Source organism: Dendropsophus ebraccatus, chromosome 9 (assembly GCF_027789765.1).
Source record: "Dendropsophus ebraccatus isolate aDenEbr1 chromosome 9, aDenEbr1.pat, whole genome shotgun sequence".
NCBI lineage: Eukaryota > Metazoa > Chordata > Amphibia > Anura > Hylidae > Dendropsophus > Dendropsophus ebraccatus.
In genome coordinates, this window is record NC_091462.1 from 64,019,628 (window position 1) to 64,091,716 (window position 72,089).

Consider the following 72,089-nt stretch of genomic DNA (forward strand, 5'->3'; position numbering starts at 1 on the left):
ATAAACCTTTTAAGACAGCAGAGAGGAGGAAAAGAGAGAGAGGTCACAGCAACAGTTAACCCATTCCTGGCAGGGCTTGGGGATAAGCTAATGGCTGTATACACCTGTCTAGAATGCCATCATGCAGTCCCTATGCACCCTACTTATGCAGGCGGGATGCCTTCAATAACAGAAAATTATTTTTCCCCCCCCCGCATTTTCACTCAAAACCGAAATCTCTAATTCCAGCCCTAAAATCATTCAGCTTTGTTGTGTCTGGTAGTCTGAACACTACATCAGATGTAGCAGTGCTAAGTTATGAGAGCTGTGTGTGTGACCTCCAATATAATCACTTTAGGGTTAATACAGGGACATGTCCAGCTTACATGGAGGGGTGGGCCACATGCTTTCCCACTGTTTACTTTGTGTTGGGATGAGGCCTCAGTCACCCTCAATAAATCAGCTGTCACTGATCCCTAGTGGATACCAAAGAGACAGAAGAGAAGTAACCCGACCCCAGTGCATAATGTAGCTACAGCCAATAGGAACGCTAGCCCTGTAGTCACTTGACCAGTTACACTCTGCACACAATACAGTCTGCAATGCAGGGCAGTGTAATGTGGGCGGTCCTATGCAGATAGCTTCAAGTCCATTGGCTGCAAGTCTTGCCGTGTGCAAGCTCCCTTTGTAAGGTTGGCAAACCCTATAAAAGACGGGACAAGCAAAGCTGTAAACATAACAGCGGAGATCGACAGCCAGGCTCTGTAAGGGGACGCTGGACAGGGGATAGGGGGTTCCAGTTCCTCACCGGATCCCCTGCCTCTCAGACCCTCCATAAGGCCATTGCTTTCCAACTTCAGCTACAGTGATAGCTAAGTTTGGAAAGAAAGAATTAGGGAGATCGATTCTTGCATTCGTTTTATTGAACATTTTGTAACAGCAAACGCTATATTAGAAAACAACATGGCAGAAGTAAGGGCTACAAAGTCTGCAGGATGTTGCGGTGAGTGCAGTCCCCTGATTTCTGGGGTTCGCTCTGTCAGCCTGGGGTCCACTCTGTCAGCCTGGGGTCTTCTCTGTCACTGGGGTCTGCTCTGTCAGCCTGGGGTCCTCACTGTCACTGGGGTCCTCTCTGTCACTGGGGTCCTCTCTGTCACTGGGGTCCGCTCTGTCAGCCTGGGGTCCGCTCTGTCACTGGGGTCCGCTCTGTCAGCCTGGGGTCCGCTCTGTCACTGGGGTCCGCTCTGTCAGCCTGGGGTCCGCTCTGTCACTGGGGTCCGCTCTGTCAGCCTGGGGTCCTCTCTGTCACTGGGGTCTGCTCTGTCAGCCTGGGGTCCGCTCTGTCACTGGGGTCTTCTCTGTCACTGGGGTCCGCTCTGTCAGCCTGGGGTCCTCTCTGTCAGCCTGGGGTCCTCTCTGTCAGCCTGGGGTCTTCTCTGTCAGTCTGGGGTCCTCTCTGTCACTGGGGTCTGCTCTGTCAGCCTGGGGTCCGCTCTGTCACTGGGGTCTTCTCTGTCAGCCTGGGGTCCTCTCTGTCACTGTGGTCCTCTCTGTCAGCCTGGGGTCCGCTCTGTCACTGGGGTCCTCTCTGTCAGCCTGGGGTCCTCTCTGTCAGTCTGGGGTCCTCTCTGTCAGTCTGGGGTCCTCTCTGTCAGCCTGGGGTCCTCTCTGTCACTGGGGTCCGCTCTGTCAGCCTGGGGTCCGCTCTGTCAGCCTGGGGTCCTCTCTGTCAGCCTGGGGTCCTCTCTGTCAGCCTGGGGTCTTCTCTGTCAGTCTGGGGTCCTCTCTGTCACTGGGGTCTGCTCTGTCAGCCTGGGGTCCGCTCTGTCACTGGGGTCTTCTCTGTCAGCCTGGGGTCCTCTCTGTCACTGTGGTCCTCTCTGTCAGCCTGGGGTCCGCTCTGTCACTGGGGTCTTCTCTGTCAGCCTGGGGTCCTCTCTGTCAGCCTGGGGTCCTCTCTGTCAGTCTGGGGTCCTCTCTGTCAGCCTGGGGTCCTCTCTGTCACTGGGGTCCGCTCTGTCAGCCTGGGGTCCTCTCTGTCATTGGGGTCCGCTCTGTCAGCCTGGGGTCCGCTCTGTCAGCCTGGGGTCCGCTCTGTCAGCCTGGGGTCTTCTCTGTCAGTCTGGGGTCTGTGTAGAAGTGCTGGTTGTGACCTGCTGATCTCTCATGACAACTTTTTCTCTTGCAGGTTCATGTGTCAGCTATTTTACCTCTGCAAAATTTCTCATGTACCTTGGTCACTCTTTGTCCACTTGGGTGAGTAGAAATCCCAGTTTATTTCTGTGCAAGGAGTCAGTAAATGATACTTTAGCTACATTTCCTTTATGCCCTTGCTGTTCTCTCTGCTCCTCTCTTTTCGCTTAGTCAGCAAGTAGGGCTAGGCAGTCCATGGATTAATTTTAGAGAAAATCTTTCCTGTTCTGGAATCAGAAAAACTGAGAGACACTTTTTTGGTTAAACAGCTTGTGTTTAACATTCCTGCCCAGAAAAATGCTTAACTTAGAAAATCCAGCTGTTTATTTTTAGTTCTATGACTTTTAGGAACTTATCTTTGAACAATTAGTTTATATGTAGCCTTTAAAGGGAATCTGTCAGCGTTAATTCACTTTCCAAACTGCTGAAACTGTTAAATAGCTGTTAGGTAAATGAGACACACAGTAGCTTTCATATATCCAGCTGTGCCTCCAGTATGTAGAAAATGCTTTTATTCTCAAAGAGGCTTTTCCGAGCCCCTGATCTGCTGCAAGCTGGAATGCCTCCTGGTTGATTGACACCGGGAAGCTGAACCCGAAGCAGGGTCAGGTTTGGGAGAGTAAGGAGGTGTTACAGCCTGGTGGACTAAAGGAGCTTGGGGACACCTCTTTTAATCTGACATTCTGGGAGCACAGACAGATATGTGAAAGGTACCATGTTTTATTTATATATTTATTGCACTGTGTCTTGTTGAATCAGTCTCATCTGCAAGTTTACCAGCTTTAACTTATTGAAATATCCCCTGTAAGACCTGTCTTATGGGCATATTCAAACACTTTTCATGGTCCATGGGTATATATGTTCAAATTTGGCTTTTACTATTATTGCACTTAGATACACATGTCAAAAACACAACCAATTAAATAATAATCACTTATCTCTCTCAGCATCTCTCATTTTACTGGCTTCTTTCCACTTAAGCATATAGTCCATCTTTCCACAACAAGCATATAGTCCACCAGTCCAATATAGAAAGGAACGAGTTGCAACTCCCCATTAGATGCTTCTGTGAAAGTCAGTGCAGATAAAAACGCAGGGATACAATGCAAAGTTACATGGACAGACGCCAAGGAGAGGCAGTGATAAGCCTGTTTCGCACGTTTGGCGCTTCCACAGATGCCAAGCATGCAAAACAGCCTTATCACTGCCTCTCCTTGGCATCTGCCCATGTGAGTCCGCATTGTGTCCCTGCATTTTATCTGCATTGATGACGCATCTAATGGGGAGTTGCAACTCGTTCCTTTCTAAATTAGACTGATGTACTTTTTAGTGGCAAAATTTGGGATTAATATAACTTACTTTTGTATACATTTTTTAGGGGGGGGGGATAACAAATGTTGACTTTTTTTCATTATTTTTTTGAGTGTTAAATATATACTATTCACTGTACAGTAAAAATAGTGTTTTAATTTTTATTCTCTAGGTCATTATGATTGCAGCAATACCAAATGTAGAGTAGCAGTTGTTGGTATCATTTTGTGGTACATGTGAATTTTTAACCACTCCCTTTCGATTCTTCTTATTATTTTAATAATAATTGTTACCACATCTGCTGGAAGTTTGTTCCAAGAATCTACTACTCTTTCAGTACAGTAATATTTTCTCACAAGTATACCTCCTGTGGTCAGGTATGCACTCTGCCCTGTAGTCAGGTATGCTTCTTATATATAGGTAGGCCCCCTATAGCCAGATATGAGCCATGTGGTCAGTTATGCCCCAGGCAGCCACATTTTTTCCCTGCAGCCAGGTATCCTCCATACAACCAAATATGCCCCTTGGAGCCTGGAATACCCCTTGTAGTCAGGTATGCTCCTTGCAGCCAGATATGACCCTTATAGTCAGGTATGTCCCTTATAGTCAGGTATGCTCCCTCTGTAGCCAGATATTCCCATTGTAATCAGATATGCCCATTGTAGCCAGATATGCCCCTTGTAACCAGGTATTCCTCCCTGCAACCAGATATGCCCCCTGTAGCAAGATACGTCCCTTGTAACCAGGTATGCCCACCCCCAAGCACAGACAAATTTGCCCCTTGTATGCAGGTATACCCCTGCTGTAAAATCTACCCCTTGTAGCCCTGTGTGTGTATATTGATGTAATAAGCAGCATCAAATCCACAATAAATGAAGCTTACAGATTTCCATTATCCAAGATTAATAAAAAAAAAAAAACATGGCTATATCTTTCAAAAACGACTCGACGCCTGTCCTTAGGATAACTGTGGTATTATTGGTTATGGCTCACTTTCCGCTCATGGTATTAGCCCCCACACACACACACACCTACACACCATCTCTCCATATAGTGTAGTGGTCCCCATATCATTTAGGCCCCCTTTGTGTAGCAGTCACCGTATAGTATAAGCCCCTCTGTGCATAGTATAGGCTCCCCATGCCTGCTTGGCTCCTGCATGGCATGTGACATCAGCTCAGGGGCGGGCTGGGCCGGGGGGCAGGGTGGCATATGCCCCCCGGGCCGGTCCCCCCAACTCACCAAGGGCTGCGGCAGCCGGATGTCAGTAAGGCTGCTGTGCAGGGCCGTTTCTACATATCACAGGCAACAGGAACAGCTAAAGCACATTCAGGCCGTATTTGCCTAGGACGGCACCTTCAGGGGAAGGGGCAAAGGTTTTTTTTCTCTCCCATGGTCGCCGGTGAGTGGGCGGGGCCATGATCGAGGGGGCGGGGCCACGGTCAATGCCGGAGAGGGTGCTTACTTGTGTGGTTCTTCCTTCACTCATGGAGCAGGCAGCACAGCTCACAGCTTCCTGCCCACTGCCCTGGAAGAGAGGACAGACCACCCCCTCCTGCCTGGGACTGATGGAGAGGACCCCCATCTACTATGGACTAGGTAAGGGTCGCGGGTGAAAGGGGGCGGAGCCAAAGTTGCGGGGGCGGAGTTTCGCGGGCGGGGGCCCATCCACTAGGCCTGAACAGTATATGGGTAAGATGTTTATTATGAATTATACAGCATTCCCTCTCCCCTGCACCATGGCCTAGTAAGCAGTATTGTGAGGGCAGAGGGGATCTGTACCCCCTCCCATGTACTGTTCAGGGCCTGGTGCCCAAATATGCAGGGGGGTCTGTATGGGTGCCAGGCCCTGAACAGTACATGGGTGAGGGGATCCCCTGCCCCCTCTCTGTATACTCTGGTCACCCAGCTTTCCAAGCATCATGTATGTAAGTGTAATTGAGGTCACCCAGCTTTCCAGCATCCTGTAGTCAGTATAATGGAGGTCACCCAGGTTTCCCAGCATCTTGTAGTCAGTATGAGAGGTCACCCAGCTTTCCCAGCATCCTGTATGTCAGTAAAGTGGAGGTCGCCCATCTTTCCCAGCATCCTGTATGTCAGTAAAGTGGAGGTCGCCCAGTTTTCCCAGCATCCTGTAGTCAGTATGATGGAGGTCACACAGCTTTCCCAGCATCCCGTAGTCAGTATAATGGAGGTCACCCAGCTTTCCCAGCATCCTGTATGTCAGTGTAATGGAGGTCACCTAGCTTTTCAGCATCCTGTAGTCAGTATAATGGAGGTCACCCAGCTTTTCCAGCATCCTGTAGTCAGTATGATGGACGTCACACAGCTTTCCCAGCATCCTGTAGTTAGTATAATAGAGGTCACCCAGCTTTCCCAGCATTCTGTATGTCAGTGTAATGGAGGTCCCCCAGCTTTCCCAGCATCCTGTAGTCAGTATGATGGAGGTCACCCAGCTTTCCAGCATCTTGTATAGTTGTCAGTATAATGGAAGTCACCCAGCTTTCCAGCATCTTGTACAGTAGTCAGTATAATGGAGGTCACCCAGCTTTCCTAGCATCTTGTATAGTAATCAGTATAATGGTGTCACCCAAGGAAATAGTTGCACTTCCTTCTACACTACGTGATATTTTCCATATGACTGTGTTACTGTAGTTAGCACCACAAGGGTCTTGCCTCTTGTTTACTCCGGGAGCCAGCCCTGTATCATGAACTGTCATTAATAGTGCCGCCCACCTTTGTTCAGTGTTACTATAATAGGGTCACCCAGCTTTCCCAGCATCTTGTGTAGTAGTCAGTATAATGGAGGTCACCCAGCTTTCCCAGCATCTTGTGTAGCAGTCAGTATAATGGAGGTCACCCAGCTTTCCCAGCATCTTGTGTAGCAGTCAGTATAATGGAGGTCACCCATTTTTCCCAGCAGCCTGTAGTCAGTATGATGGAGGTCACCCAGCTTTCGCAGCATCCTGTATGTCAGTATAATGGAGGTTACCCAGCTTTCCCACCATCTTATGGTGTGTTTACACAGATAGATTTATCTGACAGCTTTTTGAAGCCAAAGCCAGGAACAGACTATGAACAGGGAACAGGTCATAAAGGAAAGATTGAGATAACTCCTCTTTCCAAATCCATTCCTGTCTTTGGCTTAAAAAATCTGTCAGATAAATCTCTCTGTGTAAACGCAGCATAAGGGTACAAACCCACACACCGTATATGCAGCAAATACGCAAAAGTTTGATGGTGAAGATTTGATGCTGTGTTCAGTTATTTAGATCTAATCTGCTGCGTATTTGCTGCGTATCGCAGCAGTAAATACGCTGTGTATACGGTGTGTGGGTTTATACCCTTATACTCAGTGACTGGTAGCCTCGGGGAGCTGCACAGTAGATCTATACTGTGCAGCTAAAAACCACATCAGCACAATTGTGCTAATTGGTTCCCTATAAAGGAGCACTCCAGCCCTTACCTATTATTACCCTCCCCACATCAGTGCAGGGATGGTAGATAGCACCCCGGACCTGTACTTCTGTCAGCAGCGATGTTCTGACAGTTCTCCAGCCCTTCTGGTCATTTGTGACCAGGGAATTTCTACTGCTCTGTGTGAAGGGGCCAGAAGTCACTTTGTCAATATAAGTCTATGGGACGGTTCTGTTTCTGTGATGAGCCGTCCCATATACTTAGGGTATGTTTACACCAGGGCTGTGGAGTCAGAGTCAGCCCTTGTTCACACTGGGTAAATCAGTCGGAATAGTCACACTGAGACAGGCGGGATTCCACCGCAGAATCCCGCCTGTCTCAGTGTGAAACTGCTTCTCTATGGGAGAGCGCGCGCTCTTCCGCTGCCGCCGCTCTCCACTCAAAGAAGTGACATGTCACTTCTTTGAGTGGAGACAGCGGTGGAGCGTGCGCTCTCCCGTATAGAAGCCGGGATCCCTAGTGGTGCCGCAAGAAATTGGCATGTCATTCATTGAATAGCAGCCACAGAAAACCCTGTCAGTTCACACAATGGAGCGTCCGGCTCCGTCCGCATGCTCCATTGTGAGCAGCGGAGAATTCTGATGCGGGCGCGCACGGATGCACCCGCATCTGAATTCAACGGCGCTGAAGATCATCCTGCAGTATCGGCCAGGATGATACTATCTGACACCAGCCGGGTCACGAAATGGCCAGTGTCATACAGTGTTTGAACATAGCCTCATACAGGAAAGTGACACAGGGAGCAATTGGAATTCCCTGTTTACAAATGACTGGAAGGCCCGAAGACGTTATCCGAGCTGTGGGAACATGGCTGCTGGAGGACGTACAGGTCCAAGTTACCATCTACCTTCCCTGCACTGATGTGGGGAGGGTAATAATAGGTAAGGGACAGGGTGGTCCTTGAAGGATGGGCCGCTAGCCGCTACTCATGGGCCTGTGCTGTGGGCTTGCCCCCCAGGCTAAAATTTGCCAGCCAGCCCCTGCATCAGCTCAATATTTTAGCAGATGTGCGGTTGAAATCACATGTCTTGGCCAAACAGGAGAGAAGAGGGGTGCAGGTGCTGTGGGGTTTAACATCATCACCTGCGTTGTCAGTCAATCATAATGAGAGTGTTCTGTGAGTGTGAGCTGTGCTGGCCTTGATGCACCACCAGACAGCGGCCCTCAGCAACTGAATAAACGACATGGGGGGTGGTGGCTGCGTAGCTGTTAGTTTAGACTGATGCCAAAAATTTTATAATGCAGCCCTAGGATTTCCAATCTTAGTGGCCCACTGGCATTTGCCCAATCCAGCAAATGTAGCGAATTCTGCTTTAATTGGCCATGCCCCTCACCATCTCTTAAATATGTGAAGCCCACCATAAATCTACAAAGGAAAATAAAGATACAACATAATCTGCTCTGGATTTGAAGTAGTCAGCATCAAATCTGCAATGAATGAACATGCCGTTAAAGAAAATCTGTCAGGTCCATACCAGGTACAGATCTGCAGGTCCAAAAAGACAGTTACTGGGGAGATATAAGTGACAGGACCTTTAGTACCACTGATCACTGCTTGTAAACTTTTAAAATCGTCCATTTCATTCCCAGCTCATGTGTCATAGAGGTGTAGCCGAGCTACAGAATCACACCCCTTCCTGCTCTAACTGATTGACAGGTTGAAGCTGCTACTGTTGCTGAGGCACTTTAGATAGTAAAGGACAAAAGGATAAATTTTAAAGGTTTAGAAATGGGGACCAACAGCACTAAAGGTCCTGTCTCTTATAGGTCCCCAGCAGCTGCCAGTTTCCCTTTTAGGGATTTATCTAAAACACAAGTCCGCTTTCTTCTAGAAACAACAACACTTTTGTCATTTTGGTTGGTATCTCAATTACACTAAAGTGAATGGAGCTGAATTGTAATACCACATGCAGACTGAAGACTAGGGTGGTACTGTTTTTGCACAAAATAAGCTATGTTCTTTCTATTACTGGACAACCCCTTTGAAGGGGTTCTCCAGGACACAGACATGGCTACTATCTTTCAATAATTTGTGTTTAGTATTACGCCTTCCGTTGATGTGAATAGAGCCAAGATGTATTACCACATGCAATCTACGGGCTGTTTTTAGAAGAAATCAACTATGTTTTTTTTGAATCGTGTATAACTCCTGTTAATGTGATTATCTCTGTCTACCTTGTACAGGCCGCATAGGTAATAAGCTTTTAATCATTAAACTTTGTCAGCTGGTTGTGATCTCATGTTGGGACTGTACACGTATGTGCAATCCAAGATATGTGATAAGGTGCTAGATATCTGTTTCTAACTGGATTTATCGATCTACCTCTTATCTCATCTTTATCATCTATCTATCCCTCTATCTATCACATATCTATGTATCTATCTAATATCTATCAGGCAGTATGAGAATTGTGTTTTAGTTGTGTGCCTAACACGCGGCTACAGGCTACAGCAGTGTTTACAGGTGTAAGTAGGGCCCCAGGGCTAATTTTAGTATATATAAAAAATAACAATACACATATAGACATAAAGATATAATATTTAGATAGACAATTTCCTAGCCGTGATAATATTTTATATCTCTAAATAGCAGCTATAGTTACCAAATAATACCAGTATACAAGAAACAAATATCACCAAACATGTTACCACTATACTGTTACCAAACCCAGTATACCGAGACCGGTAATACCAATAATACCTGTATACAAGTAACACATACCACCACACCATGACTACTGACATTATTACCACTTATTGACTAATATCACTATACTGTTATGCTCTAACTTACTAAAATCCACTATATAAACACAAATATTACCAGTAATACCAGTATGTACAGGACAAATAATATCGCCACACAATGACCATTACCATTCAGTTATGTCACTTGTGTGTCGGGGAGCTGTGAGAGAGAGCGGCTTTCTGTGACCAGAGGCATAATGCTGCCTGCAGCCAGAAAAATGACTTTAACTGAGAGAGCTCATTTGCCAAAGTGCAAAATTGATGATTTTTTGTCACATCAAATTCGGAAAAATCGTAATAAAAAGTGATCAAAAATATATATATATACACCAGCAATGTACTGATAGAAAGTACAGGTCAGGGCACAAAAATTTACCCCTTTATTACCCCCATGACCAAAAAATAAAAACGTTATCAGGTAATAGAGAAATTTTAAGAACATTTAGGGTTTTTTTTTTTTAAATGAATTTTTTTTTTCAATTTCGTAGCATATTTTATGAAAATAGGTGTCACTTATTTTTATAAGGGCTCATGAAAGTCTACAAAGGGTTAAAGGGCTAGGGCAGTCCTTATGGTGCCAAGCATCGGGCCTCTGATTGGCTAAATGAATAGTAGGGCGGCCGGCTACGCTGTTCACTCAGACACTGCATAGGGACAGTGGGACAGGTAGCCTGTGGAACCTTATTTAAGAGTCTTAAAACACAGGACTAGCCTGATATTCCTCCGGAAAGGACCCAGCCAAGGGGTGGCTCCTTGGGGGAAACCACCAAAACCACCATATTAAGTGGCCCTATAAGTCAATTGAAAGACCAAGGGAAAAACCAAGGCCAGGTATCTATCCACAGACAGCTGTTTCGGGGTGTTGCCCCTCATCAGTGTGGAGCAGGATTCTGGCTAGGTGGGAGCAATGCCTAATAGAACCATAAGAGAAACAGATCGTTGATCTCAGGGAGACTAGCCAAATGATAACACTGGTTAAAGTGCTCAATGCAGTGAAATCCCAGGTGCATTGCTCCCTGGAAAACATGAATATGCAAAAGAAGAGCCAGTGGAGCCTCATGGGTCCCGGCGTCCTGCTCTCCCTCCCAGCCAATAAGTGTGTTGCCCAGCCGCAGCCACTGATTGGCTGGGCGGGAGAGCAAGATGCCGGGACTCCGTGCAGCGAGGAGAGGTTATGTATTCAGACACAGCGGGCGGAGGCAGAAGGGGTTAAGGGGCTGGCAGAATTACATACTTGCAGCGAGTATGTAGTGACAGGGAACTGCCAGGACCTGACATACTCGCAGCCAGATTTACGCTGCGAGTCTGTATGTGTGGACAGACCCTTAGAGATGAGCGAACCACTCATCTAAACAAAGCGAAGTGCTTTGTTTGATCTGCACGCCGCTCATCAAGTTTGCAGCCTTTCAGTGCTGCTCCACTCCCTGCCGCTCCACTCCTGGTGCCAGGGAAAAGCTGGATCCAATCCTGGGAAATAGGGAGGAGTGGCAGAGAGTAGAGCAGCGCTTGTGCAAACGCTTCTCTTGCTTTAGATCTCTAGTTCCTATAGCTCACACAATGTACTATGTAGGATATTCTCCCACCCCAGTCCACTAAACCGCCTATTTTATAAATATTGGTTCAAGTGAAAATATAACAGCGCTTAAGATGAAAATAAGAAAATCACCATCATTATCATTGTTCCCTGCCCTATGGCAACATAACAACAGGTTAGACTCTTCTAACATGCTGATAGTTTCCCTTTAGGGTGCCTTCACATGTACCATATCGCTGCGTATTAATGGCACCGAACTCGCATGAAAGTAGCTGCATTTTTTGTGGTGTTGAACTTGCATGTGAAAATCAAAACCTGCATGTAAAAATCGCACCAAACACGCAGCGAGAATACACATACATTGACTTGATAGCAATCGGTATCGCTGCGGATTTATGTGCAAGAAACTTGCAGCAATAAATACCCAGCGATGCGGTACGTGTGAAGGCACCCTTAAGTGTATTTCGCATTTTGCTGACAGGCAATGTATATAGTTGTTAAGTACAGCTGTATGCTGGTACATCCATAGGAGATTTTCCCGGCTGCCATGGAAACCCACGGTCACCTGACAAGCCTTGCAGATATGTCACATGCTGTGGGGATCATTTGACTGTGGCATGTAACAGATTACACTGCCAAGCTTGGTTTCTCTGGTCCTGGCTGTTTGTGTGGGGGCCCATCTAGCATTGTGTCATACTGCTAGGCTACTGCTGTATAAAGCTGGGGTCCAGCACAAAGCCCATTAGTCACTGCTGTAAAACAGTGTGAGCATAGCCTAGTTGCGACCAGTGGGCACTGCCCCCTAGTCTGTGGGCACTGTTTGCCTTCCAGTACTTATCAGCTGCAGTATGCCTCAGAGGAGGTTGTGTATATTCTTTCTATTCTAACAGAGAACTGTACAGAACAGGACTAAGGCCTCATTTGCATGTTCTGTGGTGATGCGCTACCAGGTCTCACTACAACCCCATTAGTGCCCCAACCCCCCCCCCCCCCCCCCCCATTTCGATATAAGTGACATGGGTTCCTTGTTTTTCACAGATTTTACGGATGTTACATGTGGAAACCCCGGATCACATAGATTTCTATGGGGGAATCTGTGCCGTGATCAGTTATACATGTCTCATTGTTTCATTTAACAGATTGCGGGTCTGCGGGGAAAAAAAACATGTGAATAGCCCAATAGAAGGCAATAGGCTATTAAATTGTCCGTGGTCACGAAGAAGTTCAAGGGAGGTGTGGGTAAGGCACACAGAGGTTTACTTCTGCTTTGTACAGATACTCTCACAGACAGAGGTGGCACAAGGGACCACCAAGTGAGATTGGAAAGCACTCCACTAATTCCTCTGGGGAATACAGCAGCTAAGGTTTGAGGGTTTTTTTAAGTTAACATTGTAAGATAAATAAAATTTGCTTACTACAGAACTTTCTATTCTTACAAAGTACTCCCCCCTCCCCATGTTTATAACCCTATATTACTTTTGCTCTACATTATCTAATTTTCTCCAGCATGACACATGACTTTTGTCACACAGAGCTAGGGCCATTTTGACCTTTTGCACACATCTTGTTAGTATAGTTATAGTATAGTTTGCATCTCATTTGTGGAGCTTAAGATAATAAAGAAGAAGTACTATTTTAAAGGAGGATTAGCATGTTTGACATTTAAAGGGGTAGTGCGGCGCTCATAAATTATTCACAGAATAACACACATTACAAAGTTATACAATTTTGTAATGTATGTTATGTCTGTGAATCGCCCCGTTCCCTTGTCCCACCACCCCCGCCCGTGTACCCGGAAGTGTGGTGCATTATACATTACCTGATCCGTGTCGAGGGCCGTCCGCCATATTGTGCCAAACGTCATCTTCGGACGGACGGCCGAGTCGCTGCCGTCCGTCCCCCCTCCGCCGCAACAGTTATGCTCAGCCAATCGCGGCTGAACATCGGATGACGCTGCAGAGGGCGGCCGGCATTCGGGACAGTCGGAGCTGTTCGCCGTCCGCCCGAAGAAGACGTCACTCGCTGAAGATCGGAGACGGGTGTCGGCACGTGACAGGTGAGTATAGCGCACCACACTTCCGGGTACACGGGTAGGGGTGGTGGGATACGGGGTAGGGGGCCATTCACAGACATAACATACGTTACAAAGTTGTATAACTTTGTAATGTGTGTTAGTCTGTGAATAATTCTTTACCGCTGCACTACCCCTTTAAAGCATAGCTGAATATATACTACAGTTCAAAATGAATTGTGTGTAGATGTAGAAAATTGTATTTGTTTGTGAACCTATTCTTTTTCTAATCTACAGATTTTTCATCCTAACCTTATAGTAAAATTATGTTACATACTCTGTCTCCGTATAGTAGTTAGGCCCCTTTGTGCCTCCATATAGTAGTTAGGCCTCTTTGTGCCTGCATATAGTAGTTAGGCCCTTCTGTCTCCATATAGAAGTTACACCCCTCTATGTCTCCCATATAGTAGTTGGGCCCCTCTGTGCCTCCATATATTATAGGCATTGTGTCTGCCCTGCTTTCTTTTAATAGGTCCGCCATGTGCTCCAATAAAGTAGTTAGGCCTTCTTTGTTTCCTCCATATAGTAGTTAGGTCCCTCTGTCTCCATATTATAGTTAGTCCCCTCTGTGCACCTATATGGTAGTCATGCTCCCCTATGTGTTGTGCATCCATATAATAGTTATCCCTCTCTGTGCATGTAGGTGTACCCAGTAGGTAGTATCTACATCCCACTTTAGGTAATCTCCCTGGTAGTTATCTACCCAGTATGTAATATCCCCCCAATTTAGTAGGCATTCCTCTATAGGGAATATTCCTGTTAGTTAGACCTCTTCCCAGTAGATAGAATCCCCCATGTTAGGTATCTTCCCGGTAGTAAGGCTGCATTCACACGTTCCGTGTTCTGCACGGAACACGGACGTGGAATGCCTGTAACAGACTCTCCCCCACCCGGGCAGGCATTCCACGTCCGTGTTCCGTGTGAATGCAGCCTAAGGCTGGGTTCACACTATGTATATTTCAGGCAGTATTTGGTCCTCATGTCAGGTCCTCATAGCAACCAAAACCAGGAGTGGATTGAAAACACAGAAAGGATCTGTTCACACAATGTTGAAATTGAGTGGATGGCCGCCATATAACAGTAAATAACGGCCATTATTTCAATACCACAGCCGTTGTTTTAAAATAACAGCAAATATTTGCCATTAAATGACGGCCATCCACTCAATTACAACATTATGTGAACAGAGCCTTTCTGTGTTTTCAATCCACTCCTGGTTTTGGTTGCTATACAGCCTCACAAATACAGCCTGGGTTCAAATTGCTTTTTTTTCAACGTAATCCTTTTTATTTGGTTACTTTTAACAGACAGAAAAATGTAGTACCACTACTTTTGGGTCCATTAAAAAAAAAACATCAGATTCGATCTTTTTTTTTAATAATGGAGGTAAATGGAAAAACAGATCCAAACGGATGACACACAATTGTATCGGTTTTTGCATCCGTTGTTTCCATAAAGCGTTAAACCGAAGACTGCAGTCCTTTGGTGTCCCCTTTCTCTGCTCTGTGAGCACACAAGTGATGTCACTTGTCACTCTGGGGTTAAAAGACCTCTTGTGGTCAAAGACATAATGCAGAGAATTCACCAGGGGATTCCCCAATTCCCCAGTGGGCCGGTCCTAGTCTGCACAGAAACCATTTACTACTCCCTGGTAAAGAAATATAAAGCTGCATTTACACGTTTCGTGAATACTATATAAATGACAGTAATGTTTTAATCCTGTAATACCCCTTCCATAGAACTTTTATTATGCAGAACTCAGAAGTGCAGGGGGGCACGCCTATAGTTTTAAGCCCCACAAAGTAACAGTATACAGTGGTCCCTCAAATTACAATGGCCTCAGGTTACATTATTTTCAACATATATGGTCCTTTCTGGACCATTGTAACCTGAGACCAGACTCAACATACAGTGCGACAAATTGACCAATGAAAGTAGCCATTTTACTAGTAAAACCCCAGCATTAGTGAAATGCATGCAGTGATTGGCTGTCTAGTATCTCCACTCTTCTGCACAGTGTCATACTACATGTTCTCTGCTGCTCTTTACCTGGGCCAGGATGAGCTGCTCCTTTGGGCACTGGATGAGGGTGGCTTCATTTTATATTTCCAGGACCCTGTGTGATCTCTACAGGACCCTGAAAATGCTCCAGTCCTCTACATAGAAAGTTATTTACAGGGAACCAATTAGCATGATTGTGCTGACATGGTTCCCTGCCGCACAATATAGCTCTGCTGTGCAGCTTTACTGTGGGAAAAAAGTATTTTTATTCTCCTGCATGATGACAGGAGAGGGGAGGCAACTAGTCATCTCGGCATGGAGCCACCCGTGACTAGTCATTGCTCTCTGCAGTGGCGGACATAGGGGCCCTGAGGGGGAGAGGGACCAGCTGGGGCCTGCTGCCCCCTGCCACCTGCCAGGCAAGATTTGAAAGCAGGGGGCTCGGGGCTGCACATACAGGTGACACATCCCTGCAGCCGAACTTGCGTCCCCTTATCAGTTTAATCAGCTAGGGAGGCAAGCACGGCTGGGGCTGGCTGCACATACATACCAACAGTCCGTACATCAAACTGCTGCCACTCCCATCTCCTAGAACACTGCTTCTCAGTTCCAGTCCTCAGGCCTCACCAAAAGGTCATGTTTTGAGGATTTCCCGCGGGCAGCGGGGTATACAGACACTGACTGTGCCGGAAGTAATTCATATAGAGGCTGCAGGTCACTTCCGGCACAGTCAGTGTCTGTATACCCCGCTGCCCGCCCTGGAGGATGCCGGTGCGCGCTCTGTCGGGAGAGGAGCTGCTGGGACCAGCGGACAGGTGAGTTACTGGTTTATTGTTTTTCTAGTCGGGCCACACTAATGGGGGATTGGCTACTATGTGGGGCGCTATATGGGGGCATTGGCTACTATGTGGGGCGCTATATTAGGGTTTGGATACTATGTGGGGCACTATATGGGGGGATTGGCTACTATGTGGGGCATATATGGGGGCATTGGCAACTATGTGGGGCATATATGGGGGGATTGGCTACTATGTGGGGCATATATGGGGGCATTGGATACTATGTGGGGCATATATGGGGGGATTGGCTACTATGTGGGGCACTATATGGGGGATTGGATAATATGTGGGGCACTATATGGGGATGGCTACTATGTGGGGCACTATATGGGGGATTGGCTACTATGTGGGCACTTTATGGGGGATTGGCTACTATGTGGGGCACTATATGGGGGCATTGGCTACTATGTGGGGCACTATGTGGGGGCATTGGCTACTATGTGGGGCACTATATGGGGGATTGGATAAAATGTGGGGCACTATATGGGGGCATTGGCTACTATGTGGGGCACTATATGGGGGATTGGCTACTATGTGGGGCACTATATGGGGATTGGCTACTATGTGGGCACTATATGGGGGGATAGGCTACTATGTGGGGCACTATATGGGGGGATTGGCTACTATGTGGGGCACTATATGGGGATTGGCTACTATGTGGGGCACTATATGGGGGCATAGGCTACTATGTGGGGCACTATATGGGTGCATTGGCTACTATTTAGGGCACTATATGGGGCATTGGATACTATGTGGGGCACTATATGGGGGCACTGGATACTATGTGGGGCATATATGGGGGGATTGGATACTATGTGGAGCGCTATATGGGGGGATCAGATACTATGTGGGGCACTATATGGGGGATTAGATACTATGTGTGGCACTATGTGGGAGATTGGATACTATGTGTGGCACTATAAGGCCCCGTTCCCACTGAGCAAAAGTAGCGGAATTCATTCATGTTCATTCTTCAGCGCGGATAGAGCATGAGGGCGCGCCTCCCGTAGACTCCCATTATGAGCGGGAGGCTAACGGCATTCCGCGGCGGAATTCCGCTAGTTTTGCTCAGTGGGAACGGGGCATAATGGGGAATTGGATACTATGTGGGGCACTATAATGGGGTATTGGATACTATATAGGGCATTTTGGGGGGGATTGGATACTGTTTAGGGCACTATTTATTCAGTCAGCAGCATGTGGTGACTGTAGGGGAGTGGCTATGGAGGGTCGCTATGGGGGAGTGGCTATGGAGGGTCGCTATGGGGACCGCGGCGCACATGTCCCTCTTTGCTCTTTGCAAAAGTTGGGAGGTATGGGCTAGAGGATAGCGTCTCAGAGCGGGCACCCCTCCCCCTTTTCTCACCCACGAACTGTGCTGTGCAGAGAAGAGCACCGGCATGTGCACAGCTGCCACACTCTGCTCTGTTCCCCACCCGGGCAGTAGAGTGGTCTGCACACTCTGCTGATCAGATCAGACCCCCTCCATCGGACAACACAGTAGAGCAGCCCCTCCCCCCAAACCCTCACCTGGGATAGAGCATCAGAGTGGGGGTGTTGTGCTGTGCTATGTGTGATGGGGTAAGTGTGTTATGCTATGTGGAATGAGGTAATTGTGCTGTGCTGTGTGGGAGGTAAGTGTGCTGATCTATGTGTTATGTAAGTAGTGTGCTGTGCTATGTGTAATGAGGTAAGTGTGCTGTGCTATATGTGATGTAAGTAGTGGGCTGTGCTATGTGTAATATAAGTAATGTGCTGTGTGCTATGTGTGGCATTACGATCGAGCGCAGATGCCGTCGGACCAAAAGTCCAACGGTTCGCGCATCTCTAGTAAGGAGTGTATGATATGTGTGATGAGGTAAGGAGTGTATATGTGTGATGAGGTAAGGAGTGTATGATATGTGTGATGAGGTAAGTGTGCTGTGATATGTGTTACGGCGGATCAAAGCGGCCCGCTACCTCCTTCCCCCTGGAAGATGCATTACAGCGGACCACACAACACCCCTCAGCCATAATTATTAATAATAATTATGATTAAAATTACTTTTACCTACGGGGCTGGTTGGGGTGACATTTTTTTGTACCATTGTTATATATTGTAACAAAAAATCTGCAAACCTGGCGCATTTTTTGCTTTTTTGTTTATGCCATTCACAGTGCAGGAACAATATTGTTATATTTTAATATATTATTGTGTAGGTCGGACATTTTGATCCCTCTATATTTTTTCCACTATATATTGTAACAAAAATCTGCAATCCTGGGGCATTTTTGCTTTTTTTGTTTATGCTGTTTAACGTGCAGGAACAATTTTGTTATATTTTAATATATTTAATAGATTTATTTAATTATTTTTACGTGTTTTGGCCAAGTTCACACTGTATTTTTTGTCAAACAATGAGGAGGTTGCAACAACGGCTGTTGCTTACTAGGAGTGTTCAGTTGCACTGAAGTGAATGGGACTATGGCTGTAGTGTATACACACTGTATACACTACAGCCGTTGTTCACTGCGGCCGCAGAAAATAATTGACCTATTTTCCACGGCCGCAGTTCAGGAAACAATAGCCGTAGAAAATAGTCTGTGCTTACAGTGTAAAGTACAGCTCCCAGCCTTACTTTACACTGTGGTCAATGGTCAGTTGGATTGCGGACACACCCAAATGTGCCCGCATTCTAATTAAAATAAATTGATGTTCTACCGGCCGATACTGCAGTATTGGCCGGGTGAGCATGTAAGACAGACGGCTGTCATACAGCTGATGTTCTTACACAGTGTGAACATGGACTTTATTTGTATAATGGGAAAGAGCGTGATTTCAAAGTGAAGCAATCACCCAGATTTTTTCTGCTACTAGCAGCGCCCAGAAGTCTTTTATTCCAGTGCATGAGACATGCAGAGAGCCGGGAACTAGTCATCTGGGCCATGACTAGTCACAGCTCTCTGCCTGTCAGCACATTTTGAAGGATGTTTGATTGGAAAAGAGGCCAGTTAGAAACCTCTTCCTGTCAATTATCCTGCAAAGCGCACTGACAGGCAGAGAGCTGTGAGTACACATGGACGGGGAGCCGCCCAGATGACTACCTGCCCGTCTCTGCCTGCCATGTGCCGGTGGATTAAAACTTAATTTTCTCCGCTTTAAGAAAGCTGCTGCAGACGCATAGCAGCTTTATACAGTGATGCAGCGAACCAAATCCATCAAATTGGGCTGATTGGTTCCCTTCAAGCATCAGGCATGCCATCCCTTGCTCAAGTCTTGTGATTCTTTAAACATGTGATTCAATGATTTCTGTTGAAATATTTGAAAAGGAAAGCTAAAAAAACACACCAAAAACTCAACAAACATTTACACAAGTTTTTTAAGTGGCGAAAATAAAAATCTATGGGGCCCTAGTGGGGGAAAGAGTGACAAAAACTAGGTGAAAAGACAGCCTGAAGAGCTTTTTGAGGAATGAAATCCCTAAGCAGAATACATTTATTTTCTGTACCTCCTCAGCCAGCAAGTGTGTAGGCCAAGTGTTGTGCAATAGCTAGAATTGTTTACTGAGCCTCTGAATACTTACATATTTGTATTATGTAATTGTATTTATTTATTTATTTAACTATGCTGTTATCTAACAAGATGCTTGTTGGGTGGTGCTTGATGTTACAGTGTGGGCAGGTGCATCTAGCCAATACAAAACTGCCCTACACTTTGCGAATAATACATTGACAAGCCTAGGCATCATCTAGGCATTGGGTCTCTACATAAACAATACAGGCCTAATTTCATCTTCACGGATGACAATGCTCCAGCTCATGGAGGTCATATCATCAGGAAACGGCTGCTGGAGACTCAAATGGAGTGGCCTACACTTTCTCTAGATCTGAATCCCATAGAAAACCTATGGGATCAGCTGGGTCGCTGTGTAGAGGCTTGTACCTCTGTACCCCAGAACCTCAATAATCTCTGTAACAGACAATTCCTACCATGTCTATGAGACTACATGGGCAGAATCAGTGGCTAGCCAAGAAGTGGATTTTGCTGCTGCGCTCTTTCCCCAGCTATATCTCCTGATCACTGTGATTAATAAACTTTTGACATGTCTGATGACATCAAGAGGACAAAACTCAGCAGCATCCAGAAAAATCTTCAAAGGAGCTTTATTGCATATCCAAGTATAAGAGACGTTTCGAGCACACTCGGGTCTTTTGCCCCGATTCACCTGATTTACTGAGAGGCATGCACCTTTTAGTAAATCTGCTGTGATGCATGGGGCCAGGGTTTTATGTTACACTGTACAACAGTCCTGATAAATTTCCTCTATATCTTCATGCATGATACATTCTAGCTATATATAACTGCTTTAGCTACCAGACCACTGCTTTTAGAGCAAAGTGGAGGTCAGAGACCTAGACAATGAGCTGTCAACAATGTGAGGGAAAGAGCAGCATGTCAGGAGAAGGAGGTGAGATTGCTAAATGAATCTATGTACAAAAGTATTTCTTACAAGTGGATCTCTATTAGTTGAGGTGGGAATATCTCTTTAACCCCTAGACGACCGTGGACGTACAGTTACGTCATGGAAGTCTGTCATCAGACGACCCTGGACGTAACTGTACGTCCTGGGTGTTTTTTTTTACGTTTTCACCTATTTATATCTTCATAAATAATATATTTGGGATTCCGTCATACATGTTATGGTAGAATGAAAGGCGCCATTACAAAGTACAACTATTCCTATAAAAAACAAGCCCTTACACAGCCTGTGGGTACAAACCCACTTGACGTATTTCCTGCGTGAATCAGTCTTAAAAATAAGCAGGCAAAACGCAGGTTGGCTTTATACAATTGTTCTGCGTTAAAATACGCAATTGCGTATTTTTGAAGCGTGAAGCTACATGCGTTTTTCACACAGGTTGTTAACAATTGATGCTTTGCTAACAACAAGCTTCACGCTTCAAAAATATGCGATTGTGTATTTTAACGCAGAACAATCGTATAAAGCCAACCTGCGTTTTGCCTGCTTATTTTTAAGACTGATTCACGCAGCAAATACGTCAAGTGGGTTTGTACCCTGTAGATAGAAAACTGAAAGTGCTAGAGCTCTTAGAAGGGGGGGAGGGAAAAACAAGAACTCTAAGATCAAAATTTGCGCGGTCCATTGGGTCATTTTGGGCCTGGTCCTCAAAGGGTTAATGTAAAAAATAACTATTTCTTTAGAAATTCTTCTTTATTTTTTTCTGTTTTACAGGGAGATCGTATGTGGCACTTTGCTGTCTCTCTCTTCTTGGTAGAACTATATGGAAACAGTTTACTTCTCACTGCTGTATATGGACTTGTGGTTGCAGGCTCTGTGCTTCTCCTTGGAGCCATAATTGGAGACTGGGTAGATAAAAACCCACGACTAAAAGGTAATGTCTTTTTATGAAAGTTTACACTTGGCTTGTTAATCTGTGATAAGGGTACATTTACAAATGTAGATTTCTGACTAATTTCTATAAAATCAGATTAAGGCTATGCTCACACAACGTCAAAAAAAGAGAAAAGGCGCCTGCTTTTTCTATTTAAAAAGATGTCTGTTATTGCCGCGATTTAACTGACTGCAGTGCAATGCATTGAAGTCAATGGAAAGACGGGCATCCAATGCACACAATGTGTTGAATAACGGACGTTTTCACCGTGGACATCAAAATAATTATCATGACAATTATTTTCGGACTTCTTTTGCAAACAGCAGATGTTTTTTATTAGTTGTTCACACACAGTTTTTCTTTTGTCACCGTTCTTTCTTTGTTTTTACTATTAAATTCAATGGACTTTTCAATTACGCCACACCCAAAGGCCAATTAGTAACCCAAACTAGAATAATGTACCAACATCCGTCATTGCACTAAGGGAAAGCTAGACAGCTAAATGACGTCCATTATTTTAGACTCAAATTGATGGATGTCATTTTAAACGGAGCTGAAAAAACGTTGTGTGAATATACCCTAAACCAGCAGTCTAAAGTGGTGTGTAAATGGCCCGTTGGAAAATGGTATATAAATGGCCTATTGGTACAAATAAATTCTCTCTTGTAATAGGTATACGACACTGATCTGAATTGTGCAGATATGTGTTGTATTTCAAGAATTTTAGTACTGTTATAGTGCAACTGAATAAAAAACACACAACTTTTATTTGCCTCTTAATGCAAAAAACCCTAATGTGGGTCTGCAACCACAACCGGACACCAGATTTTTCTGATCATGTAAGTCAGTAAAGAGTTTTATATCTTGGCCCAGATTTATCAATGTCTGAAAAAATAAGACCGTATTTCGATAATTGTGGCCGTAAATAAAGAGCATGATCATGATTAAATCCAGCTGTATTTTAGCCTCAAAATTTGTTTCAATATAGCTTTAAAATGAATGTGTCGCATGCCATTCAGGTTCCAAGTGGCTACCAATATTGAGAGCTATTAGGTAATTGAGACAAAAGGATAAAACTGGCCATTTTGCTAATAACCGCTGATCGCTGCTTAGCCACAGAAAATGTACGAGAAATCGCCCACTGCCAATTTTAGAGGGACTCCGAATTATCAATAAAGTATTTTATGAGCTTAGGAGACATGACACAGACACAAGATTCTGTAAAAAACAAGTTCATAGTTTATTGGACAAAACACATATATGTACAAAAAGACATCAAATTAAGAAAAGCCATTGGTGGTTCCGAAGCTCCTATTGGTTTACCTGTCATAAACATATACATTCGTATTCTGATTGGAGTGACATGTCCATTACATATTCTGTTACACAGCATGTGAGTAGCTAAGGTTAGTTAAGCAACTTGTTATTTAGACTAGCAACTTATTACCCAGGCAAACAACTTAATATTTAAACTAGCAACTTGTTATTCAGACTCTAAGACGTCATACCTGAAGTATCCTTGAAGCTCATGGCCTCAATTGTTCCCTCTAAGATATCTAAACAACTTCTACAAAAACTAAGATATCTAAACAACTACTACAAAAAACTATTCTGCACACTTTCTATGGTTAACCATTTCCATCCCTTACAGACATTAGCAACAATTTTTTTCTTGTATCTATCTTTATTGTCTTTTTATTTATTTATTTTAATATAATTCCCTATAGTTCTCCCATGTAAATTAGCCTGGTCTTTTAAGGTTCACTTTCCCTCTGTGTGCACTGATAGCGAAATCACTTAGACACTAGGCTGGCTTCACACTGCCTTAAAATCTTGGAATTTAGTTTTTTTGCAAAAATGTCAGCAGCCAGATGATAGCTGGAGGTCAATGAAAGTTTATGATATACCTTACACATATTCCTTTTTTTTTTTTGGGGGGGGGGGGGGGAGTTTTTCCTCCCATCTCTGCCATTTTTGAGTCTCTTTGGAAGTTTTTCCAAAATGCAGCCTGTCAAAGATGTGGCTTTTTTTTTGCAAACTGTGGCATTGTTTCTACAATAGGATTGTTCTGGTTGTCTCAAAAATGCAGTTTCTGTGCCTATGGCTTTTTCTTCTGGCGTTTTTGTCACCTTTTGTGGTCAAGCAACTAGGTCATGTGATGGCAGAGGGAAAAAAAATCAGCACACAAAAACACCTAAACCACAAAAAAGAATATTCACACGCAAAAGGAAAAAAATGCAAATACATGGGGTAAAAATCCATTGGCAGTTTTTCTGGTGTTTTGTTGGAGGCCTGAAAAATGCCACACAAATAGGATGTTTGGGGGCACCCTTATGTTACCAGCAGTGGATTCAACAGTAAAGAGACGTACAAGTCCTGCCTTTATGTGTTCCATCCACTTCTGGCTTTGACACAAAAACTGCAAAACAAAAGTCATGTTTAAAACTAGCAATACGCTCTGCTACTTACAGCAGCAATAAAGTAAGAAAAAAATGGCGCTTGTTTGCAGTGCGCAATGAAGGCCGATGTATCATTCTTGCAGCCAACTTAAATGTATCACTATTATTGGATATCAGCTCCCTGTTTAGAGAGATGTGCGGCCGATGACAATAATCTACCAGAACATAGAGGGAGATTTATTGTTATTCATTGTTAGCCATGTCCGTGCAGCCCTTGCTTTAAAGTGATAAAATAAAGATGTTTTATACTTAGCTCTGATTTATTTATTGTTAACGTGGCAATTATCAGCCGACGATCAGCTCCTCGTCTTTATCACACAGCGCAATATCTGTCCAATTATGCCTTATTCAGAAGATAATTGCCCCATATAGTAGGGCCATTAGGGTCCCCGCTACTTACTAGGATTCAATAAATTTTTCCTTCCAGATAACTGTGTAATAATCATTAATTATATGTTTAAACCTTGTTGTACTTTTAATTTTTCCCTTTTTTTTCCTGTACAGTGGCACAGATGTCCTTAGTTGTGCAAAATGTTTCTGTTATTATTTGTGGAATAATCCTGATGGTGGTTTTCTTGTACAAGGCGGAACTTTTATCAATGTATCAAGGATGGCTCTTGGTTAGTACCAACATTAAAATTATATAACTATAAGATAAACTCTTTTAAATAGTAAAATTACTATGAGGGGCACAGCAGGGGGTACATTATTGCTATGTTGAATCAAAACACCACCTTGCCAAAGAGGGAGTGTGAAGGTTGGATCAATACCAGCACCACTTTTATTAGATCTTCAATAAAATGAATGAGTAACTGAAGTTGCTAATAACACACAGATTTTTGTAAAGCTCACTAGTGGTAGAGTGATATGGTTTAAAGCAACTCTGTACCCACAATCTGCCCCCCCCCCCCCCCCAAACCACTTGTACCTTCGGATAGCTGCTTTTAATCCAAGATCTGTCCTGGGGTCCGTTTGGCAGGGGATGCAGTTATTGTCATAAAAACAACTTTAAATCCAGCAGCGCTGTGTCTAATGGCCGGGGCTTACATTTGTATATGCATTAGGCTGGCACCACCTCTCTGTCCTTCCTCCCCACCCTCCTCCTTATTAGGAATGATCCAGGAACATTTACTGCTGTTTGAGCTTTGCACAGGTGTATTAACGATCCAGCCCATGTTCATTATACACACAGGTGGGGAATAGGAAGCAATCTGCCTGGAGCATTCCTAATGATGAGGAGGTTGGGGAGGAAGGACAGAAAGGGTGTGCCAGCCTAATGCATATACAAATGTAAGCCCCGGCCGTTAGACACAGCGCTGCAGGATTAAAAAAAAAATTATGACAATAACTGCATCCCCTGCCAAATGGACCCCAGGACAGATCTTGGATTAAAAGCAGCTATCTGAAGGTACAAGTGGTTTAAGGGGGTCAGATTGTGGGTACAGAGTCGCTTTAAAACATACACCACAAAGCCCCTCAACTAGTTTTGCTCCTCAAGGAGCATCATCTGGAAAAGAGGGTTTATGGCCATAAGTTATGGAGATAAGCCCTCCTCCTGATGACGCTCCCTGCCTCTCCAAATTTCCCCAGTGTCCTCCTTTAAGTCTTCAGGTCCCCTTCAGAATGATTCCACCTCCATTTCCAAGACAATAAGCTTTAACTGCCTGCTTAGCCTGTCACCGATAGGACAGCGCTTTCTACCCTGCCATCTTGTTTTATGTATATTTACTTATGACAATTTACTTATGACAGCAAAATATTTCTGTCTCTGGTTTCTAACAGCAAAATTAGAACAAAAACATGCTGTCATATAAAGGTTTAGTAAAATGAATTCAACCAATCAATGAACAATGTGAACAAGTAATATCCACATAGGATTAGACCATTTAGTTGTTAGATGGGGTTTGTCAGTATAAGGTCCGTAATCCAACAGATGCTCAGTAATGGCTTGATGAAAGTTAGGGTGGTATTACACGAAGCGATTATCGTTCGAATAATCGCTCAATCGGTCGTATTTGAACGATTATCTTTAAGTGTAATAGTAGACAACGATTAAACGACGAACGATTGGTCGCTGGTCGTTTAATAGGTTTTGAATCTATTTTTATCGTTTGTCTTTTACACATCATTCGCACATCGTTCGTTTGAATAAGATGTCGTTAGCCGTTCCCTGTTCATTCGCAAATTGAAAGGGGAGTGTTCTTGAATTTTGTTGCTCCAATATAACCGATAATCTTTCCGTGTTGTAAAACGAACGATTATTAGGCAACCGCTATTGCGATCGTTGGAGATCGTTTATCGTTAATCGTTAATTGAAAAAAATCGCTTCGTGTAATACCACCCTTAGACTTGTTGTCTTCAGGGTGGTAGTGCACCTCTCACCATTCCAGCATTACAGGAGATGTGCATTCTTCCTAGATGCACATGGTAATACTAAATATGTTTGGGGTTTTTTTACTTTTTTTTTTTATTTGAACTTTTAGTGGGGGAAGTTTTCTTTTAGATTTTTGAAAAACTTTTTTTTTTTACTTTAAATTTCCTTTTAAAGGACTTTTATAAGCAAACACCACATTGTTTATACTAACCAGTGCTATGCTATTGTATAGCATCAATCAGTTAGATAGGTGCCCTGGTGCCAAAGACTGCTTCAGACAGACCACCAACAGATCTGACGACAGATTATCTGCCAAAGATTTGAAGCCAAACCCAGGAGTGGATTTGAAAAGAGGAGAAATCCAGTCTTTCCTTTATGACCTGTTCTCTGATTATAGTCTGTTCCTGGGTTTGGCTTCAAATCTTTGGCAGATAATCTGTCGTTAGATCTGTTGGTGGAATAGGGCCTTTAATCAGCAGCAAAGCTATGGCTGCTACAGTGGCCAGGGACATTTGAGCTGCAGCGGTTTAATCGGCCTGAGAAATTAGGATGACAGGTCAGTCATAGGTTGGCATTTAAATGGTTAAATTACATTGCACGATCGTAGTTGTCATTCACCGGCTGTGAGTGTCGGCTGTTTACATTAGCCGATACTCACTGGCTATTACACTTGCTGAGCTCCTGAGCTTGCAATATACCACTCCAGTGCTCCTGTGCCACAGAGCGTTAAAGGGTTAGAGAACCAGTGTGTCACCTATATCTGCTCTCTACCAATGCTGTTTCACCTCTACCTTTTTAAGATTTCTAGCAAAGCTGTGTTCCTGTTCCTCGGATTATGCATGACCCCTTGAATATTTGTTGCAATTACGATTCCTGCAACTTCTATAGTTACGCCATTAATTAGCGTTAATCGAGTTGACAGATTAACTTTAAAGATTGTTTTGGAAGTTCGTAGGTTTTCACAAAAATAGTATGATTAGTATGAATAGTATAATTGTGCAGGGGTAAATGCAGTAAAGTAATTTATAATCATATCCCCTAAGAAATAAACACATAAAGAATTTCATAAAAACATATATATTAATACATATTAATAAAAAGTACTTTTAATAACAATATGCACTAATAACGATATATCTTCTTATGAAATTGTGTTGATTTCCTAGGGCATATAGTTGGATTTTGATTGACACAAAGAGATAGTATTGATTTACCAGTAAGGGGTACAGTTACTTATAGGGTGGGTATGATTTATATTTGGGCAACATCTTGATTTTTATTTGTGTTCTGATTCTGACACAGACCCTCTGCTACATCCTGGTTATCACTATAGCAAACATTGCAAATTTGGCCAGCACAGCGACAGCCATCACAATTCAGAGGGACTGGATTGTTGTTGTTGCTGGTGATGACAGAAGCAAATTAGCAGGTAAAAACAAATGTGTGAGTTACATACAATCTAAGAACTATGCATGTAACAGTCATAGAAAACAGCCTTCTGTTGGCTTCATAATACATTTTATTCATCTTGTACTTATACTACAGCATGCAGTTTTTTCAGCCTTATGGTCCTTTTACACGGAGCGATAATTCGCCCAATTGATCGTTTAACGATTTTGAAGTAACAGTGTTTTTTATAACGATCAGCGTTTAGACAGAACGATAGATTGTTTAAAAAAGTCGTTATTGCAATCGTTTTAAGATAGCCCATCTTACACATAGGGTAAATCGACGAAAGACTGTTTACACTAAGCGATCTGCGAATTTTTTGCGAACGACCAACGACGATTTGAGAACTAGTTGAAAGATCAAAATGAACGATTTCTCGCTCGTCGTTTGATCGTTTGCTGTGTTTACACGAGCCGATTATCGCTCAAATGCGATCGTTATCACGAAAATTCGAACGATAATTGGTCCGTGTAAAGGCACCATTAGAGTGACACATTATAAAGTAATATGAGTCATATACAGCAAAAAAAAAAAATGTAACCAGAAAATTACCTTATTACAAATACATTATTTTTGGAGGACTTTTTACTATCCATATTAGGGTGCGTTCACACGCGCAGGATCCGCAGCAGATTTGCTGGTGCAGATCCACAGCAGATCTGCAGCAGATTTGATATCAATGTAACTAAATAACTAAACACAGCATTGAATCTTGTACATGTGAACGCACCCTGAAGGCCGGGTTCACACACACCGTATCTGCAGCTAGTTTACAGCGAAATACGCTACAGATACCTGCCCATTCACTTTAATGGGATGACGTACTCGCAGCAGGATTGCCATCCTGCTGTAAGTATATCAAAGTCAGCGCCCATAACCCCTGCGTCTTCCGGTGCTCAGCCAATCGGTGCGCTGCCCCCTCCCTCAAATAAATTCTTTAGAGTTTATGATATGATAATAGACTTTATGATAATTTAGCAATATCAGATTGGTGAAGATCCAAGTCCCAACAACCCCACTTATGAGCTATCTGAGAGTGCACACTTTCTCTCCCTTCGTACTGCACTACACCGTCAGGTTTATAGCTGCTTTGCGTAGTATTGCAACTTCATCCTATTCGTATCACTAAGATTTTCACTGATAAAGGATAGACAGTCCGTTCTAAATAACAGGATAACCTTTTTGAGAAAATGTGTTCAGATAGATTGAAATGAATTAATTTATTTTCTTTATGTTTTAATGGCAGACATGAATGCAACAGTGAGACGAATCGACCAGCTGACAAACATATTGGCTCCACTGGCAGTTGGACAGATAATGACCTTTGGTTCACCTGTCATAGGATGTGGCTTCATTGCTGGTTGGAATTTGGTTTCAATGTGTTTGGAATATTTGCTACTTTGGAAGGTTTACCAAAAGACCCCAGCCTTGGCTAATAAATATTGCAAGAAAGATGATGATCAAGAACTGAGACAGTTAAATATAAAAGGTATTAGTATATTTTATGATGTATACCAAGAAAAATACATTTACACTTTATTACCAAAGTTTGAACATTCCTCTTAAAGGGTGCTTGTCGTATTGGGAGTTAGTGCTGATCAACGCGTAGTTGCTGCTGTCACTGGGAAATCTGGTTTTGCTGCCCAAGCCATAAAACCTGTGTTGGCACCAAAATGCCGGCAAGCCAAAAAAAGATAGTGTGGGAACATAGCCTAAGGTTTGTGAAGTTATTTTAGATATGTGCTTAATGGTGCATGACAGCAAGGCATGTAAGGCCAATGATCAATGTAAGGCTATGTTCACACAACGTATATTTTCGTAAAAGTACGTCCGTTGTTGCCAATTGCAACAACGGCCGTGCTTAAAACGAAAATATACGTTACCTTGACTTCTAGGGAATCCCGGCCGGAGTGTATACACATAGTATACGTTCTGGCGGGGATGCCTAGCTGTCACTGAATTTGCAGTGGGCAGTGGGGAGTTGTGATGCGGGTGAGCACGGATGCACCCGCATCAGAACTTTGTGGCCCTAAAGATCTGCAGTACTGCGGTACTGCAATACCGACCAGGATGATCTTTTTTTAGACCGGCTGGGTCACAGAACGGCCGGTCTCTTACGCAGTCTGAACATGGCCTAAGGCCTATTTCAGTGTAATAGGTCCTTTAGTTTGTAGAGCGTTTGGGAACAAGAAACCTAGACTGCTAGTGACTGGAACTAGAGTTGAGCGAACTTCAAACACGCTATTTGATTGGTGGCAACTGCTGAAGTTAAATGCAGCCCTAGGCTTTATAAATGTTAATAATACTAATAATATAGTGCACACTCAGGTTCGCACGAACCTGTACATGCTCGAAGTTCGGTCAACTCTAGTATCGTCTTTAGTTACAAATACAGGTTTTGGATTTTAATGTATGGTAATCATTGATTTTTCTTTTGTGTATGTCTACATTAAAATGAGTTTTGTTTTGTTTTCAAAGTTATAGATGCAAATTCCAACAACAACGATAAACCTGCTGAAGATGCCCAGCTCATGGGAGAGAAAAGTGTGGTGATAGCTGAAAAGCTAGAAAAGCCAATATGCAGTGAAAAAATTACAGAACCTTTTCGTACCTTCCGCGATGGGTGGGTTGCATACTACAACCAGTCAGTGTTCTGGGCTGGAATGGGTCTTGCTTTCCTTTACATGACTGTCCTTGGCTTTGACTGCATCACCACTGGGTATGCTTACACCCAAGGCTTAAGTGGCTCTGTTCTAAGTATCTTAATGGGTGCATCTGCCATTTCTGGAATTATGGGAACTGTGGCATTTACCTGGCTTAGAAAAAAATGTGGTCTGGTTCGTACTGGATTTTATTCAGGAGTAGCTCAACTCAGCAGCCTTGTTCTATGTGTGATTTCAGTCTTTATGCCTGGAAGTCCATTGGATCTTACTGTTTCACCATTTCAAGACATTGGTACGCGCTTTCTAGAAGGAGAGCCTTTACCTACATTATCCCCAGGTGGTATTCCTCAGGACTTCCTCCCAACCAGATTTCCAGATCTTTTTAACAACTCCACCTCAACAACCAGTGAACCAGATGTTTTAATTCCACTGACCTCAGTCAGTTTACTCTTTGCTGGAGTTATTGCAGCTAGAATTGGTAAGTACAATGAATTGGCTGAAATTTTGGAAATAAAACATATTTGCTTTAAGCAACACCAAAATATCTTGTCATTAAAAAATTACCTATAGTTAAAATCAAGATTTTAGGTTAAATGAATTTTGTTGTTTCTTTCAAATTTGTCAATTTATCTATAATTAAAAAAAAATTATCCTGAAATCTTGCAGTTTACATTCTGACCACTAAGCATAGAACTAAGAAGAGACATCCTGTTCTGTACAGATTACTGCTTAGCAGTGTCTTCCTTATACAGAGAAAGGTGTTAGTATATATAGCCTATGTCCAGAACATGGCCACTATCTTTAAAGCCGCCATATTGAATGAAGGGCAAGTTTTTCCAATTGGAAAGTGGTCATATCAAAGAGAAATTATTTCAGAAATCCCTTGCTGCAATCAGATTTGCAATATCTTCTAGATATAACAGAAATTTGCAACAACTGGGCACATTCCCTGTGATGCACAGCTATGTGACATGTTCAATGTGCTGTCCATAGGTCTTAAAACAGACCTAAAACTGAACACATAACATCTTTTTGTGTTGATATGGCAAATCAATTTCTGAGACAATTCTAGTATTCTTTGATATGGGAAAAACTTGCCCTTGATCTGATATGGGGACTTTTAGGTTGGGGGCCATATTCTATTTAGGTCGTAGCCTAAAAGATAGGCCCACTTATCCATTACTTGCTGGGATTTTCAGATATTTCATTTTTCCTTTACTTTCTGAATAAAAGGGTATCATCACCGCGCGTGTGTGTTTGTGTGTTTATATAGAGCAAACAATGAACTGTAGCAGCCCTCCCACTAGATCAAGTTCACAATAGGTGATGGTTACAGCTAAGTCCCTTCCTGATCACACTGGTCACAGAGCATGCAAAGTCAACTATCACTTTACATTAGAGTCTGAGCTAGTCTATTGTGTCTATGTCCATGGGGCTTGCTGCAAAGTATATCTTATTAAAAACAGGCTCAGGCAAGATGGCTGTCCCCATAATAATGTACAAAAAAGTTAGATAAGAAATTTAAAATCAGGAAATAGAAATAGAAACAAAAGACTAATGCGAAAAAATAAAATTAGGTGTAAATTATGATAAATCAGGCATGGGTCATTTAATGGCAAATAACAGCTTTTTTTTTCAAAACAAAGGCAGTTGGTTTAAAATAACAACAATTATTTCCATTAAATGACGGCCATCCACTCAATTTCAATGGTGTGAGAACATAGCCTTTCTGTTTTCAATCCACTCCTGGTTTTGGTTGCCAAATACTGAGCAAAAATACTGTGTGGAAACATATCCTTATGGTGCGTTCACACCTACAGGATCTGCAGCTGATTTTCTGCAGCAGATTTCATTTAAATAACTGAACACAGCATCAAATCTGCTGCAGATCTGCTGCAGATCCTGTAGGTGATATGGGATATGATATGGGATCTTATTCAATCAGGTAACAATATTGATATATTGTGGACCTGATAGTTTCTGATAGTTACTGCATTGCTCACACCTAGCCAGAATCCTACTCCACACTGATGAGGGCAAAACCAGAAACAGCTGTCTGTGGATGGATGTCTGGATTTGGTATTTCCCTGGTTATGCCCTGTGTGTGCGCTATGGCTGCAGCAGGCTGTGTGTGTGTGCTATGGCTGCAGCAGGGTGTCTGCATGTGCTATGGCTGCAGCAGGCTGCGTGTGTGTTTGTGTGTGAGCTATGGCTGCAGCAGGCTGTGTGTGTGTGTGCTATGGGTGCAGCAGGGTGTCTGCGTGTGCTATGGCTGCAGCAGGCTGCGTGTGTGTGTGTGTTTGTGTGTGCGCTATGGCTGCAGCAGGCTGCATGTATGTGCTATTACTGCAGCAAGCTGCGTGTGTTTGAGAGAAATAGAGAGTCTAGTTTCTTTGTGTATGGTGAATATTTAGTTAGAAACAGAGAGGATTTCAGCAGTCTAGTCTAGTTTTGAGTTCTTCAGGACATGGAGGCTGGAGACTGTCTGCATCCACTGCACACAGACAGACAGACAGACACACACACACACACACACACAAAGCAGAATTTGCCTTTGCTTTATTCACTTAGAACAGTTTTTCAACTCCAGTCCTCAAGAGTCCATTGTGTTGGGGGGAAATCTGTTCTCTTACTGGATGCTGGATGATTGTATATGAGAAGTCGTGTAATATGTCCTCAATGTGATGTTTTCTCTCTGGCAGAAGCTTGTGTTTTTTTCAGTGTGCTATGGCTGCAGCAGGCTGTGTGTGCGCTATGGCTGCAGCAGGCTGTGTGTGTGTGCTATGGCTGCAGCAGGGTGTCTGCATGTGCTATGGCTGCAGCAGGCTGCGTGTGTGTTTGTGTGTGAGCTATGGCTGCAGCAGGCTGTGTGTGTGTGCTATGGGTGCCGCAGGGTGTCTGCGTGTGCTATGGCTGCAGCAGGCTGCGTGTGTGTGTGTTTGTGTGTGCGCTATGGCTGCAGCAGGCTGCATGTATGTGCTATTACTGCAGCAAGCTGCGTGTGTTTGAGAGAAATAGAGAGGTAAAAAGTAAAGGGGTATTTTGGGCAACAGTGAAAAATCCAGGCGGGACAGTGGGATCATAATAAAGAGGTCCTATTTACCCTGTGCTTCTGCAGGCAAGTGTCATTGTGCAAGGTCCTCCACTGGGCTTCCGATTCTGTGATGTCATGTCCCCACTCAGAAATGCCCACTTAGCCAGTCAGTGCAGCTCACTGATTGAGTGGGAGTTCCTGTGGGGCCGCGATGATTCAGGAGCACGGACGCTGACAGAGAGTTGAAAAATCTGGGACTATGTCTGACCTCTATATCACTATGACTGACCTCTATATCACAGGGATCTGGCATTGTTAGCAGTTTTTCTTTGTGTATGGTGAATATTTAGTTAGAAACAGAGAGGATTTCAGCAGTCTAGTCTAGTTTTGAGTTCTTCAGGACATGGAGACTGGAGACTGTCTGCATCCACTGCACACAGACAGACAGACAGACACACACACACACAAAGCAGAATTTGCCTTTGCTTTATTCACTTAGAACAGTTTTTCAACTCCAGTCCTCAAGACCCAACAGGTCATGTTTTACGGATATCCCATACAACAAACAGCTGTGGCAGTTACTGGTGCACCGACTATAATTATATCACCTGTGAAATCCTCAAAACTTTACCCGTTGGTGGGTCTTGAGGACTGGAGTTGAGAAACACTGACTTAGAAGTTTCAACAGGATCATGTTGGACATTACACCGAAGCTGCTGAGCCAGTTCTACTTTACACCAGTGTAATAAACAACTCCCCTAGTGTCTGACTGGCCATTTATGAAGGAGCTGGAGTTTGAGTCGGTCTCTGATAAAGTTCAGGAGTCGGAGCTGTTGCTTACTGACTCCACAACTCTGGTTATAAATGATTAAAACATATAGCTTATTTCTTACAGAAACAGTGCCACTTTTGGCACCTGAGGACAGGTGTAGCACTGTTTTTTGAAAAAGCAACTGTTTTTCTTTTTCTATAATCCCTTTTAAGGGTCACCCAAATTTGCTTTTACTGATTAGCATCAGATACTAAAACGTGTTCTTTTATTCTAATCTGTTTCTATTTTCTAACTATATATTTTTTTATTTTAATTTTTGTACATTATGGGGGCTGCCATATGGCCTAGGCTGTTCTTAACAGCATTTAGTGACATGCTTTAGGGCAGTGATTTTCAACCTTTTTTGAGCCGCGGCACACTTTTTATACTTAAAAAATCCCGGGGCACACCACCAACCAAAATGGCACAAAATGACACTAAAACAGTACATATTATACATATAGTTCACGGAGTTCACTCTTGGGGGTTTTAAATCAGCTTCTTATCACCACAAGAGCTGCTTTTTAAGCCCTCAAGAGTGACATATGCCGGGCAGAGATCTTTTCAATAAATTATTCATTTTAAAAAAAGTGAAATAAAAAAGGATAACCCCCTCATATATACAATCCCATGTAACCTCATACATACAGTGCCATGTATTCCCATATATATATATATATATATATATATATATATAACAGTCCCATGAAAACTCATACATACAGTCCCACGTATATGAGCACATAATTATCAGCACCATATACTGTGGTGATGTGCACTGTATAGCCACAGTATATGGTGCTGATAATTATGTGGCTCATATAACTGCAGTATAAAGGGGTACAATGAGACGTACTATGGCCATGAGGCCAGAGTACAAGTGCCCCCTGCTTTGCCCTCATACAGTAATAATGCCCCCTGCAGTATGCCCCCATATAATAATAATGCCCCCTGCAGTATGCCCCCATATAATAATAATAATGCCCCCTGCAGTATGCCCCATATAATAATAATGCCCCCTGCAGTATGCCCCCATATAATAATAATGCCCCCTGCAGTATGCCCCCATATATTAATAATGCCCTCTGCAGTATGCCCCCATATATTAATAATGCCCCCTGCAGTATGCCCCCATATATTAATGCCCCCTGCAGTATGCCCCATATATTAATGCCCCCTGCAGTATGCCCCCATATAATGCCCCCTGCAGTATGCCCCCATATATTAATGCCCCCTGCAGTATGCCCCCATATATTAATAATGCCCCCTGCAGTATGCCCCCATATATTAATGCCCCCTGCAGTATGCCCCATATATTAATGCCCCCTGCAGTATGCCCCATATATTAATGCCCCCTGCAGTATGCCCCCATATAATGCCCCCTGCAGTATGCCCCCATATATTAATGCCCCCTGCAGTATGCCCCCATATATTAATAATGCCCCCTGCAGTATGCCCCCATATATTAATGCCCCCTGCAGTATGCCCCATATATTAATGCCCCCTGCAGTATGCCCCCATATAATGCCCCCTGCAGTATGCCCCCATATATTAATGCCCCCTGCAGTATGCCCCCATATATTAATGCCCCCTGCAGTATGCCCCCATATATTAATGCCCCCTGCAGTATGCCCCCATATATTAATGCCCCCTGCAGTATGCCCCCATATATTAATGCCCCCTGCAGTATGCCCCCATATAATGCCCCCTGCAGTATGGCCCCATATATTAATGCCCCCTGCATTATGCCCCCATATAATGCCCCTTGCAGTATGCCCCCATATAATGCCCCCTGCAGTATGCCCCCATATAATGCCCCCTGCAGTATGCCCCCATATATTAATGCCCCCTGCAGTATGCCCCCATATAATGCCCCCTGCAGTATGCCCCCATATAATGCCCCTTGCAGTATGCCCCCATATAATGCCCCCTGCAGTATGCCCCCATATAATGCCCCCTGCAGTATGAGAATATGCACCAATAGTTTTAAAAAAAACAAAACAACAAACCATCATACTCACCTAATCGGCGCTGTGTGTTCTCCCTCCTCTTCAGGCTCCGTCCTGTGAGCCGCGGCGACTGAACCTCCGGCAGGCGTGATGACGTCACATCATCACGCCTGCCGGAGAGGTCACGTCCCGGCCTCCCATAGGCTGCTGGCATGAAGTGCCGCGGCCTATGGGAGTCAATGTCAGAGCAGGACGCTGACAGGTCCTGCTCTGACATTGTGCGCGATTGAATGTTTCGCCCGCTCACTGTGTGAGCGGGCGGAACATCAATCCATCGGCATATCCCTAGAAGCTGCGTGGCCGCAGCTTCTAGGGATATTAAAGGGACAGTTTCTAATTTCCGACCGGGATCCCGCGGCACAGCTGGCGGGTTCTCACGGCACACCAGTGTGCCGCGGCACCCCGGTTGGGAAACGCTGCTTTAGGGCAAGACTTATGGACATAGACGACAAGAGAGACTCTGTCCCCTTAACATGTACATAAAACATCATTAAGCTTGCTTTGTGACCTTTGAAAAGATCATTCCATAGGGCATTGCCTTTGTCTTGTATTAATGCTATCTATCTACTGGCATCACACGTTGCTGCAATGCTGTACAGATCACTACACTACAGATACAACAGGAAGCCTCAGCTCAGTTTTAACCCCAGTTGTGAGAATGAAAACTGTAATATTTTACGATTATTTTATAACATAGATAGAAAAATGTAAAATGAGAAAAAAATGTCACTTAAAATTTTTTTAAAATGAAAATGAGCAAGCACAGATTATTTACACCACTTATCCTATTTACACTGTCCGTAGTTTTACGGATCCATAATCCGCAAATATAGCTGCCATAAAATCACTGACGGATCGTAATTGCAGCACAGATTGTCCCATAAAAGTCTATGGAAGTGTCTTTAATTTTTGCGGATCCATAATTTTTACAGAAGAATAGTCCGTAATGTTCACAAATCCGTAAAAAAATAAGGAAATGTAATTTTAAACCATTCAACAAAAATATGCATTACAGATGCAGTATTGAAACATTACAGACAAATTTTTTGTGGCTTGCAGACATATACGGTCCTGAAAACTACTGGATATGTGAATGTTGCCTAAGGCTAAGATGTTCACTCATAGTCATTTTGCGTTAATGGTGCATTTGCTGCTATATTGCAGTAAAGTGTGCACTCTTGTTGAAATATCTCCATTTTTGCAGCAATTTTGATTGAATCACAGCAAAAATTATGCTACTTTACTGCTGCAAAATAGAATCAGAATTGTGGCAAAAATGCATCATTAATGCAAAATAAACGCCATGTGTGAACACAGTCTTGAACTTTAAAGGGAACTATCAGCAGGCTAGATGAATATAACCTGTTGATAGCTTCCTATTGCACATGGGGTGCAGATCCTTTGCGCTGTTTCTGTGCATTTTTAATGTAGTCCTCTGTCCGGTAAGGCTGTTAGGAGGACCACTCTGCCCCCTGTGTGCACCCTTCCTAACTAAAATCAGTGGAGCAGGCTAGCAGTGCTCCTAACAGCCTTACCAGAAAGAGGACTTTATTAAAACTGCACAGAAACAGTGCCAAGGATGAAGGTACAAGACATACCTTCATCCTTGTTCCCCGTGTGCAGTAGGGCGCTATCAGCAGGTTGGATTTGTCTAATTCGTTCCTGCGCAAACAATAGTTGTTTAATGCTACTCCGGCCATAAGTAGCGTTAAACAACCACCGTTCACACGGAATGGCCGTCGTTTGTACAGCATGTGTGTATAGCCTCAGGCTAGGTTCACACTATGTAACTGTGCGGCTGTATTTTTTTTTGCAGCTGTAAATGTGCGGATGAAACTCCGGCCGTGGGAAAAAATAGACATGCGGCTCAAAACATACGGTCATTATAGTGCTTGAAAAGCACTATATTGTAAACCGTATTCTTCTTCTTCTTCCGTTTCTTCTTCCAGCCATTTTTCTGCGCGTAATACAGCCCGAACCGCTTTGCGCACAGACTCCGTTCAAACTGCGTTTCGAAGCCCTCGGCGGTGTGTGGTGTGCTATCTATTTTTCGTTTCGATCGGATTTGTCGTTTTTAAGAAATTTACGTTTAAAGACCCCAAATTTCCCATAGACAATAATGGCCCATTGCAAATAATGGCCACACTCTAACCGCTGACAGCCAATCACAGCACATATGCAAATAGCAGAAATATAGCAGCCAATAGGAACTCTAAGGTCTCGTCATACATTGTATCACACCATCCACAGTCACATGTCCACTATTGGCCAATAGAAGATATAATATATGGAAGGTCCTAAACGATTTTGTCTCCCTGACATGAGTAAGATTGTCATGGTAACCGAGCAATGATCTTTACCATTATAAGTAGCAGAGGTCAGTCAGTAAAATAGCAGAGCTGAGGCAGCCATGTAGCAGGTACGGGATCCAAGCTGCTCTTAAAGGGACGGTACCCAAGCCGCTCTTAAAGGAACGATACCCAAGTCGCTCTTAAAGGGACCCAAGACGCTCTGAATGGGTCCCTTTAAGAGCGAACTAAGTACCTGTAAGAGCGACCCAGGTCCCTTTAAGAGCGATCTGGGTCCCTTGAGGGGGTAAATGGGTCCCTTTGAGAGCTAAATATGTCCCTTTAAGAGCGACCTGGGTCCCTTTAAGAGCGAAATGGGTCCCTTTAAGAGTGATCTGGGTCCCTTTAAAGGAAATATTTCGCTCTTAAAGAGACCCGTTTCGCTCGAACTGGGTCCCTTTAAGAGTGAAATATGTCCCTTTAAGAGCGACCTGGGTCCCTATAAGAGCGAAATATGTCCCTTTAAGAGCGACCTTGGTCCCTATAAGAGCAAAATGGGTCCCTTTAAGACCGACCTGGGTCCATTTAAGAGCGAAATATGTTCCTTTAAGAGCAAAATATGTCCCTTTAAGAGATAAATTGGTCCCTTTATGAGTGAACTTGGTCCCTTTAAGAGCAACCTGGGTCCCTTTAAGAGCGAAATATGTCCCTTTCAGAGCAAAATGGGTCCCTTTAAGAGCGAAATATGTCCCTTTAAGAGCGACCTGGGTCCCTTTACGAGCGAAATATGTCCCTTTAAGAGCAAAATCGGTCCCTTTAAGAGCAACCTTGGTCCCTTTAAGAGCAAAAAATGTCCATTTAAGAGCGACCTGGGTCCCTTTAAGAGTGAAATATGTCCCTTTAAGAGCGAAATATGTCCCTTTAAGAGCAAAATGGGTCCCTTTAAGAGCGACCTTGGTCCCTTTAAAAGCAAAATATGTCCCTTTAAGAGCGACCTTGGTCCCTATAAGAGCAAAATGGGTCCCTTTAAGACCGACCTGGGTCCCTTTAAGAGTGAAATATGTCCCTTTAAGAGCAAAATGGGTCCCTTTAAGAGCGAAATATGTCCCTTTAAGAGCAACCTGGGTCCCTTTAAGAGCGAAATATGTCCCTTTTAAAGCGAAATATGTCCCTTTAAGAGCAAAATCGGTCCCTTTAAGGGCAAAATGGGTCCCTTTAAGAGCAACCTGGGTCCCTTTAAGTGCGACCTGGGTCCCTTTAAGAGTGAAATATGTCCCTTTAAGAGCAACCTAGGTCCCTTTAAGAGCAAAATGGGCCCCTTTAAGAGCGAAATATGTCCCTTTAAGAGCAAAATGGGTCCCTTTAAGAGCAAAATGGGTCCCTTTAAGAGCAAAATGGGTCCCTTTAAGAGCAAAATGGGTCCCTTTAAGATCGAAATATGTCCCTTTAAGATCGAAATATGTCCCTTTTAGAGCGAAATATGTCCCTTTAAGAGCAACCTGGGTCCCTTTAAGAGCGACCTGGGTCCCTTTAAGAGCGAAATATGTCCCTTTAAGAGCAAAATGGGTCCCTTTAAGAGCAAAATGGGTCCCTTTAAGAGCGACCTGGGTCCCTTTAAGAGCGAAATATGTCCCTTTAAGAGCAAAATCGGTCCCTTTAAGATAAAATGGGTCCCTTTAAGAGCGAAATATGTCCCTTTAAGAGCTAAATGGGTCCCTTTAAGAGCGACCTTGGTCCCTTTAAGAGCAACCTGGGTCCCTTTAAGAGCGACTTGGGTCCCTTTATGAGCAAAATGATTCCCTTTAAAGAGCGACCTGGGTCCCTTTAAGGGACCCAGGTCGCTCTTAAAGGGATCCAAGTCGCTCTTAAAGGGATCCATGTAGCTCTTAAAGGGATCCATGTAGCTCTTAAAGGGATCCATGTAGCTCTTAAAGGGACGGGACCCAAGTCACTCTTAAATGGACCCAAGTCGCTCTTAAAGGTATGGGACCCAAGTCACTCTTATTGGGACGGGACCCCTGTCGCTCTTAAAGGAATGGGATCCAAGTTTCTCTTAAAGGGAAGTCACTGTTAAAGGGGCGCTCTTTTCAAGCACTATGTATTTTCCTGGAAATGCAAATCTAGTTTACTTTGAAATCTGGTTCAACTAAAAATAACAAATAAAATCTTAAGAAAGTGATGCAAACACCTCTGGATGCATCTGGGAAAGCAGGGAAACAGTTTACATGAATTGCTATTACCGGGGTTTGCGATCCTCTGCACTAATGCTGATGTCTCTCATGGTTAATCTATTAAAATAATAAAACACATTTTCGTTGTAATAAAGTGCCTTTCGTTGTTCAATAATTAAATTTAAACTAATCCATCATTTTGCAATTAAATATACTGTTAAAATAAATAGATATATAAATAAATGTATATTTATATATCTATTTATTTTAACAGTATATTTAATTGCAAAATGATGGATTCGTTAGAATTAAATTATTGACCAACGAAAGGGACTTTATTACAAAGAAAATGTGTTTTATTAATTTAATATATTAACTATTAGAGGCATCGGCATTCGGCATCATTGCCGGCTATTTTTGAAGTACTCCGTACGGACCGCCTGTCAATCCTCGGCCGCATGTCCAGCCGCAAACAATGGTCTTGTTCATTTTTTACGGGTCCGTTTACGATCGGGCTGTAGATTCATACATAGTGTGCACTGTGCAGCCGTATATCCTATACTTTCCAGCGTACGCATGAACCACCAAAAATACCGCCGCACAATTACAGCCGCAAATACAGCCGCACAGTTACATAGTCTGAACCTGGCCTTAAAGTGTAACTATAATATCTTACAGGACACACTATTAAAATCCTGCCACCCACATGTCTGTTCAGGTGCATCGAGGGGGAAATTCATCCAGTAGTGACATTGACTGCATTGTCATTGTATACAGTCAACGACGCTGCCGGATGAATTTAGTCCTTGCCGCACGCCTGAACAGACAATGCCAGCAGTAGGATTTTAAGAGTGTATACTGCAGCCAGCAAGAAATAATAGTTACGTTATAATAAATTTGTCAGATTGTTGTTGGTTACATCCCTCTTGATTAACCTCCCAACCACTTTTTACGGCTTTTTCAAAAATGGTGAAGAAAGTAAAAAAGGTAAATTATAGCACAAATATGGGGTGCAACATGATTTGCAACATTTTTCTACAAAGAAATTAGCACACAATAATTAATACATTTGCCAATATGTTTTTTTTTTTCAGGTCTTTGGTCCTTTGATCTGACAGTAACTCAGCTCCTTCAAGAAAATGTTATAGAGTCTGAAAGAGGAATTATAAATGGAGTGCAGAACTCTATGAATTATCTTCTTGATCTTATGCATTTCATCATGGTGATCTTAGGACCCAACCCAGAAGCATTCGGCTTACTTGTTCTTATTTCCGTCTCTTTTGTTGCCATGGGCCACATAATGTATTTTCGATTTGCATACAAAAATCTTAAAATGCAGCTATTTTCTTGCTCTTCTTCAGATCCCAAAACAGTGGCTGGTGATGAGCAAAATAAGGATTCTCCTGTTTAAAAGGGCGTTAAGTTCAGTAATCAATTAGAAGCTTATAAATCTCCAGATATGTTACAGTTTTTATTAAAATGTATGTTGTAATAAATGGTAATTTGATAAAACCACCAAAGAACACAGCTGCAGACGCAAATTTATGTTTATGTCTTTCTTTGTTCAATGCTGCAAGGCTAGGCTCACACACAGTAAAAAAAAAAAAGCTAAATACAACCGTAATTTTGAGTGAAAATTAAATGTGTAAACAGGTAAAAAAAAAAAACTGGATGGTCATAATTAAGTATGCCCTTTATTATTATATGGTGTGTGCACTGCTGTCCATTTTTCACGGAAGCTAATTATTATATTGAAATTACGGCTGTGTTTTTAACTCAACATTTTGGACATATTTTTACCTCAATATTACGGCCGTGTTTTCACCCCAAAATACACCTTAACTTTAGCTTTTTCTTACCACCCCATGTGTGAGGCAGTCTGACAGTGTGGTTAGAGTATATGTATAGGAATATGTCAGGAAATGCTCCAGTTGTTTACTTAACACCTTCTTATGGCTGGGCGATATGGCATAAAAATAAAATCTTTTCTGGATTTTGTCATTTAGTTCTAACAAAATAAAGTTCAGTAAGCTGATGATGACGGTGAAAGAAGAATTTTGAAAATATTTGATGCTACCTCATGCTGCCATCTGCCTGTGATTGAATAAAATACAGAAAGTGCCGTTGTAGATTGTAGAGGGAGGAGGAAGCAAACGCTGAACAGACTCCTCCCAGCACTAAGTGACAGAACTGTTGGTTTCTCATGTAGCCACATTGAATAAAGATGGGCCCCATAATATAGGCGATATAAGGCATTCTGCATTTATATAAAAAATTGGGATTAAATAAATTATCATACACATTGTGCAGTTATTAATAAAACTCCTAGGCTTTCTTCACACCACTATTTTGGCTTCTTTTACAGGGGAAACCACAGTGCCAGCACCAGACCCATCTAATGACCAACAACAGCTGTGCCTTACAAACTTGATTGCCTTTAATAGAGTCTACTGAAAAGTTTCCTGTTTGTTGAGAGGCACTTTATAATTTAGTGAAGCTAGCATTAGGCCCCGTTCACACTACAGAATACGTGCGGACCCCCCCCCATCCCCTCCCCCCGTGCAAATCTGTGTCAATTCTTTAAGCGGAGAGGTGCGGAAAGCAGAGGAGCATGAGCCCTCCCATTCAAACACATTGAAGACAGGATTCAGCGCAGAGTCCGGACAGGGGGTTTCCGCACAGAATCTCGGTGCCAATTCTGTAGTGTAAACAGGGCCTTACAGTTAGTTCAAAGTCTATCTTTAATATGATGATGGAAAACGACTTATTCTATTACTGAATGTGAAAATCAAAGCTTTTGACGATTAATGACATTTGATTGCTTTGCAGAAAGAATTTGAATCATGGTCATGTCATGTGAAATAGTTTTTGTTTATCTTCATTTATACAGTATCCTATTTCAGGCTATGTTCAAACAACACCTTTTTTGCGGCCATTCTGAGACCAAATAACAGTCGTTATTTCATAGAGATGAGTGAACCGGGTTCTTGTTCGAGTCCATCCGAACCTTAGAGCTTTATCCAAGTTAAGCAGCCACTGCTAATCAAACCTTAGAGCTTAGAGCTTAGAACCTTAGACAACCTTAGAGCTTTATCCAAGTTAAGCAGCCACTGCTAATCAAATGCCGAACGATCGGGTTCAGATGGACTCGAACACGAACCCGGTTCACTCATCTCTACAGCTGTTCTTATGAAATAGTTGCGGTTATTTGGCTTCAAAATGATGGCCATCAAATGGCCCAAAAAAGACGATGTGTGAACATAGCCTTAGGGTGTGTGCACACTACGGAATCCGCGTGTTTCACCCATGGCGGACTCTGTTGCGCGTACCCGCACGTGGTGTCGCGCAACTGAACTGACATGTCAATTCTTTCGGCAGAATGCAGAGTCCACCTGTGCATAGAATAGGGTCTATGGCACGGGCGGACATGTGCGCCGCCATGTGCGGGTACAAGTGACGGAATCCGCCACGGGTCATACGTGCGGATTCGGTAGTGTGCATGCACCCTTACCCGTGTGTAATCTCTCTAATTGTGTTTAGCATTTAACTTTTAGCATCTAACTACTATATTGATTGTCTTATTGTGATATATATCTTATATAGAAGAATTTACATAGTTTAGTGTCCAGTATTTGATGGAATATGTGGGTTGAGCTACACAACTACAGTTACCTGATGTGCTTCTCAAACTATAGCGCTGGTCACACCTGCAGTTTCGGTTTGTCTTGGTTGTAATATTGCTCCATATTGTGCATTGTGTGTACACAGTTTTGCTTAACTTCATCTTTGGGGGAAAAGAAGCTGTATGCAACCATTACACGAATATCTGATAGTGTTGTACCTCTTTTTTTATCCATAGGGAGACATTGAGTTTATGTCACTTATTTAATAACCATGCTTTGCCATTTAACTCTATGTATACACAGACAACACTGTATATAAATACTAAAGATGAACGAGACTGGCTGAGATTCATTTGTATCCCGCTGTCTTCTCGGTCCACGGGGAAGGTGGAGACAGCCCGAGTGCCACCTGGATAACAGGGATACAGCCTATGACCTAGGCTATATCCATGCTTTCCAGGCGGGACTCGGGTCTTCTTCACCTTCCCCACAGAGCAACAGACAGCAGGATTCAAATGTCAATGGTTCAGGTTTGTACAAACCTGCTCCTCGGCCTGGATCGCTCAGCTCTTGTAAATACGTAAAACCTTGAGTGTTAATTGAACATAAAATATAAGGATTTGTTTTGCAGCCTCAGAAACTAGCTTTTAGTCTGTGCTAAAATACTTCATATTTTCTGAAAAGGTCTACTCTAGAGAAAAACAAATGTTTTTAAACCGACTGATTTGTAAATTACTTCTATTTAAAAATCTCCAGTCTTCCAAAGTGAAAGCACTGTGTAAGACTGGGAACAAAAACACCACTTCCGTTAGGGCATACAGCAGCTGATAAGTACTGGAAGACTTGAGCTTTTTAAATTATAGTAATTTAAAAACTTTATAACTTTCTAAAACAATATTTTCATTGGAGTACCCCTTTAAATTGCCAAATGATTGCATTAATTTTCTACCTGTTATTAACAGTCTATTCACAATTATTATCATCAAAGCATTGCATATACAATTTTTCACAGTTTTTCTAGTACAAGGATGGCAACCTGTCCTGTGCTGGCATGATGGGATTTGTAGTTTTGTAGAAGCTGGAAGGTTCCCCATCCCTTTCCCAGTATCAAAGCGCATACTGACATTTGAATAGTTATGAAGGGTAGAGAGGCATATTAGTTTATACATCTATGTTTAGCAATTCTATAAAAGCATAACATGCCACCCTTAATTAGTGAAGTCAGATGGCTACTGTCCCAAAATGTTTGTATCTAATGGCCCCATTCACACTGAGCAAGGACATCGAAATTCTGCGGAGGAGCACTCCGCCGCGGAATCCCGCCCTGCTCAGTGTCTCACTGTGAGTGAATGAGAGGGTGCGCGCTCCTCCACAGCCGCCGCTCTCTGCTCTCCGCTTAAAGAAATGACATGTCTTTTCTTTGAGCGGAGAGTGGCGGCAGCGGAGGAGCACTCACCCTCTCCTTCACTCAAAGCAGCACACTGAGCCGCGGAATTCCGACGTTCTTGCTCAGTGTAAATGGGGCCAATAACAGTAAATAATTGCCGTTATTTTAAAACAGCAGCCATTTTTTTTAGATAACAGACATTATTTGCCATAAAATGGTGGTCATCAATTTCAATGGTGTGTGAACATAGCCTTTCTGTGTTTTCAATCTGCTCCCGGTTTAGGTTGCAAAATACTGACCAAAATACTGAGCAAAAGTGTGTGTGTGTGTGTGTGTGTCTGTGTGTGTGAACAGCCTTATAATACCTATTCATTCTCTTATATCTTCTCCAATACTTCCCTCTGTCTCCCCCATGTCCAGTTTATATTTCTGTCAGTTTCCTGGCAACCCCACAAACACTTGCAGGAGTTCTCCCTGTTTTGAGGGTCATTGTTTGCTTTCAACACTATTTTACAGCTGTTTGTATTGTTAGCATTCTCTTGCTAATCACTAAGTATTCAGACCCTTCTCTCGTCGCTCCAGAATTTGGCAAGAATCTCTGGTTTAGAAAATAACTGTTTCTTTTTGAAAATTTTATTAGGACACTTCTTCAAAGTTACTTTCTGTTCCTATTTTTTGAAAAAAGAGCCAAGGGTCACAAAACATAGACGTAAAACAAATACACAAAATGTGTGATCTGTGAATCCTTGTCAAATATACAAAACTTTCACAATAGGCACAATATGCCCTTTATTTTGCAAGCTCCTTTATAAAAGCCTGTGTCTGCAAATCTGCAGTCCAAATATGTTTTTTTCTGCTTCTCTGATGCATAATGAGATTGCATTCTTTGCATTTATATTGATGCATTTGTTACCCTTATTAAAGCAAAAGAACATATTTATGCTTACCTGGAGCCAATAAGGAGTTTGTATTTTTCATAAACAGTGTGCACTTTAAATGGGAGAACTACGTAGGTAATGATTGTACAAGCACTTTTATATCGATTTTTTTTCTATGGGTATATTTCCATACATTGTTAAAACTGTCTATAAAAAAAACTGTGTCATCCATGTTGTAATACAAAAATATTGTAACCTTTTTGTCAGTTCATAATAATAAATTTTAATTGTTGGCAAATATTACTTTGTAATCTGTAATCTCTTTTTATCAAAAAATCAAGGGGTAATGTGTCTCCCTGATGATAGCTTCATAAAGATTAGAGCGAATACTAAAATTCTTAAGTGCTCATTACTCAAGTCCTGTATTTTTTTAATGCTCAACTTGAGTAGTGAACCCTATTAAAGTCAATGGGAGAGTATTCTAGCAGATGCCCCCTGCTCAGCAGAGGGGAGGGTGTCTGGTGCACCTGAAAACCTCCGAAAGTTATCTAAACACCACAGAAATTGAATGGAAGCAGCAGAGGATGCATTTACTACTTCCAGGTTGCTGTATTACGCCACTTTTACAGACTCACAATAGTGAACATCCAACCCAAGATAAAGTCCAATTTAAAGTGGAAAAAATGTTAGTAAGCAGTCTTTTCTGTATATTTATTTGTAAATGTAAACCAAAAAGAAAAAAAAAACTCCTCCTCTTCCTTAAAAGCTTGTGCATCTCTCACCTTATTTCCCTTTATCTATGACAACCATAGATGCTGTAGACAAGGGTAAAATTAAACTACACCCACTAGTATTTGTGTGTGTGTGTGTGTGTGTGTGTGTGTGTGCGTGCGTGCGTGCGTGCGTGCGTGACTGGTCCAAAGGTGAAACTGTTCAAGGGGTGATGAGGAGGCCTTAGACACCACATTGTTTTAGAACTCCACTGCAGGACAGATGTGCCACACATTTAAAATTAAATTTAATTAGAAATTGAATGTGAAATTGAACTTTGGTGGGTGAACGAAGACTGCTAGGGCCCAATTTCATCCTTATAATTTTCGAGGAGAGCCTGGTGTTACCCTCTTCAAACATTGTGGGCGACAGCCTGATGTGACCACCTGAAAACATTGCGGGCGAGAGCCTGGCATGAGCCTCTGAAAACATTGTGGCGGGAGCCTGTTGAGAGCCCCGGAAAACATTGGGCGGGAGCCTGTTGTGAGCCTCTAAAAACATTGTGGGCGAGAGCCTTGGTCGAACCTTGCTATTAATAACAAATAACATTGTGGTTGAGAGCCTTACGTGACCCTCTGCAAACATTGTGGTGGTGACACGCCTTGAAATTGTGTGTAAGAGCCTGGAGTGACCCTCTGAAAACATTGTGGGGGAGAGCCTGGTGTGAGCCTCTGAAAACATTGTGGCCGAGGGCCACACCTTTTTTTTTTAATTATTAAACCACAATACAACCATCACTAACTCCACACCCCACACCCCCTCCACACCCCAACTCCCACCCTCAGCCCTCCTTGAGAGCAGCAGGTAAAAAAAAAACTAACAAGTAAATAAATTACTACACAATACATGTTTCAATCTCTTTTTCATATTGGCAAATTTTCCAGATTCTATTACGCCATTCTATTAGTGATGGCGCTCCCGGTGCAAACCAATGGGACAGTACCGTCAGGCATGCATAGAATAAACATCTGCTTAGCAGATGCCAGCAGAGGCCATTCAGAGGGAGGACAGGGCTGTAATGACGGCTAAGAGGAGTAGGGAAGAAGGAGTAGAGAAAGCAAGAGAAAAAAGGGGGAAAATGAAAGGAAGCAAGAAAAAATTAAAGAACAAAGCTGAAAACTAAACCAAATCTTGCTAAGTCAGAACTAACGCCTGAGGCATCAAACAAACAGATCCCTCCTGGGAGGAAGCATTGACGTAAACATAGTGAAATCATCATCCCTTATGAAATGCAGAATTAATCCATACAAAAATTACTAACCACTGAAATGCACAAAAGTAGCTTAAATGTGTCCACCACCTTGAAAGAGCATCTCTGAAGAACTCAGTAACCTAACCTTAAAGAGACTCTTTACCCTCAATCTGCCCTCCCCAAACCGCTTGTACCTTCGGATAGCAGCTTTAAATCCAGGATCTGTCCTGGGGTCCGTTCGGCAGATGATGCAGTTATTGTCCTAAAAGACAACTTTTAAACTTGCAGCCCTGTGTCAATTTGCAGCCCTGTGTCAAATTGGAGGAATAGGAGAAGTTCTGCCAGGGGCATTCCTAATGGTGAAGATGGCGGGGAGGAGGGATGGAGAGGCGGTGCAAGGTAGAGGGCATAGACACTCTAGGCCACGGTAGTTTGACGTAGGGCTGCAAGTTTAAAAGTTGTTTTTTAAGTCAAAACTGCATCACCTGCCAAATGGACCCCTGGATAGATCTTGGATTAAAAGCAGCTATCTAAAGGTCCAAGTGGTTTGGGAAGGGCAGATTGTGGCTACAGAGTCGCTTTTAGAACACCTAATAAGAAAGTTACCTCAAAGTCCTAACTAAAGTAATAACTCCAACCAGTAGCGGATTATAATAGGACCTTTTCAGGCGGTAGCCCGGGGCCCTGAGCTCCTGGGGAGCCCATGGCCACCCAAAAGACTTATACTTTCAGTGGTATATTGTCTCCTTACTGTTCTACCATGATTTGCAAAAATCGCAGCTTTTTTACCATAGTTTTGCACAAATCAGGGCATCATGAGATTATCTATCCTGTACTATGAATACCACACTAGTGCTGCCATGTGTTGACCAGAATCTGTGGTGTCGACCATTTCACTGGGTGATCAATTGAAAGTGAAGTCCCCAGGAGTATGGTATCTTTCATCACCTTGCTCTGGTTAAGGGTATTTTGTGAAAGTACCTGCAACAGGGTCTGGGTAGCACCTTAAAGGTTGATGTGGCCTACTAGGGTTTTGGCTAACCTGGCCCAGTTTCCTGTGTGCGCAATCGATCTCTAGTTTGTCAGAGAAGGGATGTTTCAGAATGCTGCTAAATATACCATGAAGGCTAGATATGAAATCAGGCAACTTTTCCGCCTTGGGCAGGCCCTATATACAGTTGTGCTCAAAAGTTTACATGCCCAGATCTCCCCAGAGTGGCTCAATGATATTGAGGTCAGGAGACTAAGATGACCACTCCAGAGCCTTCACTTTGTTCTGCTGTAGCCAATGACAGGTCGATTTGGACATGTTGGAATGTCCAAGTACATCCCATGCGCAGCTTCTGGGCTGATGAATGCAAATTTGCTTTATTTGCTGATAATGTTCTGCATTCATCTTTCCTTCAACTTTGACTAAGTTTCCTGTGCCTTTGTAGCTCACACAGCCCCAAAACATCAGAAATCCACCTCCGTGCTTTACAGTAGCAATTGTGTTACTTTCATCATAGGCCTTCTTAATACCTCTCCAAATGTAACATTTATGGTTGTGGCCAAAAAGATTTTGGTCTCATCACTTCAAATGACCTGGTTCCAGAAGTTTTGAGGCTTGTCTCTATGCTATTTTGCATGTTGTATGCAAGATACTTTGTGGCATTTGCGCAGTAATGGCTGTCTGGTGACTCGCCCATGTAGCCCATTTTTCTTCAAGTGTCTCCTTATTACGCATCATAAAACAGCCACACTGTTAGTTTTCTTAGTCCTGTATTTTGGCTAATGGTATTTGTGGGTTTTTCTTTGCATCCTGAACAAGTTTCCTGGCAAAAGTTTTTGTTGGTCTACCTGACTGGGGTTTGGTTATTACAGAGCTCCTGATTTTCCATTTATTTACCACAGTTTGAACACTGCTGACTGGCATTATCCTCCGATATCAGAACAAATTTAAGGTTCTGGAGTGGCCATCTGAGTCTCCTGACCTCAATATCATTGACCCACTCTGGGGAGATCTCAAGCGCGCAGTTCATGCAAGACAGCCCAGTAATTTACAGGAACTGGATGCTGGAACCTTTTCATCAGGGTAATTTGGATGTTTTTGGTTGTCATTATGATTTAAAAAGAGAAATCACAGTAGTTTGAACCCAACCACTAACCGTGAGTGGAAAAAAACATATATTGATGGGCCTAGTCGATCCTCTGATTCATCCTGTAAGCGGTGGAGATGTGACACCAAAAAAAAAGCCAGTGTGGATCTGGTAGGAGAAGCTTAAAGAGTCACTGTTGTGAAAATTTATCTTGCAGAAATCAATAGTCCAGGCGATTTTAAGCAGGGGCGTAGCTAGCATTTATAGGGCCCCATAGCAAAAAAACTAGTCGGGGCCCCCCAAGTGAAGCAGAACACATATGCCACCAAGCACTGTGAACTGTGTTGTATATAGTTTTGTGTATATAGCCTATTGTATTGCATATAGTGTTGTGTGACACTCTGTATACTCTCTTCTACATTTATCTTGAAGCCCTCTACATGGACCACAATGAGAAGTGACAGGTGATTTTATAATCTACAGTGCAGGTCAGATTCCAGGAAAATGTCCACATGTAGTAAATGCTGGGGAGGTTACCTGTGCCAATCTGCAGGTAACATCCACAGCTCGTGTGTCCTATATGGGCTGACATTTAAGGTATAGGCAGACAGGACCAGAATTACTGCAGAACTACAGTACAACATCATTGTACAGATTTGTCATGTTTGATCTCATGCTGAAAGTCTGTAAAATCAGGGGCTACCTCATATATAGTGATTCATCTAAGGAGAGGAGTGAGGGGAAACCTGGGGTCCATCTAGTGCTTATACAGGATAAGGCCACAGGATAGAGACTGTTATTGTCCTGCAATGAAGACCAAGTTTCTCCCTCCCCCGACTTGTCTGCTAAAGACGGACACCCTGAGAAAAGATAACAGAACTACCGGCTCACTGCTGCTGTGATCTGTTACTCAGACCTTTCATATCTTACCTCTTCTTATCTTCCTCCTCACCCCTGCTGATTGCCAGGAACTTACCTGTAAAGTAGCTCCTGTGCAGGCAAGTACCGTGCTTCATTAATTCACAGAGGACTGCACTGTCTGAAATCTGCCGCCCCCTGCAGGATGGAGGAAGTTCCGCCTGAGCCAAAGTGCTCACTTCACCCCACTCTTGCATAGCAGAGCTGAGTGCTGCGGCTGTGAGGAGCGATATGCGGGTAGGGCAGTGTGTGGCAGCACCATGGAGGCAGGCTACCCTTTCCTAGCAGGGGCCCCGCCCCCCACTATGGCAAGGGCCCCATAGCAGTGGCGTACCCTGCCCCCATGGTAGCTACGCCATGGATTTTAAGAAACTTTGTAATTGGGTTTATTAGGCAAATATGCCATTATCTGCATTTAAAAATACTTTTCCCAGGCCCCCCCTCCTCTCCTTTCTGTCATCCACTGCTCAGAATCAGGAAATCTCAATGAGACGGATCCTGTCTGTGCTATGGAGGGGGGAGCGGGGAGGAGGGAGGAGAAATGGCAGCAGAGAGCAGAGAACAAAGCATTACACCCAGGGGAGCTATTCAGAGTGCTATTCAGAGGTCAGATAGGTCAGTGGTGACATAAGAGGAGAGAGCCGGGTAATGTAGCTTTTAATTAACTCTTTGTTGTCCTGTTTTGGTGTCTCATTTCCCTCTCTCCATAGGAGAACAATGAAGACAGGGGGAGAACTTTCGGCTAATATACCCAATTACAAAGTTTCTTAAAATCTCCTGGGCTATTGATTTCTGCAAAAAAAAATTCACGACAGTGACTCTTTAAGATACTTTCTGGAGCTGCAGCACACTGGTTTCTGGTGATGTTTAACCCTTTTATAATCATGGGTCATTAATGCCTTGATGCCCCGATCAAATTTTGAACTTCAGCCATGGGATCATAATGATTCCATAGGTTGAAGACAGTATCTCTGCCAGCTTCCCTCTCTCCCCTGTAGCTGTCAGAAGCCTCCCTGAGCTGGCAGGATATTCAAATGCCTTACTGTAATGACAGAATCTGGTTCTGTCATTGCAATAGAAACATAATGGGAGAAGTGGGCAGGGATATCAGCAGTGCTTTTTAGGTTATAACATAACCTGAAAAACACTCCCAGGATCTCTTAGCCAGGGAATTTTAACACAGCGGAACAAAGTGTTGGTGATCCCTACATATTTACAGACACATTATATAGATTATATATACACACACAGAGTATATACTGGCATCACACTCATCATATATCTTTTTTCTGTAATGAACTTGTACATGATCTAGGGGGAAATAATTGTGATTGTTTCTTTCTATGTGAGCTCTTTTTTGTGAAATTTATTATGCACAAGAATCTTTGTGGATTTTGCACAATTCTTCTTACTTGTGCTAGAAATTCAATGTTAATTTATACATGGCAAATGGTTGTGCAACAAGATTCGCACAATTTAAAATTTTTGTGCAAATCACTTTTAGTCTAATGCAAGTCTAAAAATGCAGAGGCTCAAAATAAAATAAAAGACAATTGTGTGTACTGGGTATACATATTTGGGTTCTCTTTGGATTAATGAAAAGCTTTTGCAGCAGATAGCTGCAATCCCTGCAATAATAACATGTTGTCCTGTATGGTAGAATAAAAATTGTTTTAATTGGCAGTTAGCTAAAACCACTAATATTACTGGAGTGTTATTTCCTTCTGTGGCGTGATAAACTAGTTTTCTAAAAAGTAGCTGCTGTCACAAAATTCATCTTCATTACTGGAATGTTGTTGTTCTAATTTGTATAATTACTCACTATTGTTGTAGGTGACTGTCTGTATTGCATGTCTCGTCCTGTTAGGATTACAGTTCCTTTTTATTAGTATTTTATTTACTTGCTTTTTTTTTGTGATCTTACTTGTGATGTTTGCATTTCAACTGATGGCATATATACCGACTGGTTAGGGCTTACTGTGGATTAATATTAAAGATGAGCGAACTTTTCAAAATTTTTTATTCAGGATGGCTAGACATGAGGCCACACGATCCCGGAGCTCTGGGTCATCTCTATGCAAAAAGCATCACACAGGCTTCCAGATATGGGAAGACCAAGGGGAATGCCCCACCCCAGCCATACATCGAATCCTATTTCACCCAGTCACAGATGTCTTGCGAGGCATCGGGGGCTCACAGCTCCTAGGAAGAAGCATGGGGAGTTGAGGACTCCTTACGTATTCAGCTGTGGACCAGTGGCTACTGCTTTACGTATTGCTTGAGCAGCAAACTCTCAACCACCCAACTGGTATTTTCTCCATAGGAAGCGCATTCAGTCTTAAAGGGAACTGCTGGCAATCGTCTCTGCAGTGCAAAATGCTTCTGGTTGAAAGAAAGAGACTACATGCAGAAAGCCCCATCACTACCTGATGCCCCTACTGTAGAGATATTCCCCAGCTCTCACTCTCCTCTGCTGGACCTTCTCATAGGAGTCTTCTAGTGACAGAGCCACCAACATCACTGCACCCACTACTCCTAAGTAGTGTACACCAGATCTGCAACTCTCAGTTAGCCCCCTACACCAACTGGGCATCACCCCCCTTTAGTCCACTGCTCCTGCAGCTTTGACTGTGTTTACTGTACCATCCCCCCACTGGTTCATGGGCTCATTGTGTGTGTGGGGGGGGGCAACCCCTACACATTATCTGGCCACATCACCCACCAAAGTTCCACTGCAGGCATCTCCTTACCATCTCCAGCATCAGGTGTGTAAAGTTGCAGAGACTTTCCAGTGGTGGTGCAGTCCTGTCCGCTCCTCTGCTTTCCTTTAAATTGCCCTGTAGCTGCAGAAGTCCAGATTCTGCATTCTGGAGCAGGATAAAGGGTCAAGACCTAGAGAGCACCTAGACTCCACTTCCTGGTATGGCCCAAAGCCAAACTAGTTGAGTAGCACAGCAGGTCCATACGCTGTCTGTTACAAGCTGCAACCAGTGTGCTTTCACTCCCCGGCATGATTTGAGCAGCATGACAGCTTGGAGGACACCCCACCTATACACTTCCAACCCACTGGTGCAGGATTGTTACCTCCAAAACTATGTTAAACACATCTTCAGCTTATGCAGCGTCCTTATTTGATGTCAATAAACCTGTAACCATGGCGGACCTGTGCATGCTGGTCCTCACCTACTAAGAATAATTTCTGTGCTTTGACCAAACAGTTGGTGTCAGAGTGCAAACAAGAATTTGCCCAGTTTTCCAATGAACATTCCACTCTCTCCATTAGGCTGAATAACATTGAATCTACGCATGATTTCAAGCCCTGCAAGCTCAAGTGAAACAGCAGTCAGACCAGCTTTTTACCTTTTTACCTAATTTCTGGATGACATTGTAAACAGGAACAGGAGGAAAATATCAGAGGCTTGCTTGAGTTTGTGGCGGCAGGCGATCACACAGAGCTCTGTGCCTTCCTAACCCAGATGACTAACGTCTTTGTGATTTTGTTTGCTATGTCCATTTTAATTGAACAAAGGAAGGAATCCTACAGAACGTTGCAATAAATGCTGGTTTACACTACACTTTTGCAAACGTTTTTTTTCATCCATTTTTCATCCGGTTTTCTATTGACTTCCATTATAAAAGGAGGTTCAAAACAGATTTTTTTAACGTACAAAAAAGGTAGTCAACCTCAATTTTGTGTCCATAAAAAAAATTAACGGATCCATTTTTTTTAAAGAATAGAAGTCAATAGAAAAACGGATGCACACACGCTTTCATTTTTTTCATCCGTTTTTTGCAAAAACTGATAAAAAAAACGGATTGCAAAAATGTAGTGTGAACATACTCACATCTTTCTGTATCTATACAGAAAGCACCCAACACTGCTTGGTTAAATCACTTATGTGGAATATGCTTCTATACTGGCAAGAAGAGGAGCAATAGTAGGCAATTGTGATGCTCAACATCAAAGATAGCAAGTCATAAAACAGTTCTATTTACAAGTAGAGATAGATAACTGGGCACTCACCAATATTTCTGCTTTTTTTCCTTTATTGAAGTGTAAACAAATTTAAGTGCAAATACATATGTGTAGACTGCGGCACTACCCAAAAAGGGGAAACTTTAAAACATAACTTTTATTAAGTACAGATTTAGGCTATGTTCACACTGCGTATGAATCCGTCCGTAGTGCGAACCGCGAATATACGCACGTAGTTTTGAGGTTGATGCGTTCGCTTGAAAGTATATGATATACGCCCGCACAGTGCACACTACGTATGAGCTTACGACCGGATCGTATACGGCGCCGTGAAAAATGAACAAGACCATTGTTTGAGGATGGAAATGTTGAAACTCACGGCCGTGGATTTCCATGCGGTCCCGTACGAAGTACTTATTTCAGCCAAATTGAACTTGATTTTTCGATCCAAAAGGTTCTGTGTGGTTTACGGGGCTGGGCGAAGATTTCCAAGTAAATGACCTGCCTCAGATCGCTTCGAAACAAGCTAGGGAAGCATAACTGTACTACGGGCATATGTTCGCGGTTCGTACGCATCCGGCCGCATGTCTATTTTTCCCACGCCCGTAGTTTCAGCCGCACATGTACAGCGGCGTACGATCTACGGATGAAATTATACGCAGTGTGAACATAGCCTAAAACATAGAGGTGCGGACAAGCTGACCACCACGTTTCACACAACTGCGCTTAAATATGGTCTAATGTGAACAAGTAGCAAGTTTAAAACACAAGACAGCCAAATAAAATGTTCCATGTCATACAAAGAAAGTAATGTTACACAGAAACACATTGCCAATGCATTAACTCCACCTACTTCATGTGTAGACTTTCACGGCATTTGTTGAATACATCAATTTATCTTTTACTCATTACTGACCAATAACACTTATTACTGACCGATAACACTGTCCAAACATCATTTTATAGAAAGCCCACCGCGGACAATATTTTATTGCATGCCTCCAGTCATGCAAAAACGTCATTTGAGAAATGCAGATGACCATCTAATCAAACTTTCTACAACTTCCTCCTCCTCCTCCCACAAATTATCCAGATCTTAAATAAAAACGTACCTACACTCAGGCAGGATGACATTCTTGCAGAGATTCTGGAGCGGGCCACAGGTGTGCGGCACACAAAGGAAAGTCACTTGGTGACATTTTGTCATCTAGCATATACCATGGCCCATCGGTTAGATTTAGGCTATGTTCACACTGCGTATGAATCCGTCCGTAGTGCGAACCGCGAATATACGCACGTAGTTTTGAGGTTGATGCGTTCGCTTGAAAGTATATGATATACGCCCGCACAGTGCACACTACGTATGAGCTTACGACCGGATCGTATACGGCGCCGTGAAAAATGAACAAGACCATTGTTTGAGGATGGAAATGTTGAAACTCACGGCCGTGGATTTCCATGCGGTCCCGTACGAAGTACTTATTTCAGCCAAATTGAACTTGATTTTTCGATCCAAAAGGTTCTGTGTGGTTTACGGGGCTGGGCGAAGATTTCCAAGTAAATGACCTGCCTCAGATCGCTTCGAAACAAGCTAGGGAAGCATAACTGTACTACGGGCATATGTTCGCGGTTCGTACGCATCCGGCCGCATGTCTATTTTTCCCACGCCCGTAGTTTCAGCCGCACATGTACAGCGGCGTACGATCTACGGATGAAATTATACGCAGTGTGAACATAGCCTAAAACATAGAGGTGCGGACAAGCTGACCACCACGTTTCACACAACTGCGCTTAAATATGGTCTAATGTGAACAAGTAGCAAGTTTAAAACACAAGACAGCCAAATAAAATGTTCCATGTCATACAAAGAAAGTAATGTTACACAGAAACACATTGCCAATGCATTAACTCCACCTACTTCATGTGTAGACTTTCACGGCATTTGTTGAATACATCAATTTATCTTTTACTCATTACTGACCAATAACACTTATTACTGACCGATAACACTGTCCAAACATCATTTTATAGAAAGCCCACCGCGGACAATATTTTATTGCATGCCTCCAGTCATGCAAAAACGTCATTTGAGAAATGCAGATGACCATCTAATCAAACTTTCTACAACTTCCTCCTCCTCCTCCCACAAATTATCCAGATCTTAAATAAAAACGTACCTACACTCAGGCAGGATGACATTCTTGCAGAGATTCTGGAGCGGGCCACAGGTGTGCGGCACACAAAGGAAAGTCACTTGGTGACATTTTGTCATCTAGCATATACCATGGCCCATCGGTTAGCACTTTCAATCACATAAAGGGTAATTTTAGGTGTGGCCTCTACCGTTGTCAGGTATGTGTTCACACAGCCACTAGGAAACAGTACACTGACAATACTAATGTCAACTCATACAAAGTATCAGAATACATGAACTGTAGGAGTAGTCATGTAATATATATTACTAGAAAATTTACCCGGCGCTGCCCAGGTATAAAGTGTCAGTGTGTTAATTAGATTTGTTCCAAGGATGCCCAGGAAGGCATTGTTTGTTTGTTTAAGGGGAAGCTGTTGCTGGTCAATGTTGTAGGTACATTGCTGTCTGCTTTCAACAGCTGGTGGATTTATAAAGTCACTTAAGATTGCAGGTTGAACCGGCTACCATGGCTAGTGATGAACCTGAAACCTCCACTAGCAGTCATGGGAGTGCGTAAGGTCCCGTGAGGAGGTGTTATTGGGGATGTAGCCTGGTCATGATGGTAGGCCGTGACCAAGCAACTCCACAGTAACTCAAGGTAGTACCCTAGTTTTTCACCCATCACTGACAGTGGAAAAAAGTCCTGCATTTTGCGGCAGAACTAAGGGTCAACCAGGTTGGCTAGCTAGTAGTCATTCCTTTTGCAAATGGCTAAAATGCGCAAGCACTCTGGCAGGTACGTTGCCCTTGTGCAGCAGGGTCAGTGAGTGCCTCTTCTCACTGTCCTCAGTTTACTGCCAAGGGGTTTGGAGACCTACAACTTCTGCTTCCAACAGAGACTGGTGCACCCTTACTGCTTTCAATGGACTGCTGCACTCTGGTAGCTGCAGCCATTGGTAGCATCAGGGTCCTAGTTCTACCAAGCAAAGAGGTGGTGGTGTTCCATGTACTTTCGCATTGGAAGTGGTGCTAAGTTTTCACCTTTCCTGCAACTCACCATTAGGTTGCAAAGGGTGCACACAGCTACATTTTTATCACTGTCCACTCGGAGAAAACTGAGACACATTGTTTGCTTCTACTAACAGTTATTGTTGTCGCTGCTGCAGGGGGGACCTGTTGAGTGCCTGGGCTTCCTCGAAGCTAGTTTGCCAACTAGTTGGAGGTGTAGCCCTCACTCTTTTCTCTTGGGAACTCCCAGTTCTGGTATGACATTGGTTTGATGTGACGTGATTTTACGCTTACACAGTTTACTTGCTATATTTATATTTTCAATGTGGCCGGGGGCCCCATTTTAATTTATGCCTCAGGTAGCAAAAAAGCTAGAACTGTCCCTGGTGGTAATAGTTTTTTCATTTTATTGTGATATTATTTGGTAACTGTGTAGTTATTATATAGAGGTATACAGTCCAGTTTTTTTGTATGAAAATCATTTCTTAGCATTTTTAATAATTGAATTTTCACCTCAGGCAGAAAAAAAGCTAAAGTTTATGTCATGATTGTGCCTGAAAAGACATCAGTGCCACCCTCTGCGGTGAGGATCCGACCTCTGCGCCAAAGGCTACGCTTTTGGCATTAAGTCCGTGCCTGGTTTTGTTCTGTTTTTTTTGCTTATGTCTTCTGTGATCCGGTCCATGTTTTCTCAGTTCTCCCTGCACTTTCTTTGCTGTGGTCTATTCACTAATTGTCTCTGCTGTGTTCTAATTGACAGGTCTCTTCACCTTCTGTAATTCTCTTGTGTGTTTCTCCTGCCCGACCTATCAGCTTGGAGTCCGGGATTTCTGTTCCTGTATAGCTTGGTCTCTCCCTTCACTCTGGGTTCTTGATAGCTTTGTCCAGCTTGTCTGTTCAGCTAGATCCAGCCTTTTTTGCCTGCAGTCTGTATTCCTGGTTTCCTTATCCCTTTGCTTGTTTCTTGCCATTCTTTGTCTTTTGGTTCTGTGTCTTTGCTTTGTTTACCTCGCTTAGTCCTCAGTGTTCCTTGCTCTGTCCATAGTTCATCTTGCTACTATCTCCGGCTTTTGGTTCTCTGTTAACCTTGTTGCATCTCTGGCTTTCATCCTCCATTGGTTTGGTCCCCTGTTCCTCGCTGCCTTCTTGGTCCTGTCCTTCTGCTGACTTTGCCTTGTCTACAGTCATTGTACCTTGTTTGCCTGTACTGTGTCTTGTCTGTGTTTTGCACTTATTTGAGTGTAGGACTGACGCCCAGTTGCGGACGGTCATTTAGTACCTGACTGCAAGTAAGTAGGGACAGTGTGGGGGGTGTTAGCCATAGGGCCCACTTGTGCTCTGTCTCTTTGTTCCCCGGAGGCCTGACAGTTTGCCCCTTTCCTTACCACATATACATTAAGGCTATGTTCACACTACGTAAAACTACGGCCGTAGTTCTCACCACAGAACTACGGCCGTAGTTTTGCGGGGTGGGACATAGCTTTATTTTTAATGGGATCCCGGCTATGGGAAGCTCTGATGCAGGCGTGCGCTAATGTGCCCGCATCAGAGCTCTGCGGCCGGATGGATTATCCGGCCGCTACTTAAGTGCCGGCCGCGATGATCCGGGCACAGACCGGCCGCTCCGTGACCCGTAGTGTGAACATAGCCTTAAATTGTAAAAAATTTTAACAGTATGAACCCCCTGAAAGTTTGTCCTGCAACTCTTTTGCAATTACTAGTTCTTTTTTCTCACCTAGAGTTTTAAATAAAAGATGAAAATGTCAAGTAACTTTGGAATTTACAATGGCATTCAAGGTTGATGTTGGCTTTTGTTTCAACACGTAACTGTGAAACCACTCTGCTGACAAAGCTAAAACCCTTATACAGAGTGAACTGCTTAGTCAGGTTATTGGCGGTGTTTATTTTAAAGGAGGTAATAATTGTAAAAGTATTTACCAGTCTATATATATCATAAAAAGTATTTACATATTTTGCTTATCTATGTAATTAAAGACATATTCATTACGATATTTATGTAATAAAAGTTATGACTGGTTTCTATTGCAAAATTATTTACTTATAATTCAAAACTCTTGATCTACATGGATTGATCCCTTCCTCTTCCTCATGGGGCATGTAAAAATGTACAAATCTTGCTCTCTGAAAGGGTGCAATAGGTCTTTCAATCTAATTAGCCAACATAGCTTTTATCAAAATGTAAGTGGAGGCAGTTGAGAGTTGACATTGGGTGGGAGTGTCAGCAGTACACAACAACACAAGCACTCATTGGCTGTGCTGATGACAAGAGCTCTGGGGCCCTAAGTGTTAAGCCCTGACTCCATGTGTGGACAACCTGTGTGTGGCCACATAGAATCCCGGACGGAATGTATATAGCGTATATACACTCCGGCCGGGATTCCATAGCAATTAAATTGATCGGCAAATTCATTAAATAACGGCCATGTTTGCAACTATGCCCGTTGTTTAATGAATTTATATGTTGTGTGAACTTAGCTCAAAACTGTGTCCAAGAACTATTTAAAACATGAGCTCAATTGCAAGATGGAAGAATTAATATTTTCTAAACTATCATATATGTTGCTACATACCCCCTCAACTAACTTTTGGAAGCCAAGCTAGGAATCAATGAGCTTATAAAAAAAAATATATACATTCTTTCCCATATAGTCATATAGTCACGGATGGCCTCCCAAACACAAAAGAGTCTAGAGTCATGCTGTCTCTAGAAAAAAAAAAAAATGTTTTTCTAACACTGGATAAACCCCTTAAACCATCAAGTGGGTAGTGTGAATCAGCAACTTGTTCATGGCTGTCATCAGGAAAAGATTCTCCCCTATCAAGTACATCTGGTCACATCTGTATGGGAGGTTTAAGAACAACATCAGTTTGTTCCGTTTTTCCATTGACTTCCATTAAAAAAAAAAAAAACAGATCAAAACACATTTAGGTTTTTTTTTTAACATACACAAATAGGTCAGCTATGTTTTTTAAATAATGGAAGTCAAAAAATGGGTCAAAACAAATGCACACAAATGCATCAGTGGTGTCCCACCACGGCTTTGCTATTGGTTACACCCTTCGTAAAAGCCTGTACTTTTAAGTGTAAGTGGTGATGTAGTACTACCAGAATTTTGCCACAAGATTTCGCTATTTCAAGTGTGTATGCTTAGTTATTGCACAGCTGTAGGATGCAAAGGGTTATTGTTTATTTGTGTGTCACGTGGATCTGTATGCCAATGAAAGTACTTTCTTGTTTTCACCTATAAACACTCTTCTTACTTCTCACATACGCACTCCCCACCCACTCACAGCACACCTTATATGCGTTGTAGGAAGGAAGTCACATGGGTAGAGGAAGTGTAGGGTCTTTTGTCTTTGGACTCTGTAGAGTTAGAACACTGGCCAGAACGCTCTCTACAGCGGTCCAGTTGGGCCCTGGCCCCTGCCAGGTCCCCAGTCTAAATTGTTGTCTAGACGCAGGACACATGTACCTAGATACCGGAACTGATCCGGATAGAGCAAAGTTGCTAGAAGCCTATAAACTCTATCTCGCAGCGTGGGTGTAAGCAGGGAACCCTCAGCATCCCGCTTATCCCAGGTAACAAGGTCTGGGGCTTGTGTCACCCTCTAGGACGGGTCACTTGACAGTGGTGGGCAATAGGTGGTGCAAAGACCAAAGAGTCAAAACACAGGCACAAGTATTCTCTCTCTTCTCAAGTATTCTTCTATTTCTACCTCCGAAGTTCCGGCAGAGCACAGTACTACTTGGGTTGGGACTCTCTCGACATCCTCCTCTCTATTCTTCTGATCCTCTCTTCTACCTCTCAGCACGCAACTCAGTCAGCACGACTGAACCCACTCTGTCTACTCTCAATACAGATCTGGATCCTAAAGTATTAAGTACCTTATCAAGTGTAAAGTATTGTATTAAGGCAAAACTGTATGATCTACTGCCTACCTCAAGTATCTTCAGAGTAAACAAGATTATATTTATGCTAAAGAGACTCAGTACACAAGGTCATCTCCCCTTTCTGTGGGTGGCGGTGCCAATAGTCCTGGTGGGTCAATACTTCACTTGGACCACCGTGATGGGTACCCAAGGGACCCCGCAACAGCCCGGCAGATCACTCACCACAGGGGAACAAGGTATAGCCAGCACAATAAAATAAAAGCAGGTGTGCCACCATACCTGTTTGCCCAACCGGCACTGGCGTCACGACAGATTACTATCACTGGGCTAGGCTATATCTCGGCCAACCACCATAGAACTGGCGTCACACCTCACCATCTGGCAAGTGACTGGCTGTACCACCTCCACACCGGGGGAGCAACACCGCACCACAAATCTGCTTTTCAATCCATTTTTTCATAGTTTTTTTTTTTTTTTGCAAAAACGGATGAAAAAAATTAGTGCAATAAGGTAGTGTGAACCTAGTCTTACAGCTCACTACCATTCAGGAGCTTGAAAAAGCCTCTTTCACTCCTCTTAGGACAGAATCAGGTATATTTAGGCAGCCATTAAAAGTAAAGTAGATATGAAAGGCAACATGTGCCTCTGTGATCTAAGAGCTAACAGTATCAGCACATTTAGCCTATATTCACACAATGTTTTTGGAGGTACAACGATGACCATACTTTAATTAATTATTACAGGACGACCAAATTATCAGGATTTAAATGCTCACACATTGTGCTGAACACACTAAATCTGTGGGTTAGATACAGCAGATGCGATAAAGATATACAGCGTTTACACAGTTTTAAATCTGCTGTGTCCAAAATGCAACATGAAATCTGCTGCTGATCCTGACCCATGTGAATGGTGTCTTAACTACAAACAAAGAGCATGCCTTCACACTTCAACGCTTGACAAACCAAGAAACATGTTTAGACATGTTGGTTTCAGGATCAAAATACAAGTTTTCAACAAGGTTTCAAGGATAGACAAAGACATTATTAATTGGCTTTGCAGGGAAATAAAGAGAACACCATGACCCACCATCTCCAGACAAAAAATTTACGGACAAGAAGTAAAAGGTAAGGCAAATACATTTACCACCTCCCATTACATCATAGTTCCTAATCCCATCAATTTGTTCAGTTATATAGGTTTGAGCTACCGATACTAATTTGTCCATACTATCAAGTCCAGGACCACCACCAGTTTTCTTGCTCATTTGTTGTATCTTTATTAATTAGCTTTTTATGATCCAATGACAATCATGCCATTTACAGAGTACCTGGAGCATTAATATTAAGTAAACTATTATTACACTAAAATTCACCATTACTATCTTAAAATTGGCTACATCATACATTATACTAAATGTGACATTTACTTTACATGTCCATGGTAAGGGTATGTGCAATTCTGACGGAAACTCCGTCACAGAATTCTCAGCTCACGCCCGCTCGCTGATTGTGGCGGTTGTGCACGTCTCCACCCGTGTCATAGACTCCATTCTATGCACATGGCTATATGCCATGATTTACACCTGCTAACTGGCGTAAATCATGATAAATCAGGTCCCCCTAAAGGAAAGTCACTGGTAGAGAAGGATCTGGGTGTACTTGTAGATAATAGACTATAGAACAGCATACAATGTCAGTCAGCTGCTTCTTAGGCCAGCATGTATTAAAACAGGCATGGACTCTTAGGACAGGGATATAATATTACAGTGTTAGGCCATGGTCATACTGCAGTACCGGCCAGATGATCTTCACTTCTGTCGAATTCGGATGTATCCCAATTCACCGCCGCACATAATGGAGCGTGCGGCGGGAGCACACTCCATTGTGTAAACTGAAATGTCTCTGCGGCCACTATTCAATGAATAGTGGCCGCAGAAAACAGATATGTCAGTTCTTTGTGTGGCCGGATGGAATTCCATTTATTCACATACAAGGTATGTTTAGCATAAATTACAGCCGTTGTTGCAAATTGCAACAACGGCCATGATTTATGCTAAACATACGTTGTGTAAAGATGGCCAAATAAAGCTTTGTTGCAGCCTCATCTGGAGTATGCTGTAGAATTTTGGATCCTGATTTATAGAAATGCTGCCCTGAAAATGAAAAGGGAACAAAGGCGGGCAATCAAACTATTAAAAGTCATGAGGGGAAGCAACAGGTGATGTCGTGCAGGGCTAGTGGGGTGCAATGTGTTGTCACGTGGCAGAGAGAACATGTATATTTGGTCTGATGTTGAGGAAAGGATATTCTTATACTGTTCCTTTCTAATAATTCTGCATGCTTAACCATTCTGTTTTCCATTCATGCAACTTGTTTCTCATTTTACCTTACCTTGTTATTTTGGTATGTTTATCAGTATTTTAGTTCCTGTTTTCCCATAGATAAGTGTGGCATTTCCTCTTTTCATTTCCTTACTGAAAGAAACTAATTGTCAATGTTTTTGTTAAAGTGTTTAACAATATTCTACAGTAATAATACTAACACTAAAATACTAAAAATAACTATAATTAATTTTTTTTAAACAAATTTGGGGTTTGCAATATACCTCGCATGCAGGCAGAAGACAACTTTCTCTCCCATTCCACTCATGGGTGGCTACCGGCTACCCTGTGGGTCAGTATAGGATAGGTTAGTTCACTAAAGAGCCTTGAAAAAAGATTCAGTTCTGATTATCAGTCAAATTGGAATCAGTGGTTTACCTTTGCTAATGCTTAGAAATTATTTTGGAACTAGGCAGATTAGACAAATTGTGCACCCAATATCAGTTCAAAACTACCTAACTTTAAAACTAATCCCAAATTCGAAAACAGCTACCACCATATTGTGGTTGAATATTGGGTGCCCTGCACACTATACAAAATAATTTATGTAAAACTTCAGATACAGTTACACTTCAGTATTTAACATTCAGAGATTTACAGTTGACCCTCGGAAGCTCTTAATATTTTTGCCCCCCCCCTTTCTTAAAACTTCCTACCCATTCAATTGGCCAGATCAGGGCATTACATTTTTAGGGTTAGCATCCCTCCCAACCCCTATCACCTATTTAAGCTTAATTTTTTCTCTCTCGGCCAAGATTAAAGCTCACTTTTCTTCTTTTTGCCTACCTTTTATGTCATGGGTAGGTAGGAAAAACTATTTAAAATCATATATCGTGCCCCAATTCTTATACCTAATTCAGTGTATTCCAATCCACATGCCCAAATCTTTATTTGACTCTGTCCATTATTTGTTTTTACAATTCGTTTGGAAGAATAAGAGACCGTGCATATCATATAAGCAATTGACACTTCAGAAAGTTCACGGTGGAATCAGTCTCCCTGATGTAGCAGCCTATTATGAAGCTTCACACATAGCCAGATGGCTGTCCTTCATAAAAGCCCCGGTGAAACATAGACTCCCACATATAGACCCACAAATCTCTCTCCTTCGTGACTTCAACAAGTCTCTATTATGGTTACCATGGTTAAAATTTCTTCCTAGAAAGATTTCACCTCTGCTGGTTCATGCAATCTTAAAAGTCCTCAAAACTATACATGACAGAGACCAGGCCTTCTCCTCCCATCCCCTATCATCCCTTTACACCTACTTCCCGCTCCTTTTGATAAGAAATCATTAGAAACCTCTCCCTTATGGACACGACTACGTAACCTTAAAATCTGTGATTTCCTCAAGTAGAGTAATTGCTCTACCATTACATCTTTATTGCCTACAGGTAGTTATCAGTCCCAACTAGAGATGAGCGAACCTCCAGCATGTTCGAGTCTATCCGACCCCGAACTTTCGGCATTTGATTAGCAGTGGCTGCTGAAGTTGGATAAAGCCCTAAGGCTACGTGGAAAACATGGATATAGTCATTGGCTGTATCCATGTTTTCCAGACAACCTTAGAGCTTTATCCAACTTCAGCAGCCCCGGCTAACCAAATGCAGAGCGCTCAGGTTCGGATGGACTCGAGCATGCTCGAGGTTTGCTCATCTCTAGTCACAACATATTTCACATGTTTGCTGTACCTATGCAACGTCTATGGGCACCCTTCGCCCTACTAATTGGTTAGAAGCGTTGGCCATATTCTTTTCCCAAAAGATCTATATCCAAAATATACCATAATATTCTAAACCCCCCTTTTTGTTGGAGTGGGAGAAGGAACTACAGATAGTGTTTACTGAAGAGCAAGCTAAATTTATGGCACTACATTCCCATGGCTTCTCCACTTGTGTGTGCTTCCAAGAAGCCTCTTTTAAACCTTTTACTAGGTGGTATAGAACCCCCGCCTTCCTTCATGCTAATGGTATTACATCTGAGTTCTCATCTCTTTGTCTCATGTCATCTTCGTCTCATCTCTTTATCTCATGTCATCTTTGTCTCATGATATGTATCTCAAGATTTGGGCCTCTTGGACCACATTGCTTATGGATAGACCCTTGGATACTGAGCTGCAACCCTAAACGTGACCCATGTGGAGCTGAGATATAACTTGGAGAATTGTGCTAGAGCCCTTTCCCTTTCCTCCCCCTCCCTCATCCATGTATCCTACACCTCCTGTCTCTCCCTACCCCTTGTAAGTTAGTTTGCCTCTCCTTCCCTCTTTTTCCCTCTCTCCCTTTTTCCAGCCATCCCTGCACCTCTAACCCCCTTCCCCCCACCCCAAGGTTTTTCTGAGTTTCATTTAAGCTCTGTTTTGTTATAATCTGTTGTCTCTTTATACCAAGATGACGAGATTATGTGCTATGATTGGTCATTGGTCATTTATTGTCACTGTGGGTTTTCCCCCTCCACCCTTACCTTTTTCCGGTGTTTGTACTGTTACTATATAAATCTTTCAATAAAAAGAGATTTGATTAAAAAAAATTAAAAAGTGCTTATCAACTTCTGTATCTCCTACAGGAAGTGGTATTATTTCCAGTCTGGAGAGCATGATAGATTTTCAATGGGGATTTGCTACTGCTCTTTACTATTCCTGACATGGACAGAGGTGGCAGCAGACAGCAGTGTGTCAGACTGGAAAGAATTCACCACTTCCCGAAGGACATACAGCAGCTGATAGGTACTGGAAGACTTGAGATTTTTTTTTTAGTCCCAATAAATGTGGGGTATACTAAATGTAGAGATATCTACAGAAAAACCTTATCCCCAAATATACCATGCTCAACATAATTAATATAAAATTAAATGCTTTATTACTGACATTATGTCCAACATTAAAATCAACACGTAAAAACAAAATAATCAGGGAATCAATGTACAAAAAAGGGTCAAACACAGAAATATATATAAACAAATACGGACATGGAGAGAATGGATCTACTGCACTTTCTCCGCAGGCGGTGCCTGCTGGGTTTTGGGGGGGCCCTTGGGGATTGGTCCTGTGATATTGGGGTTGCTGGGCCATTCTATGGCCTCCCTTCCCTGCTTGCGCTCGCTTTGCAGGGTTGGCGGTCACTCATGTGAACCAGGGGACCAGCACGTGGTACATGGGGCAATATGGTTTGATCAAATTATATACCAACATCCAGGGGTTGGTTTTTAAATGTAGCCGAGCGGCATTAGTGTCAGCCATAGGTGTGATTCGCAGCGCTCCTTTCTATCCTTGTCCATATATAAATAAATGCTATAGATATTAGACAAACTTCAGTTGGGCACAAGAAAAGGTACAAAATTGCAGGGTAAATAATAATAAATAATAAAACCCAGGAGCTATGTGCTGCAATTGACTAGAATAGATGGTGCTAACTACAGCCTTCAGTAAGGATGACTTTACACACAGTTTTTTAGTGGTGTTTTTCTGGCCTGCACAAAAACGCCAGAAAAACGCCAGTGCTGATTGTGGAGTTTTTCATCTCCACAAAACAGCAGAAACCTAGCAGTACCAGGGTAGGAAGGGCCATTTATTTTGCCATTTTACCGGCTAAAACTAAGCCCCGGTTGAAAAATAGATGCCATCTATCGACTTCCACTTCTAAACCTATAAAGATAAAAAGACAATACTCAATTGAAAAATATATTTTTTTCAAATAAAAACACCTCCACACCCTTTGTTTACCATTTTATTAAAAGAAACTGGTCATCGACGTAGTCCATCTAATCTGATGTAATCCTCAGCATAGTGATATCTGAAATACAAAAAGGAGATACACAGAAAAAAAAAGCCAGGAGCAGAAGAACCATCATTTTGACACGTGTTCTTCTCCTTACAGTATGGAGCATCTGTACAGACAGCTGCTCACTGCCTGGCATCCAAGGGTGTTAGGTGAGGATACACTACATCCCCACCTAAAGGGGTTCTCCGGGCAAAATGTATTTTTAAATATGTCATTACATATGGAAAGTTACGCAAATCCCTAATATACATTAATTATGGGAAATGCACATATAGTGCTATTTCCCTCAATTGAGTAGATCAGGCAGGCTCACTTCCTCTAAAAAAAAATCACATCATGTCTCAAAGTATATTTTCCGGCGGGGTCCAGCAGGGGGCGCATGTATGCAGGTGTATGCATCTACAGTATGTGTAGATGAATCAGTGCCTGCTCCCTCCCTGTGCTCCCCAGTGTACCCCCTCCCTTCCTCCATCCCATCCCGCTACCTGTTTCCATCCTATTACACCTGCTCCCGGTACCAGGCAGCGGGGTAAGGGCTCCCCCAACTAACTCTGAGTTCACCCAGCTGCCCTGTCCTGTGCATGAGCGCTCACCCACCGCTCGCTCCCGGCAGGGTGAGCGCTCCTGCAACTCCCCCTCTAGCCGCACGTCCTCTGAGCCGCCCGGGGCACTGAGGCGCAGCAAGGACAGCCTCCGTGCCCCACTGTGCCTCAGCACTCACCCCGCCGCCTGTTTCTTCTCCTGCGCTGTGTATCAGCTGCGGATATCTGAGGGAGGACGGGCAGATGCATAGCGAGAAGGTGCAGGAGCGCTCACCACACCGCGACCGGGAGGCGGGCGAGCGATCCTGCAAGGGACCGGGGCAGGTGCAGGAGCTCTCACCGCACCGCTCCAGGCGGGTGAGAGCTATTGCAAGTGACTGGGCGGTTTAGAGGAAGGGCGGCTAGAGGGGGAGGTGCAGGAGCGCTCACCGCGCCGGGAGCGAGCGGCGGGTGAGCACTCCTGCACAGGACAGGGTGGCTGGGTGAACTCAAAGTTAGTTGGGGGAGCCCTCACCCCACTGCCTGGTACCGGGCAGCAGGTGTAATAGGACAGAAACAAGCAGCGGGATGGGACGGAGGGAGGGGGTACATTAGATCAGTGCTTCCCAACCTTTTCCACCTCGGGGCACCCCTTGGAAAAAAAAATTACCTCGGGGCACCCCTACTAAATAATGTTCTACAAAATAAGAAAACCGTCATACAGTAACTCACAGGTGACGTCTTCTTGGATCTAAGGCATCACTTTCCCTTTTCCTCTCCATCCAGTCCAGTCCTCCATGATGATTCTTTCCAGCTACGTTTCATCTCTTCAGAACCTGCGAGACAAACAATTTAGGCTCCGCACATTTCTAGCAACTTCCTTTCCTTTCTCCCTCCTGTAGGCTCCCATAGTAACTGCGCTGTTTGGTGTTATGTGCAGTAAAGCGAGTAGGAATGTGGGATGCCCCCTGTATGTAGGATCCCCTGCTGTGCCCCCATGAGCTAATAATGCCCCCAGAGGTGCCCCCATGAACTAATAATGCCCCCAGAGGTTCCCCCATAAACTAATGCCCCCAGAGGTGCCCCCAATGAACTAATAATGCCCCCAGAGGTTCCCCCGTGAGCTAATAATGCCCCCAGAGGTGCCCCCATATACTAATAATGCCCCCAGGGGTGCCCCCATGAGCTAATAATGCCCCCAGAGGTGCCCCCATGAGCTAATAATGCCCCCAGAGGTGCCCCCATGAGCTAATAATGCCCCCAGAGGTGCCCCCATGAGCTAATAATGCCCCCAGAGGTGCCCCCATGAGCTAATAATGCCCCCAGAGGTGCCCCCATGAACTAATAATGCCCCCAGAGGTGCCCCCTAGAGCTAATGGTGCCCCCATATACTAATAATGCCCCCAGCGGTGCCCCCATGAACTAATAATGCCCCCAGAGGTGCCCCCTATGAACTAATAATGCCCCCAGAGGTGCCCCCATGAGCTAATAATGCCCCCAGAGGTGCCCCCATGAACTAATAATGCCCCCAGAGGTGCCCCCATATACTAGTAATGCCCCCAGAGGTGCTCTCATGAGCTAATAATGCCCCCAGAGGTGCCCCCATATACTAATAATGCCCCCAGAGGTGCCACCATGAACTAATAATGCCCCCAGAGGTGCCCCCTATGAACTAATAATGCCCCCAGAGGTGCCCCCATATACTAATAATGCCCCCAGAGGTGCCCCCATGAACTAATAATGCCCCCAGAGGTGCCCCCTATGAACTAATAATGCCCTCAGAGGTGCCCCATGAACTAATAATGCCCCCAGAGGTGCCCCCATATACTAATAATGCCCCCATAGGTGCCCCCATATACTAATAATGCCCCCAGAGGTGCCCCCATGAGCTAATAATGCCCCAGAGGTGCCCCCATGAACTAATAATGCCCGCAGAGCTGCCCCCATGAGCTAATAATGCCCCCAGAGGTGCCCCCATGAGCTAATAATGCCCCAGAGGTGCCCCCATGAACTAATAATGCCCCCAGAGGTGCCCACATGAGCTAATAATGCCCCCAGAGGTGCCCCCATATACTAATAATGCCCCCAGAGGTGCCCCCTATGAACCAATAATGCCCCCAGAGGTGCCCCCATATACTAATAATGCCCCCTGCTCTGTCCCTAAAAAACGAACAAACATCCTACTAACCTAATCCGCGCTGTGGCTGCAGGGAGCAGCTCTCCTCCTCTTCTGGCTCCATCTTGCGAGCCGCGGGGTGGCGATGACGTCACATCATCACGCCTGCCGGAGAGGTCACGTCCCGGCCTCCCATAGGCTGCTGGTATGAACTGAGCCGGTTTCACTTTACACCACTGTAATATTGAAATCAATAACTGAAATCTCAAATAAACTAAATAGAAACCACACTTTCAAAAACAAACAGTCACTGCCATCCTGCTGCCTCTTGACATAGGCACCGAAGAGTGCTGAAACATGTTGAGGGGGGCAAACTGTTTGTTTTGAATAGCACCGACCTGGCTGTGTCTATATACTGACTGCAGCCGAGTCACTAATGTCACTTGCATTACTGGAGATATAGTGATTTATAGAGTGAACTAGAAAATGTACCCGGCGCTGCCCGGGTATAAAGTGTCAGTGTGTTTATTAGATTTGTTCTAAGGTGCCCAGGAGGCCAAGCTAAAGTTATTGTTTCATCTGAGTTAATCAGTGGAATTAGTGTATA

General features: G+C 43.3%; 1 protein-coding gene across 1 annotated transcript; it reads left to right on the forward strand.

Moving 5' to 3' along the window:
• The first annotated feature begins 694 nt into the window (after positions 1 to 694).
• On the forward strand, positions 695 to 46,993 carry SLC40A1 (solute carrier family 40 member 1). The gene is made up of 8 exons (XM_069983541.1): positions 695 to 982; positions 2,168 to 2,235; positions 21,388 to 21,547; positions 24,511 to 24,626; positions 27,683 to 27,809; positions 29,076 to 29,318; positions 30,308 to 30,970; positions 41,900 to 46,993. The coding sequence occupies exons 1-8, from the start codon at positions 943 to 945 to the stop codon at positions 42,214 to 42,216; spliced, it is 1,734 nt and encodes a 577-aa protein (XP_069839642.1). The 5' UTR covers positions 695 to 942; the 3' UTR covers positions 42,217 to 46,993.
• Positions 46,994 to 72,089: the final 25,096 nt, after the last annotated feature.

What these genes read in the sequence shown, in the direction of transcription:
- SLC40A1 (XM_069983541.1), top strand. Translation starts at nt 943, where the DNA reads ATGGCAGAAGTAAGGGCTACAAAGTCTGCAGGATGTTGCG. An exon ending in TGTATCAAGGATGGCTCTTG is followed by an intron (nt 24,627 to 27,682) that starts GTTAGTACCAAC and finishes ATTCTGACACAG; the next exon opens with ACCCTCTGCTACATCCTGGT. An exon ending in AGTTATTGCAGCTAGAATTG is followed by an intron (nt 30,971 to 41,899) that starts GTAAGTACAATG and finishes TTTTTTTTTCAG; the next exon opens with GTCTTTGGTCCTTTGATCTG.